This window comes from Heloderma suspectum, chromosome 12, assembly GCF_057233095.1.
Source record: "Heloderma suspectum isolate Gila_16-S chromosome 12, 16-S_ref, whole genome shotgun sequence".
Classification (NCBI taxonomy): domain Eukaryota; kingdom Metazoa; phylum Chordata; class Lepidosauria; order Squamata; family Helodermatidae; genus Heloderma; species Heloderma suspectum.
The window spans coordinates 23,936,383-24,007,523 of record NC_139469.1 but is presented as its reverse complement, the minus strand read 5'-3'; the positions used below and the strand labels follow the sequence as shown (position 1 = coordinate 24,007,523).

Genomic DNA, 71,141 nt, shown 5'->3' with positions numbered 1-71,141 from the left:
GAGAGAACCACGCTGGCTACGAGAGGGCGGGGAGTGTCGTTTCTGGGAACCGCATTGCGAGCCCTGGCTTCAACCTTGGTTCCCAGAAGCAAAAAATCCTATGGCCCTCTAGACAGCGTCTAGCGGCCATTGGATTGCTCCCTCCGGTAAGGGTTTTTCAAAAGAGCGTAGACCATGCTAACTAGGCGCACAGAACATAAAATAAGATCCTAGATCTACCCTGAAGGTTTTAGTCGAAGAATCTGCACCTCCCTACTGTTGGGTGTTGGCACCAGTGAGCGAGGAAGAAAGAAATGTTGCTTTGTTAGCCTGAAAAGTTCAGTTTGGGCTACAGGACCAAAGTGCACATCCCAGTAGAAGAGTGTCTACATTCCAAAGGATCTGCTTGCTTTTAGATCCCTATCCAAGTTCATTGCAACAGGAAGTGTCCAATAAAGGCCAGATTTTCTGAAGCTGGAGTTTAGCATATCTGGGTAGTTTGTTTTTGAGCCTCTGGTGCAAGAACCAGATTTAGGCGAGTATTACAGAGGTTTGTGATGTTCAGACTGACATTCGTTGCCCTGCACATGAACAATTAGAGCGGAGGGGAGGGAGAAAGGGTTTCCTTTGTTGAGGACCTTGCATCCCGTGACATCCACATGCTTTTGGGCATGGCGGCAGCCATGTGAAGATCAGCAACAGCCAGGGCAGGCAGGGAGAGGCTCCTTTCTGAGCAAACAGTAAGCTGTTTCCTTGCTGTTTGGAGCTTTGATATAGATCCTGGGAGAAGCAACAACATTGGCCTGATTCTAGGGACCAAACCACATGGGTGTTTTGTAACTTGCAGCACAATCCTATGCATGATTACTCTAAAGTAAGTCACACTCAGGAAAATCCCTCTTGTTGTATTTGCTTTGGGGTAAAATGCCACCCCCCAGCGCCATTCTCCTGTATCATCTGGGGGGCATGCGAAGACATTTGGGTTAGCCTTGGGATGCCCCCCAGAATATAGGGGTGCACCCCAAGGTAATCAGTCCAATTCAAACTATCCTCTCCACGGGGAGGGGTTACCCTGCCTCCCCAGACGGACCCTGCCTAGCTGAGCTCAGCAGCTTAGATCTTTTTATTTTTTCAGGTTACTTTGTCCATTTTTTCCTCCTCTCCTTTAGAAACATGAGAAGACCCATGTTGGATCAGACCAAGGGTCCATCTAGTCCAGCATTCTGTTCACACAATGGCCAACCAGTGTTGACCAAGAACCCACAAGCAAGGCATGAGTGCAACAGCACCCTCCCACCCATGTTCCCCAGCAACTGGTGTACCGAGGCTCACTGCCTCTGGTACTGGAGGCAGCACATAGCCATCAGGACCAGTAGCCATTGATAGCCTTTTCCTCCAGGAATTTGCCCCTTTTAAAGCCATCCAAATTAGTGGCCACTAATCACTACATCCTGTGGTAGCGAATTCCATAGTTTAATTATGCGCTGTGTGAAGAAGTCCTTCCTTTCATCTGTCCTGAATCTCCCACCAATCAACTTCATGGGATGACCCCGGGTTGAGTTCTAGTATTATGAGATGGAGAAAAACATCTCCCTATCCACATTCTCAGCATCATGAATAATTTTGTAGACCTCTATCATGTCTCCCCTTACCCTCGTTTTTTCCAAGCTAACAGCTGTTGTAACCTTCCCTCATAGGGGAGGTGCTCTAGCCCCTTGATCATTTTCGTTGCCCCTTTCTACACTTTTTCCAGTTCTACAATATCTTTGTTAAGGTGTGGTGACCAGAACTGTACACAGTATTCCAAGTGTGGTTGCAACATAGATTTGTATAAGGGCAGTATGATATTGGCAATTTTATTCTCAGTTCCTTTTCTAATTATGCCTAACATGGAGTTTGCCTTTTTTACAGCAGTGGCACACTGGGTTGACATTTTCATCGAGCTGTCCATAACCCCAATATCTCTTTTTTGGTTGGTCACTGCTAGCTCAGATCCCATCAGGTTATACTAGAAGTTGGGATTTTTTGCCCCAGTATGCATCACTTTTAATTTGCTTACATTGCCATTTAGATACCTATTCTCCCAGTTTGGAGAGATCCTTTTGGAGCTCTTCACAATCTCTTTTTGCTGATGACACCTACATAATTTGATGTCATCAGCAAACTTGGCCACTTCTCTGCTCAGTCCTAATTCCAGATCATTTATGAACTGGTTGAAAAGCATTGGTCCTAATACAGACCCCTGTGGGACCCCACTATTTACTTCCCTCCATTGGGAGAATTTACCATTTATTCTTACTCTCTATTTTCTGTTCTTTAACCAGTTACTGATCCATAAGAGGACCTGTCCTCTTATTTCATGATTACTAAGTTTACTCAGGAGTCTTTGATGAGGGACTTTGTCAAAAAGCCCTTTGGAAGTCCAAGTAAACAATGTCTACCGGATTACCCATCTACATGTTTATTGACACTCTCAAAGAACTCTAAAAGGTTAGAGAGACAGGACTTACCTTTGCAGAAGCCTTGTTGATTCTTTTTCAGCAGGGCTTGTCTTTCTATAGGCATACTAATTTTATCTTTAATAATACCTTCAACCAATTTATGTAGAACAGACATTAAGCTAACCAGCCTGTAATTTCCCAATCCCCCCTGGATCCCTTTTTGAAAATTGGTGTTGCATTGGCCATTTTCCAGTCCTCTGGTATAGAGACAGATCTTAGGGACATGTTGCATATTTTGGTTAGAAGATCAGCAATGTCATATTTGAGTTATTTGAGAACTCTAGGATGGATACCATCTGGGCCCGGTGATTTATTTGCTTTCAATTTATCAATAAGGTTGAGAACTTCATCTTTTGTCACCACTATTTGCCTCAGTTCCTCAGATTCCCTTCCTGAAAACATCAGTTCAGGCAGTTATCTGTCCTATGTCTTCTACAGTAAAGACAGATGAAAAGAATTCATTCAGCTTCTCTGCAATCTCCTTATCCTCCTTCAGTACTCCTTTAACTCCATTGTCATCCAGTGGTCCAACTGCCTCTCTAGCTACTTTTCTGCTTCTGGTATATTTAAAGAATTCTTTATTGTTGGCCTTGATGTCGTTAGCAGTATGCTCTTCAAAATGCTTTTTTGCATCTCTTATTGTCTGCTTGCATCGCCTTTGTGCAAGCTTGTGCTCCCTTTTGTTTTCCTCACTTGGGCAAGACTTCCATCTTCTGAAGGAAGCTCTCTTTTCTCTAATAGCTTCCTTGACACTGCCCATCAACCATGCCGGTGACCTCTTGGACTTGGTGCTCCCTTTCCTGACCTGTGGTATACATTTTAGCTGGGCTTCTCTTATTGTGGTTTTGAGTAATCCCCAAGCATTTTGAAGGGATTTAATCCTCTTGACTCCCCCTTTTAACTTGCTTTTCACCAGTTCCCTCATTTTAGAGAAGTTTCCTCTTTTGAAGTCAAATGTGACTGTGTTGGACTTCCTGGGCAATTTTCCACTTACATATATGTTAAATTTTATAGCACTGTGGTCACTGTTTCCAGTTGGTTCAACGACATTTACATCTTGTACTAGGCCCTGGGAGACACCACTTAGGATTAAATCCAAGGTCACCTCCTCTCTGGTCAGTTCCATGACCAACTGTTCTAGGGCACAATCGTTTAGGGCATCAAGAAATGTAACCTCTTTGTCATGACTGGAACATGCATGTATCCAGTCAATGTGGGGGCAATTGAAGTTGCCCATTATTACAACACCTCCTTGTTTGGAGGCCTCCCTGATTTTGTTTTCCATCTCAAGGTCACTCTGAGCATTCTGGTCTGGGGGACGATAGCACGTTCCTAGCACTAAATTAGATTTGGAGCCTGGTATTGTCACCCACAGCACTTCTGTGGAAGAGCCTACCCCTTTTAGGTGTTCTAGTCTGCTCAACACTATGCCCTCTTTGACGTACAGGGCAACACCTCCCCCAATACGCCCTTCCCTGTCCTTCCAATAGAGTTTATATCCAGAGGTGACTGTATCCCACTGGTTCTCTCCGTTCCACCAGGTTTCTGTAACACCCACTATATCAAGGTTCTCCTTTAAAACCAAGCACTCTTAACTCTCCAGTTTGGCTCAGAGGCTTCTAGTATTTGCATAGAAACACCTATACACGGTGTCCCTCCTTAGATGCCTCTGGCGTGTGCATCTTTTGCTATGGGACTTTGGCCCCTTTGACTGGCTATTGTGTTCTACCATGTACTCCTGGCCTATTTCCTCCCCTTCTACATTTGGGCAATCAAAAACATTTTAATCTCCATCCCTTTGGGATGATTTGACCCAAACTGGATGCTTCCCAGCGCCTGTCGGCTTTCCCCCAGGGCTTAGTTTAGAAGCTGCTCTGCCACTCTTTTTATGTTTAGCGCCAGCAGTCTGGTTCCATTTTGGTTCAAGTGGAGTCTGTCCCTCTTGTACAGGCCTGGCTTGTCCCAAAATGTTTCCCAGTGCCTAACAAATCTGAACTGCTCCTCCCTGCACCACTGTCTCATCCACGCATTGAGACTCCTCAGCTTCACCTGTCTAGCTGGCCCTGTGTGTAGAACAGGTAGCATTTCAGAGAAAGCCACCTTGATGGTCCTGGATTTCAACCTTTTACCTAGCAACTTAAATTTGGCTTCCAGGACTTCACTACTACATTTTCCCACATCCTTGGTACTAACATAGACCACGACCACTGGCTCCACCCAAGCTGTATCTACTAGGCTATCTAGACAGCACATGATATCTGCAACCTTCGCACCAGGCAGGCAATTCACCATGTGGTCTACACACCCACCAGAAACCCAGCTGTCTGTGTCTAATGATGGAATCTCCCACTACCACCACCCCTTCCCCTGGAGGCACATCCTCGGTGCGAAAGGATATTTGTTCATCTACTGAGGAATGGTCCCTTTCTAAGGGATCATTTCCCTTTTCCTGAGAATGACGTCCTCCTTCCCAGAGACCCGCAATCTCCGTGACAGCAGAGGAGCTGTCACCCTGGGAGTGGGACACAGCTAATAGGTCCCTGTAGGTCTCATCCATCAACCTCTCTGCCTGTCTTAGCTTCTCCAGGTCAGCAACCTTGGCCTCAAGGGAACGCACTTGTTCCCTGAGAGCCAGGAGCTCATTAGACCGAGCACACACCCACAACTTCTGTCCAGCAGGCAGACAGTCATACATGTGGCACTCAGTGCAATGTACTAGATAGCCCCTGCCCTCTGCTGGCTTTCTACTTTCATAACTGGCTTTTTTATTTGAGTGTGTTTTCCCTGGAAAACTTAGCTGTTTACTATGAGAAGGTGGAGAAATTATATATAGTTATTTATTTACAGTTACTTACTATGAGTAGGGAGGAAAAGTCTACTGACCTGGCTTCCTCACCCTGTTGCTAAACTCTCACAGTTGCTCGACTCGCTTGTTTGCTGACGCTTTGTCCCTGGGGCTGAGATGCTTTGTCACTGGGGCCCCTCGCACTCAGAGAGCTGGCTCCCTCGCAAGCATGCTTCCTTATATAGATAGGCCCAACTGCTGCTGCAGTGAATCTGATTGGAGGGCCTCGTTTGAAAAGCAAGGGAAGCTGTGTGTGAACTCCTGATCAGCACTGGTTTTCAGTGGCTGGGGATATAGTTCAGTTGGTCCCCCAGGGAATGGTGATTCCTATTTAGGAAAGAATCCTAAATATAAATAAAAAATCCTTTCCTCACCCCTCCACATCCCTCTCCCCTCTCTTGACTTTTTTTCAGTTTGGGATGGGATTGGGCTTCACAAGAGCAGGTTGGTGTGTTAATCTGGGGTCCTGACCCTGTCAGGATCTTTATCAAAATAGATTTGGGATAAGCCAAAGTAAGACACAGTCACAAATGGACCAGTTTAACAGTTTATTGATTACAGATGTGGTAGTAAATGGATGCAGAAATAAAGAAGGCAAAGAACTTCACACGTCCTTTGTGCTAACCAAAGCTGTCGACTCCCCCCACAGCCACACATGTATCTGGGTCCCAATCAAGATCACTGGACGCCTCTCCACAGACTGATAATCAGTTCTCTGAGTTGGTATGTGCACAGATTCCCCCTGGAGTGAGACCAGCTTGGTATAAAATCATAGAATCATAGAATAGTAGGGTTGGAAGGGGCCTACAAGGCCATCGAGTCCAACCCCCTGCTCAATGCAGGAATCCAGGGCAGAGCATCCCTGACAGATGGCTGTCCAGCCTCGTTTTGAAGGCCTCCAGTGTGGGAGAGCCCACCACCTCCCTTGGTAATTGGATCCATTGTCATATTGCTCTAACAGTCAGGAGGTTTTTCCTGATGTTCAGCCGGAATCTGGCTTCCTGTAACTTGAGCCCATTATTCCATGTCCTGCACTCTGAGATGATCAAGAAGAGATCCTGGTCTTCTTCTCTGTGACAGCCTTTCAAGTACTTGAAGAGTGCTATCATATCTCCCCTCAGTCTTCTCAAGGCTAAACATGCCGAGTTCATTCAGTCTCTCTTCATAGGGCTTTGTTTCCAGTCCCCTGATCATCTTTTTTGCCCTCCTCTGAACCCTCTCCCCCCTTCATGGATCACTGCCTTGTTGTGGCGAAGGGGCTTGCATAACTCAGTGAAGCCATAAGCTATGCCGTGCAGGGCCACCCAAGACGGACAGGTCATGGCAGAGAGTTCTGACAAAATGTGGTCCACTGGAGAAGGAAATGGCAACCCACTCCAGTATTCTTGCCAAGAAAACCCCATGGAACGTATCACAAGGCTAAAAGATATGACGCCGGAAGATGAGCCCCTCAGGTCGGAAGGTGTCCAATATGCTACTGGGGAAGAGCAGAGGGTATTCTGCATCCTTCTTCAAGTGTGGTGCCCAGAACTGGACACAGTACTCCAGGTGAGGCCTAACCAGTGCTGAGTAGAGGGGAACTAGTACTTCCCGGGATTTGGAAGCTATGCTTCTATTAATGCAGCCCAAAATAGCATTTGCCTTTTTTGCAGCCACATCACATTGTTGGCTCATATTCAGCTTGTGATCGACAACAATTCCAAGATCCTTCTCGCCTGTAATGTTGTTGAGCCACGTATCCCCCATCTTGTAACTGTGCCTTTGCTTTCTTTTTCCTAGGTGCAGAACTTGGCATTTATCCCTATTAAATGTAATTCTGTTGTTTTCTGCCCAGCGCTCCAGTCTATCCAGATCACTTTGAATTTTGTTTCTGTTTTCCAAAGTATTAGCTATCCTGCCCAATTTTGTGTCATCTGCAAATTTGATCAGCATTCCCTGCACCACCTCCTCCAAGTCATTAATAAAAATGTTGAAGATGCTTCTGTATATATGCTTTATACAGTGCTTATATACCTTTCCTTGCATGCCCTAATGGATGCATAAAGCATCACAGTCAAGCCAATAGGCCCCAGCATTCCAATCTGGGCTCGGAAGCTTCCCAGCTCTTCATGGAGACATAACACTACGCTATTATCTGAGGGCCAGAGCGACCTGGCAAGAACCAAACAGCTTTACATTTGTTGACATATACAACTGGCCTTGTCTGGCACCAGCACTCCCGTGCGAGACAGCCTACTTAATTACCTAGAAATCACCTTCGATACTATGTTAACACAGGCCTCTATGTATTTAACAAACTGTGTTGAATGTGACTGTGGAAACTCACTGTATTCCTCGCTATGTCTTCCGGTGGAACCCATTACAGATGGCAGAAAGTAGATCTCCAGATATTTTGGACTTCAACTCTTAGAAGTCCCTGCCAGCATGGCCAGTGGTCAGAAATGCTGGGAGTTGAAGTCCAAAACATCTGGAGATCTAGTTTCTGCCCACCCCAGCACTAGAGGGAACAGCCTTGGGCACTGCAGTGATTTTTTGTGAGGAAGGGCATCCCGTCACCCACCAGCTAACAGTGCATGCTGTCTGATGACACCACACCAGTGGACGCTGGGAGCTGTGGCCCAAGCCCAGAGTGCCACGAATTCCAGGCAGGCCCTAAGCAATCCCTACCTAGGATAAAGCCAAGCCGCCCTCTCCTTCAGTTTGAACAGTCCCTGGGCACTTGGAGCCCTGCCCTTGTTCTCCCTAACCAGGAAGCAGCTGAGTTGTTGGGCCTTGTCTTCATTTCGGTACAAGAAGCGGCTGGACTGTGGCCACCTCGCCCTTGCTGTCCCTACCCGGGATGAAGCAGGATGTTAGGCCCAGACAGGTCTGTTCTTGGTGCAAAGAGCAATGTCCTGCCCCCTTCTTGTCAGGGACAGTTTCACTGCCCCCCCCCCCCCCAGTTAGACTCTATCCTGCTCCCATTAGTCTCTATCCAGACCCAGGCCAGGCTTTTTCAAGCACCATCAGCTGCCCCTGCAGTGGAGCAGTACAAGCTGTGGGGGCGTGAGAGGAGGCGGCGGCATTGCTGGGGGAAGCCTTCTCCAATGCTATCCCGCAGCGATCGTCAAACCATGGGTTCTCCTTGTGGGTTGTTCGTGGTTAACAAACCATGGTTTGTTAGTACAGCTGGGCTCACACAACACGACAACCCACACTCAGCCCATACCCTGGCTTGCGAACCCAGCCATGGTTGCTGGGAAAATCCATTTCACTTATAGCTACCTTGAGGAGTGCAGCTAAGCTCAGAGGGAACAGGGAAGCCTGAGAGGGGTGGCAGGTGACAGGAGCATCCCTGCTAATAAAGAAGTGCCGGCACGACGTCCCCGTGAGCCTGGCTCCACTACGCCACTGGTGAGAGGCCCAACCATTCACTGTCCTGTTTGAGAGTGCAGAAGACCATAAGGGGAAAAAAAATAAAAGGCAGCGCCACTGTTTTAGGGACATATTGGGCCATTAAAAAAAGCAATCAGGATGCAGGTCCCCTTTGTATTCCTCCTCTTCTTTCCACAGCTCCTCCAGACTGACGCCCTCTGATTCCCCCTCACAGTGTTTTCACGAAGTTGGGGAGTTATAAGGACCCCCTCCCCAAAACCTGATCATTCAGTTCAAGATAGAGGGGGCTGTACCTCAGTAAATTAAGAGGTTTATGCCAGACATCTCCCCCCACCCTCCTCCTCAGAAACAAAAAGGGCAGTTCCAGTACTTATTTCTGAGGAGACTTTGAGATGCCTCATAAGCAAGGGGGAGTTGAGCTATTCCATGAGGAAACTAAAGAATTCCAGTACCCTTTCTTCTGTGGAGTGTTAAACACACATCCCCTCAGAAACAGAACAGACCGTGCCTGTTAGCTCCTTCAGACGACTATAATTTTGAAATAAATAAATAAGAATTCCTCATGACACAGGAGTTCAAGGGTTCCCCTGGTGGATAGCCTGACATTCTGGTTCCAAAACGGTGGATAAAACTCAGCCTTAGCTATTAATCTTTCTTCCAGAAGTCTTTGGCCTAAGAAATTCCCAGAATTTGCACCTCAGCAGAACCTTGTTCTCTGTAAGGTTTAGGCAAGTTAGCTAAGGCTTCTGCCTGTGATGGCAGATATACGATTAGTCTGCTTGCATCCTGGCAGCAGATATGATCAGCTAAATGCACAGATGGTAATATATCTTATATGTCAAGTCTGAGATTGATCTTTACTCTTTTCTTTGGCAAATACTTCTTTTGGAGAGTCTCTGAAGATGTTGTGATAGAATCAAGGACAAGAACTGTAGCTTGAGTAGAATATCAGGGAGAATGACGTATCAGGGGGCATAGAATTTTTCCTTGGCAGGTCTGATTAAGGAGCGCAGTAGCAGCACCCTCAAGCATCAGGTTGTGCTCTTGCCCTGCAGGGAGCGGGAGTCCTTTGCTACTCATCCCCGTGGGAAGAGGTTTCTGAAGGGAGTAGCACTTAATCCTCCTGTGGATCATAGATTGCCTGCTTGGAATTTGAATTAGGTGCTGGAGGGAGCAATCCTATGGTCCCTAGACAGCATCTGGGAGGCCATAGAATTTTTCGGATTCCTGGATCCGAGGTCGGAGAAAGCACTCCAAACTCAGACCCAGGAATCCGAGCTCCCTGCCCCTTCTCCCTTGCAGATGGCGCAAAAGCGACCTCAGAGAGGAGGGAGCAGTTCTGCGGGCCGGGAGGGGACTGGAGAGGCCAGCTTACAAAGAATCCTCTGGTCTCGCCAGTCCTTCCCTCCTGCTCTGCAGAGTCCCAGCTAGATGGGCGAACAAGCCCATCTAGCCAAAACGCAGGAGGTGAAGATCGCTTTTGCCTCTCCTTCTGCTTTGCATTGGATGGCTGTAACCCTCCAAATTCAGAGGTTTATGGGGATCCTGACAGGATTGTGTGCTAAGGCCCTTATGGCTTCTCCCTTTGAACCCCCAGCCACTTCCTCTCTTAAGGTCCTTCGATTTGCCCTAACACAGTCCATCCCCAGGAAAAGGCTTGGGACAAGTTGGGTATGTGTAAGGCCCTCTGTTTCTGCCTAGATAAGTCAGCTGGCATTAGGCAGGTAGAAGCTTTGCTTGTTCTGCATCAGGATAGTTCCTTGGGTAAGAAGTTCTCTCCCACCATTTCCAGGTGGCTGAGAGTGTGCATTACCTTGGCTTATCCATCTCTGGGGAAGTCTCCCCCTTTGGGGAACATGGCCTACTGCCTCAGAGGGGCAACAGTTAGAGCCATTCAATGGTTTGCAAAGTGGCCACCTGGGCTTCCTTGCCCACCTTTGCAATGATAAGATTGATGTTTTCTCGTTGACAGACACTGCCTCTGGTAGGTGAGTTCTGCAGACAGTGCATGCACACTGATTGGTACACCTTATCCCACCCAGGGAAGGGCTGCTTTGGTACATCCATATGTTTTGGAACGCCCTCCACAAGGTACAGGAGAAAGGGAAGTTTCTTACAGTGAATTCCTGTTTTCTGTATCTTCTGGAGGGCAGTCCACCCACCCTGTAGGTCGGCATACCTACGTTTTCCTTCTAGGCTTCTGCCTCCATTGATTAGGTCTCTTCCATCAGTTGCTTCCCGTCCTTTTTGAGTAATGTGCTCTCATTTTCATGAGATTATAATTGGTGCCTTTGTGCTTGTTTGGGCTTTTCGTTGTTCTGTTATTCTCTTGGTTTAGCATTTGGATTTGAGGGACTATCAGCTTTTTCAGTCTGGTCTGGGAAGACAGGGTAGCTCATCCCCTGGGTAGGGGTATTTGGATTGAACCCTGCCTGTCAGGAGGGGCTAACCCAAATGTCTTGAGATGCCCTCTGGAAGATACAGAAATCAGGAATTCAGTTAGAAACGTTCCTTTCTCTTTTCCTCCCTTCCAACTGCCATTCCATGCTTTAAGACTGTATCTACATTCCTGATATGATAGAACAATAACAAAACTGTTTGCCAACCCTGATTTTAAAAAAAGGGGGGGGGGACTCTGAGCCTGTGCAGTTTTGCATTTTAAACTCACTTCAATCACAGCACCACCATGAATACAGGAATAAAATGGAGGTTGCTTCTGCTGCCCTGAAAGCCTCATCACCCGCTGCTGTCTTGGTGGTACATAGGCCCCCCCTGGGTACACGGAAGGAGCCTCCTCGAAGATTGTTGTACAATCGGGTGTACCCTGGTAATGGTGCATTGCGCCAGCTGATCCTTCTACCACCTGGTCGAACCACAGCTCGGCGGTGTGGCGGTGGCTACATTTTGGCGGAGCGGAGTTTGGTCTGGACACAACATGACGATAGGCCCCCCCTGGGCTGCAAGGCAGGGCTCTTGCCTTTGGCCTCAGGGTCCAACCTTCCTGGAACCACTGCCATCACTGATCTAATATTAACACCAAACATTAATAAGAAACTTGCAAATGTGGTTAGTTCGGGGCACACATTTCCAATTCCTTATCCATTTACACATATTTTGGATATTATTGGCATGGTGTGCATATATTATATAAAACAAGGCATTAAGGGCCCAATCCTATGCAGGTTGAGACAGAAAAAAAGTCCTACAACTCCCAGCATTCCCCAACCAGCTTAGGTTAGCTGGCTGGGGAATGCTGGGAATTGTAGGACTTTTTTCTGTCTAAACCTGCATAGGATTGCGCCCTAAAGGACAGAGAGTAAATATCTCTGTAAGGTACAATCCTATGCATGTTTTGACAGAAAAAAGCCCTACAACTCCCAGCATGGCTGGCTGGGGCATGCTGAGAACTGTAGGACGTTTTTCTGTCTAAACCTGCATAGGATTGCGCCCTAAAGGACAGAGAGTAAATATCTCTGTAGGGCACAATCCTATGCATGTTTTGACAGAAAAAAGCCCTACAACTCCCAGCATGGCTGGCTGGGGCATGCTGAGAACTGTAGGACGTTTTTCTGTCTAAACCTGCATAGGATTGCGCCCTAAAGGACAGAGAGTAAATATCTCTGTAGGGCACAATCCTATGCATGTTTTGACAGAAAAAAGCCCTACAACTCCCAGCATGGCTGGCTGGGGCATGCTGAGAACTGTAGGACTTTTTTCTGTCTAAACCTGCATAGGATTGCGCCCTAAAGGACAGAGAGTAAATATCTCTGTAGGGCACAATCCTATGCATGTTCTGACAGAAAAAAGCCCTACAACTCCCAGCATGGCTGGCTGGGGCATGCTGAGAACTGTAGGACTTTTTTCTGTCTAAACCTGCTTAGGATTGCGCCCTAAAGGGCAGAGAGTAAATATCTCTGTAGGGCACAATCCTATGCATGTTTTGACAGAAAAAAGCCCTACAACTCCCAGCATGGCTGGCTGGGGCATGCTGAGAACTGTAGGACTTTTTTCTGTCTAAACCTGCATAGGATTGCGCCCTAAAGGACAGAGAGTAAATATCTCTGTAGGGCACAATCCTATGCATGTTTTGACAGAAAAAAGCCCTACAACTCCCAGCATGGCTGGCTGGGGCATGCTGAGAACTGTAGGACTTTTTTCTGTCTAAACCTGCATAGGATTGCGCCCTAAAGGACAGAGAGTAAATATCTCTGTAGGGCACAATCCTATGCATGTTTTGACAGAAAAAAGCCCTACAACTCCCAGCATGGCTGGCTGGGGCATGCTGAGAACTGTAGGACTTTTTTCTGTCTAAACCTGCATAGGATTGCGCCCTAAAGGACAGAGAGTAAATATCTCTGTAGGGCACAATCCTATGCATGTTTTGACAGAAAAAAGCCCTACAACTCCCAGCATGGCTGGCTGGGGCATGCTGAGAGCTGTAGGACTTTTTTCTGTCTAAACCTGCATAGGATTGCGCCCTAAAGGACAGAGAGTAAATATCTCTGTAGGGCACAATCCTATGCATGTTTTGACAGAAAAACGCCCTACAACTCCCAGCATGGCTGGCTGGGGCATGCTGAGAACTGTAGGACGTTTTTCTGTCTAAACCTGCATAGGATTGCGCCCTAAAGGACAGAGAGTAAATATCTCTGTAGGGCACAATCCTATGCATGTTTTGACAGAAAAAAGCCCTACAACTCCCAGCATGGCTGGCTGGGGCATGCTGAGAACTGTAGGACTTTTTTCTGTCTAAACCTGCATAGGATTGCGCCCTAAAGGACAGAGAGTAAATATCTCTGTAGGGCACAATCCTATGCATGTTTTGACAGAAAAAAGCCCTACAACTCCCAGCATGGCTGGCTGGGGCATGCTGAGAACTGTAGGACTTTTTTCTGTCTAAACCTGCATAGGATTGCGCCCTAAAGGACAGAGAGTAAATATCTCTGTAGGGCACAATCCTATGCATGTTTTGACAGAAAAAAGCCCTACAACTCCCAGCATGGCTGGCTGGGGCATGCTGAGAGCTGTAGGACTTTTTTCTGTCTAAACCTGCATAGGATTGCGCCCTAAAGGACAGAGAGTAAATATCTCTGTAGGGCACAATCCTATGCATGTTTTGACAGAAAAACGCCCTACAACTCCCAGCATGGCTGGCTGGGGCATGCTGAGAACTGTAGGACGTTTTTCTGTCTAAACCTGCATAGGATTGCGCCCTAAAGGACAGAGAGTAAATATCTCTGTAGGGCACAATCCTATGCATGTTTTGACAGAAAAAAGCCCTACAACTCCCAGCATGGCTGGCTGGGGCATGCTGAGAACTGTAGGACGTTTTTCTGTCTAAACCTGCATAGGATTGCGCCCTAAAGGACAGAGAGTAAATATCTCTGTAGGGCACAATCCTATGCATGTTTTGACAGAAAAAAGCCCTACAACTCCCAGCATGGCTGGCTGGGGCATGCTGAGAACTGTAGGACTTTTTTCTGTCTAAACCTGCATAGGATTGCGCCCTAAAGGACAGAGAGTAAATATCTCTGTAGGGCACAATCCTATGCATGTTTTGACAGAAAAAAGCCCTACAACTCCCAGCATGGCTGGCTGGGGCATGCTGAGAACTGTAGGACTTTTTTCTGTCTAAACCTGCATAGGATTGCGCCCTAAAGGACAGAGAGTAAATATCTCTGTAGGGCACAATCCTATGCATGTTTTGACAGAAAAAAGCCCTACAACTCCCAGCATGGCTGGCTGGGGCATGCTGAGAGCTGTAGGACTTTTTTCTGTCAAAACCTGCATAGGATTGCGCCCTAAAGGACAGAGAGTAAATATCTCTGTAAGGTACAATCCTATGCATGTTTTGACAGAAAAAAGCCCTACAACTCCCAGCATGGCTGGCTGGGGCATGCTGAGAACTGTAGGACGTTTTTCTGTCTAAACCTGCATAGGATTGCACCCTAAAGGACAGAGAGTAAATATCTCTGTAGGGCACAATCCTATGCATGTTTTGACAGAAAAAAGCCCTACAACTCTCAGCATGGCTGGCTGGGGCATGCTGAGAGCTGTAGGACGTTTTTCTGTCTAAACCTGCAAAGGACTGCGCTCTTACTTGGGAGTAAGCCCTGTTAAACTCAGCGGGTCTTCCTTCCGAATAAAGCATACAGAGGATCGGGCTCCGATCTGAGGTTGCAGTCCTGCCCTCCCATCCTTCTTGGTAAACTTACGTAGGGTTGGGCTTTAAAAAAAAAATAATAATAATTAAGCTGCAAAGGGGTGGAAATTTTCCGGACCTGAGTGGGGAGGAGGGAGCTGGATCTATCCCCATCCCCATCCCCATCCCCACCAAGACACAACAGGCATGGATGTTGCTGGCCACTGAGCCTGTGTGATCTCTGCGGCTGCTTCTAGAGAGGAGAATTGCATAACCCAGCGTGCCTCCCATAGATGCGCCCTTCCTAACCAGGAACTACAATTCCCGGCAGGCTTTTGGGTGGGGAGGGGAGAGCCTCATGCGCAGGCGCATTGTGCTGCGAGCGAAGTACCTTGCTGGGCAGGTAAGAGGTGCTCCTGGAAGGGAGGTGGCATAGGCGGAATGATGGGGGCCGGTGGGTGGGAAGAGACGCTGTAAGGGAAGGGAGGGAGCCACCATCCAAGGCTTTGAGGGTCCAAGCGTGAGGAAGCCCCCCAGTTTCCCATCCCCTCCACCCCTCACAGCATGTGGGGCTTGTTTTAAGGGGGGGGGGCTTGAAGGGAAGAGGTGTGAAGACTATAAACCTAAAGGACCAGGAGCTCCATCCAGTTCTGGTGTCCAAACCAAAGTCCTGGGTTCAGAGTTCTTAAATGTGTTTTGCATCGGGTTCTGGTTGGTGGGTTTCAGGGTTCTAGCCAAACGAACAAACAACGAAGTCTAGGGTGTCCAATGTGGTGCCCGCGGACTCCGCTCTTGTCGCCCGCCAGGCTCCCCGGCCCTCCTGATTTTTGTTTTATTCCTTAAGATTTTAAAACGTTATTATTCGTTTATTTTGCCGGCATTCCGCAAAGCGAAGTGCTGCCCTCCGGCGCCGTCTTTATTTGGGTTCAAAAGAGTGAGTGGTTTTGTCTTTTGGAGCTCAGACCCCACCTCTGTCTTGTAATTAGCTTCTCAGACAAGTAACTTTTCTTTTAGTCTTACAAGTTTGCCTGCTGGGGAATGAGAATTTTGGGACTGGCTACACCCTCCATGGTAGGCATTTTATAAATGCGCAACACACACACACACACGCACACACACCATGGCAGTCATTTTATGAAAGCACCCGTGACGCTCTCCCGAAATTCCAAATGTGCCCATCAGCCCAAAAACTCTGGGGACTCCCTGAACTAAGTAGATCCTGCAAGCCTGACGATCAGGTTCTCCACAGACTAACCTGGCTATTTTTCTAGAGCTGCATTTCAGACTCTTAGGTAGACATGCGACACCAATGTATCATGTGCCAAATGATGTTATCTCTAAGGAGAAACAAAATGTGGAGTGCGATCATAGAAAAAGCCCTTACCAGACCTCTGCAGGTGAGGGCGCCCCAAGGAGGGTTCATGCAGGAGCAAGCTGTTCAGAAAATCAATAAATAAATCTCTAAAGTAAGGGATACTGGAGAGAAAAGTTATGAGGAAAAGATTGCGAAGGTATGCTGGTCCCTGCTTTCTGGAATGCATTATTATACTACCATTTTCTGTCAAGCTTGGCAGGAAAAGCTTGTTACATCTGACCCTGACCACCAAATTGGACCCCTGAGGGAACCATTTCCTACTCTTCCATTTCTCTGGAGCGTTGATATACCCATATTGGCGTTTTGAGAAAACAGCCCTTGTTCTAATATCACACTGAGCTGCTGTGTGCGATGCAGGCACAAGCATTCTGAGATTAGTGAGGGTTCCCCCCACCCTCAGCAGTTCATCTCATTGAACTCCCCACCAATTTTTAAGCTCCCCTAAATTAAAACAAAGGAGTATGTGAGGTTGGTGTGAAAGCTGCTGAAAGACCAAACATGTGTACTGCAATTTTGTGCAAGCACATGATATTTTTTGATACTGATATTTGGTATTTTCTAGCAGTTGATATCTGAAGCAAAGAGCATAAAATTGATTTCCCATCTTTTCCCTAATGACCTGCCCTGCCCCATTTATTTATTTACTTGCAGTCTTTTCACCCCACTTTTCAGCCACATTAAAAGGCACTGATGACAGCTTATAAAGATTAATGAGATAGTCCCTGCCCTTAGGCTTATGCTCTAAAAGATGTGACACAAAAGGAAAAGGGAATGGGAAGAAGGAGGAAAAAAGCAAAAACTCAGGCACCAGTTCTTAATTTCAAAGTTCTTATAGGTGTTCTTTCTGGCAGGGAAGGCCAAAGGAAGCTCCCTGCAGCTGCTCTCTCACTCTCTGGCCAATGTATGAGGCCAGGCTGGCCTCCCCCTTGCTATGGAGTTCTCCCTGGGAGGCAGGAGGGTGCAGCCTCTGAGTAGCCCTTGACCCCCGGTTGATGAATGAGGCCAGAGTCTGCAGTCCCAGGGACCTGTCAGTCGGAGCTGTGTTTTTCTGGCAGGGATGGGTAAAGTGAGTTCCCTGCAAAGCTTGCTCTCTGCCTGATGTGTTGGTCCAGGTTGGTCTCCCCTTTGCCATGATGTTCTTCTTATGTTCACTTAGTTATTTTGGAAAGGGGTGTTTGTGGTGGACTACTAGATGATCACTGGAGGTTGCCTTCTGCTCTGTGATCTGATTATCTCCCCATCAAAGGCAAGAATAGTGTTCGCTTTCCCACGGACCCTTCTGGCTATGAAGTCAGCCTTTTTGCCTCCCAGTTGATTCTTGCTGGGTCAGCTCAGCTGCCAGCATTTGTTGTGGATAGTGAAATTATGGGCGTGTCTTGGGATGATTTTGTGCGGAAAAATGGCTGGTTCTCTCTCCCTCTCTCTCTCTCCCTCTCCCTCTCCCTCCCTCCCTCTGGGTTTGTGGTGACCATGACTTGTTTTGTGCAGAACTGTCGAAGAAGCCATGTCCCAACTAGGCTTTGCGTGCCAGCCTCCTCCTGATGTTGACACGGATGACTGTCTCCAGGAATATTCCTATCTCTTTAGTCCTGATATCCTCAAGTGAGTACTGCTAGGACGGTTGTTTCCACTGGCGAAATATCACTTCTAGACTTTTAACCAGATGAACTAAGCCTCATGTGCTTTTTCCCTTTCCATCCCCCACCACTGCTTTCCACTCTGTGTCACACCTCCTTCATTTCATCTTTGATGATCGCTGGCTCCCCAGTATTGTTTCCCCCCACCCTTGTGGTTCTTAGAATAATCATGGGAGGAGGAGACACAAATAAATAAATAAATATTTGTAGTGTAAATAATGGAAATGCAAACCTGTGAGATGCATCTGCAAAGCTCTGGAAAGCTGCTTTTCTGAGCCCATCGTTCAGCTTTTGCATGTTAGCAAAGATAACCACCAGAACGTACATGGGGAAATTTGATGTCATAAAAAGCCCACGAGACAGACATTTGAACAAGAGTAGCTACTTCCGGCATAAGAGGGATGGGCAGTCGAATATCTCTGAGAAGGAAAACCAGCGTTATCTTAGGCCAGAGGCATGCAGAAGGCAGACCTGGATCTACCCAGAGATCTCTGGGTGATTTGCAGTAGATCTACAAGTAGATCTGACTCCCAGTTGTTTAACAGTTGCAACAACAATATGACTTTTTCCCCACTTAAATTAGGCTGCTGAAATGAAGAAAGCTTTGGGGTAGCTAGGACAGGACTTTTGTTTGAAAGGATGGTGAGCTCAGCTCAGTTCAGTTCTGGTACTGAAAACAAATTTCCCGGCTCAGGAAGGGCTCAGAAACACCTAGTTCTTTAATTCTAAATGTATGACTTTTGCACCTGGCTCTGGTTCTGTAAAAAAACTAAAATGGATCTGATAAGCCTGAAGTCTGCCCATCCCTGTCTTAGGCTGCAGTCCTTGCCAGCTTACCAGTGAGTAAGGTTCACTGAATAGTGTATGTTTCCAAGCTCAATTGAAGGTGCTGGTTTTAACCTATAAAGCCTTACACGGCTTGGGACCGCAATACCTGATTGAGTGCCTCTCCCAACCTGAACGTACCCAGACACTACGATCAACTTCTGAGGCCTTCCTCCGAGTGCTACCACCCAGGGAGGCTCGGAAGGTGGCAACAAGAGAGAGGGCCTTCTCAGTGGGGGCCCCCTGCCTGGTGTCAACACTGCCATCTTTTCGGTGCCAGGTTACGGCTGCCTTCTACTCCCAGGCATTTAATGGCATATGATGGGGTATATATGTCAGCTGTCTTGAACAGGTCTGTTATTTAAAAAATGTTTACTGAAATAGTTTTTAGCTGTTTAAATTGTACTAAATTTTGCATGTTAAAAACATTTAGACTATTTTTTATCATAATGTAGTATTTTGTAATGTTGTATTTTTTATGAATTGTGAACTGCCCAGAGAGCTTCGGCTATGGAGTAGTATAGAAATCAAATTATTATTATTAATATTAATAACTACTCAGTGGGACTTACTTCTGAGAAGAAACATATAGGATTGCACCCTAAAGCTTGATTGAATGCAATTTAAATCCATCCTTTTCATGGCCACCTCCATTCCCACCAGTATTAGCTTGCCTCAAGCTTGCAGGAATGACTGTTTGCTTTATTAGAAGCACTGGGTTTGTGCCTTAGCCCTTTTGCAAACCAGTTGCTCTCCTCTCTAATGACTTGACAAGGTACCACTTCCAGACATAGGCCCTGTGAACTTTCATTTTTTCCTTGCATAGACGTCGGTGTGTGTGTATACCACTGCTAGGAACCAAACAGCTCTTCTCTTTTGCGTGTTGGAGTCTCAGTGAAGCATTCCTATACCCACTGGTCTGGCAAAGTTGTTAACACCACTGTTTTGGATAAAGAGCCAAATAACCATCTTTACTGTTGCCCAACATCTGAGCAATATTAAAAACAAAAGGCTAGGTGGCCCCTTGGTTAGTCATTTTGTTGAAAACAAATATAACAGATTTCAGATTTTGGGCACTGGAAAAGCTGAATACAAAGCAAGATAAGCACCTGCTGAAGAAAGAAACGGAGTGGATCTTAAGACCTATCACTGCAGGGTTTACGTGAAGAGCTAGAATTGTTACCACTTCTGTAACTGACCTGTAGTTTTCAGGCATTCTCTAGATTTTGTAGTGAAGTTCAGTCCAGATATGGGAGACCTTGAGTTACTCTCTAAGTCACGGCAACACCAGCGAGAACTTTTAGAAAAACACCTTCTCTAGCAGTATAAATTACAGCCTTTGGTATACTCTTTTCCAGTTGCCAGTGAATTACAGTAGGAGTCATTTGTTGTAAAAATCTCTGCAGGCCTTTTTATAAGTAAGTATTGACACACAGGCCTAGCTTGCAGCATGGGATGATGCATAGTTTTTAATGTTAAATTGTATGCCCAGGCCTTGTTGCAATATCCCTTGTTATTAAGTATGGATACACAGGCCTGGTGTGCAGTGTTGGAATGATGCCTAGTTTTTAATGTTAAGTTGCATGCACAGGTCTTATAGCAATGTGCCTTGCCATGTGTTTCAATTTTTCTTTTACAATGTACTTATGTGTTGTCTTTCTTTACTATTACTGTTACAGCCCCTTGAAGAAGGCCTCAAAATAAGAAAAGAGGCCAAAACGCATCAGCCTTTCCACTAATGAAATCTTTGCATCCTAAGACATTTCTCTCCTTTTTTTGATGCCCATATGAACTACTTTTTCTATTAGAGAAACAAATTGTCACTTAAATCTGAGGGGAAGCACCCCCATGCGTCTTTCCTATCCTTAGCAAAAGCAAAATGTTCCGTTTACCTTTGATGCTTCATTTCTATTTTTGTGTCCTAAACTGAACCCTCTGCACTGCGGAAGGATTGGTAGCAGCTATACCTTATTGGGTTGTCTTTGTCTTTTGAGGGCCAGTGTGATGGAATAGCTAGCCCATTCTGTTTGGACTAGGAATGCTATTCCTAGTCCAAACAGACTAGTCCAGCCTTAAGCTCGTTAGATGACCTTGTGCAAGTCACTTCCTCAGTTTAATCCAACCTCACAGGGTTGTTGTGAAGCCAAACTACTTGCAATAGAAGTGTGACAAATAAAGACCAAATTTAAGTATATCAGCACACCATCTTCATATTTCAGACTTGCCTTCTGTAGTGCAGGTGGTCTCTTGTAAGATAGTGCTATAAGAACCGTTCGATCTGCTTGGAATTGGTGTCAGGTAACTTGAGTGGATTTGCTTCTTCCTTTGTTTTGTGCCATAACTTTCCCTGGGACTTGCTGCTGTTTCTGAATTCGCTTGACAAAAACAACAACAATCAGTATGGATCCCATTAGCTATGGTTTTAAATATTCTCCTTCTGATTTCCTAGGGGAAAAGTTGCATTCATCACTGGAGGTGGTTCCGGTATTGGATTCCGCATAGCTGAGATTTTGATGAGGTACAGCTAAGGCTCGGGGGGGGGGGGGGGAGTTCTCTGGTGAGTTCTCATCTTTTTTGATCCTACTTTTGGGGATGCTTTTGCCCTCTGCTCTGTTCATCTTCATCCATTTCCATGACTGGGCAGCTGTCGATCTGTTCTTGGGAAGCCAGCATTTCCCTCCCCTCACAGCTGTATCATGCTTTGTGGCAATTGTATTTTCTGCTGATGTTTCCCATGTGTGTCTTTAAATACGTTGTGGAGCTGCAGCCAACGGAGCTTCTCCGTTGCATGTTTGAGGGACATGCCTCTGACCTCTTTACTACAGAAGACCAGTTGCCATAAAGCAGTTCTTTCTTAGATGGGGGCCCATCCCTGTTCTGGGATCAGTTCTTCTGAGGTTCACAAAACCCTCAATAACTTTTGTATTCCTGGCTTTTGCTGCTGGACTTCTCCCTTGAAGTTTAGATACCAGATGTGTCAATGAAGCCTAGAGCTTTGTGACCTGCAACTTTTATTTTCATGTTTCTTAGTCACACAAGGGTAAATGGCATCACCTCTTTGCCCTATTGGCTTGGCTGGATTCTGTTGGCCAAGCGAGCAATTTGTGGGTGTTGCAAGCAGGATAGTTCTGCATCAGAAACTGTGCTTGTAGAGGAGACTTAAAGGTAAAGGTGTCCCCAACCAGTCGTGTCCGACTCTAGGGTGTGGTGCTCATCTCCATTTCTAAGCCGAAGAGCCACCGCTGTCCGAAGACGCTTCCGTGGTCATGTGGCCGGCATGACTGAACACCGAGGTGCACGGAACGCTGTTACCTTTCCCCCCGAGGCGGTACCTATTTATCTACTTGCAATTTCTTGCTTTCGAACTGCTAGGTTGGCAGAAGCTGGGACTGAAGACGGGAGCTCACTCCGTCACGCGGCACTCGGGTCTCGAACTGCTGACCTGCCGACCTTCCGGTCTACAGTTCAGCGTCTTAACTGCTAAGCCACTGCGGCCCTTAGAGGAGACTTAGCTGTCCTCTAAACGATGAGCCTCTTGCCCTTAACTGTTATGGAGAAATATTTTGTTGCCTTATTGACTCCGGCCCTGTGTGGGAAACTTGGAAACCTCACAACGAATGAATTTCTGAGGCTAGCAGTAGAAAGCAGCAGCAGGAAAAGGGAGAGTCCTAATGGGAAGTCCTTGGTGTGCTGCAAGTGACTGATGAGGTGTGTAGGCCTGATGAAGAAGCCGTTTTTTGCAGCTAGGGAAAAGAGCCAGGTCTGGGACTCTGCTGCAGGAGCCCAGGACAAGTCTGTGTGTACGCTGCAGTTCTGTGGGCGCGAAGAATGAGCGGTGGCCACAGAATTCAGCTTCCTGAGAGTGTCAGCTTTCATTTTTAAGAAAGCAAGTTTCTAGCCCTTAGGGCAACCAAGGTAAACTTGAAACTCTGTGGTTAATGCCTGCTGAAATCTTGGCACCCAGAGAGTACGAGTTTCATTCATTGAGGGTGGGGCTCCAGTGTTACCCCTGCTATGGCTAGTAAAAGCAAAATAACATGCAAAAAAAAGAAGCAGCAGAAAGGACAGAATGAACTATGCAAGATGAGGAACATGGTGAACATTTGCGCAATTTATTCAGGTTGCAAAATTCAACTTCCCTTGGCACAGAATTTGGATCGTCTACGTGCAGAAATTTCCTTTTTCCCCTTTTTTCAGTACAGGGTACACACAGTCCTCACCTAGCAGCTCATCTGTATAGCCACCTTTTTTCTGCATTCAGAGCGCTGGATCTTTAGTAGGATATGCTCACATGTTCTTTTTGCCTATAGCGGTTTCATGACCGGCTTAGCTGGTTTTCCTTCATTTTTATAGCACGAAATCCTGAACCTGCTTTTCACATTTACTACAGTACCGATGCTTGGGGAAATGCCAGGAAGCCTAATCCACCTTCCAGGCTGCTTTCTAGCTGTTGTGGGGCTCCTTTTCAAGAGAGGGAGAAGACCCCATGAGCAGAGAGCAGCCTGGGTGGAGGGCGGAAGTGGCTGATGCTTACCAAGGACGATTTTCTCCCCTCTCCTGGGAGCTGTACTGTAGCATACGGCTCCCAAGGGAAGGAGAAAAACAACCACACCCTTATTCCATGAAACCCACTGTGAGTTCGAGCAGCAAATGCAAAATCTGAAGGCGTGTTTGCAGATCTTCAGTAGAAATTCTCGACCAGACAACAGCTAAGAGCAGTAGAACTCTTTCACATCACACAGCTTAAGACCACAACAAGAACCTTGCTGGATCAGAGTAAAGGTCCTCTTAATCCAGCATCCTGTTTCCGCAGTAGCCAACCAGATGCCTCCGGGAAGTCTACAAGCAGGGCACTGAAGCAGTAACCCTCTTCCTAAGGTTTGTCTCCCACCAACTGGTATTCCAAGGTACACTGCCTCAACACCTGGAGGTTCCGTTTAGCTAATGTAGCTAACAAGAACATAACAAGAGCCCTGCTGGATCACAACAATGATCGATCTTGTCCAACATCCTGTTTTCCACAGTGGCCAGCTGGAAGCTTCTGGGGAGCCCACAAGCAGGACATGAAAGCAGTAGACGGATATTCAGATATTCTGCAACACTGGATATTCAGAGCCGTGCTGCCTCTGATGTTGGCATTGGCGTATAGTAGCCTTCCCCAACCTGGTGTCTTCCCAATGTGTTGGATTGCAGTTCCTATAATTCCAATGGCCATGCTGGCTGGAGGACACCAGGCTGGGGAAGGCTGGCATATAGCCATCATGAGTAGTAGCCATTGATCACTTCCATCTCATTGGCCCTTCCCTTGTTCCTTGTCCTCAAACATTTCTCCATGCACCCAGTGGAAAGTTTTTTTGGAGCGCTTATCTTAACCCCTGGCAAAATCTTGAACATGAATTTCACATTCTTGGGGCAGGGTGGTGGTGGAAATACTCTTGAAAAACCAAATAAAACACACAAAAGAGCATACGAAAATCCTGTCTGGTTTGCCACATTTATGGCAGGACTAAAATCTGAGCATTCTAGTTCCAGAGCTGCCCCAATTCTGGACACCCACATACAGCACTTCCTTAGCTTAGTTAGAAGATGTTACGTACTCGACAGGTGTAGGTGAGACGTAGTTACAGCCTGATCTATGACCCCCTCATCTTGTAAGGTTTTGTTTGCAGGCATGGCTGCCAGACTGTCATTGCCAGCAGGAACATCCAGAGGCTGACAGAGGTGAGTGGAGAGGAGATTGCCGTGCCTTTTGGATGCAAATCAAGGCCTTGGCAGAGGCAGCGTTGCTGCAAGGGAGCTGTCCCAAGTGACAGATTTGGGGCAGGGTGAAGGGTGGCAGAGTAGGAGTTAGACGAATCTGATCGATGAGCGCAACCTAGTGGGAAGCTCTCCTATGTAACTCCTATTGAAATGAACAAAGGCTGCGCTAGGCAATTATAGCTTCTGTTTTCTTAATTTGATTTTTAGAAGGTTTCTAGCCAGTAACTAAACCTTAGGAAAGGCGTTTTAACCTTTTAGAACCTCCACAAAAGCCCGTAAACCACCAAATGAGCAGCCGTCAGGGGAAAGGAGGTGGAGCCAGGGGAAGTGGACATGACCTTCTGGGGGACCTCAGAGCGCCAGATTTGGCCCCCTGGAGGGCCAGATTTGGCCCATGAACCTGAGGTTCTACACCCCTGCTTGATGGCAAGAAAGATAAGTTTGGGGATGTGTGAATAGTGCCTAGTGAAATCTTGGAAGCTGAGGGGAGGGCCAGAGCTTCTAGTGATGGGGGCAGGGAGTGGGGGTTCAGTGCTCTGCATAGCTCTGTTTTCCTCTTTAGTAGAGCAAGTAGAAATAGGCACCTTAGTTTAATTTGCCCAACATATAAATAGGTCCTAGGTCAGACTCTTTATTCCCACCTTCCTCAACCTGACACCCTCCAGATGCTTTGGGCTTCAACTTCCAACAGCCCTAGCCAGCATGGCCAATGGTCAGGAATGCTGGGAAATGTAGTTCAAAAATTTCTGGAGTACACCAGATTGGGGAAGGCTCTTTCATCCCAGGGTTCCCCAATGTTGTGCCCATGGGCGACATGATGCCTACAGGTATCTCCAGTAACACCCACAAAGCTCTCCACTCCCTATCCCCTTAAAAAAAAATTGAATAAAACCTTGGGAAAATGTTAAGGCGGTCTTTTTTCTCTCTCCCTTTGTATCCTCTAGCCGGGCTCTTTCTCTTTCTTTCCCCTCTCCCCCTTTGCCTTGCTGTTTCTCCCTACTCTCAGCCTCTAGCCTTGCTCTTTCTCTCCCCCTTTGCCTTGCTGTTTCTCCCTACTCTCAGCCTCTAGCCTTGCTCTTTCTCTCCCCCTTTGCCTTGCTGTTTCTTCCTGCTCCCAGCCTCTAGCCTTGCTCTTTCTCTCCCCCACCCTCTTTAGCACACTTCTGAATAGCCAGTCTCCCATAGCAGCCATTACGTGACTAGCCGCATCCTCCATGGGTTTTGTGGTGGTGCCCACAGACGTTTCTCAGATTCCCAAATGTACCCACGGGTCCAAAAAGTTTTTTTGTGGGGCCTGTCTTATCCAGTACTGTCTTCTCTGACTGCTGGTTGCTCTCCAGGGTCTCAGGCAGAGGCTGCTCCTAGAGTCTGCTGCCTGATCCTTTTAGATGGAGATGCTAGGAATTGAAGCTGGGTCCTTCTGCAAAGCAAGTTCTCTACCGCTGAACTGGGGTTCCTGCCCTGAATATGTGTTGTTGTTTTTAAAACATGGAGCATGCATAGCCCTTGTCAAGGGCCGAGCCCTCCCAGCGTGTCTGTAGTCAGACAAAGAAGTCAGTCTCTAAGTATTCCTTTATTATGTGAATCAATCAGTCCACCAGCAGTTCAGGTTAGAGACTTCGTCATCATATGGCAACTTAGCGCTAACTTCCCTGATTAAGCTGACACAATACAAAATAGACCTCCTGAAGGTCTCTTTGATGGATGCACTACTGTTAAGAAAGAAGTTCCTGCAAATCTGGCACCAGTCTGCAGTACAGAGCCTGAGAGACTTTTCTAGTCCTACCCTCAGGGAGGGTCTTCCCCGCGGGACCTCTTATGATAAGCCAACTTGGTTGAACGCTTTCCTTCTTTCCCAAAGCTGCTTCTCCTTCTTGTCCCGACATCTGATCTTTGCGTCTGTCATGCTTAGCTCCCCCCACCCCCCACCCCCGAATTGCTGTGTTCCCACAGAGAGAGAGGTTATGGTCGGGCTTTGATCCAACTGATTAGCCTGCACCTGAACAGAGCCTTCTCTGTCCCTGTCTCCTTGAAGCTCTGGTCCGTCTCCCCCCACTTCATACTCTTCCTCCTCTGACTCTGAGTCCATTCCCATGGCCTCTTGAGAGGCCTCTGCAGAGATGCTGGGCCCAATCCTGACAGCCCTTAACATACTACACCATGGAATTTCCACAGCTGAGCCTCTGTCTCCAAGTAAGGGCTATCTGACCAGCAAAAAAAGCTTCTACGGAAGCCTTTGCAGCCTTTGATCAGTGTGGGTGCAAATGTGAAAGCCCTGCCCCATCGGCAGTGCAGCAGATGTTTCACATGCAGAAAATGCTGCCCTAACTCTTGACATGTAACAGACCGGCAAAAGGGCACCCATCTCCTGCAAGAAGACAGAAGAGGATGGTTGTCTTTAAGGTCAAATTTCTTTGCTTTCTTTCCCAGGCTGCCAAGAAACTGTCAGCAGCCACTGGCCAGAGGTGCCTGCCCCTCGTTCTAGATGTCAGGCAACCGCAGGCGATCATGGCAGCTGTGGATGAGGCCCTAAAGGCGTTTGAGAGAATCAATATCCTTGTTAACAGTGAGTTATTGGGGTTGGCATTCTTTGGGGAAACCATCTGCCATCAGTCTTTGGGCTAGGAAGAAATAGTCATTGATGGGTGCTCTAGGAGGGTGGTCTTTATGGGTCCGGGGGGTGGGGGGATATTCTAGTTTATGTAGTTGGCCAGCTTTCCCCAACCTGGTGCCCTCCAGATGTGTTGGACTGGAATTCCCAGTCCAACACATCTGGAGGGCACCAAGTTGGGGAAAGCTGTAGTAGGCTGTTAAACTAAGTGGTTACTGATGCAGCAGCAGGTCTGTGGCATACACACCAGTCATGAATACTGGTCTGGTTGCCCCCCACTCTACTGACTCTGTCCCTGCTCTCTCTCCCCAGATGCTGCTGGTAACTTCCTGTGCCCAGCCACCTCTCTGTCCTTCAATGCGTACAAAACAGTGATGGAGATCGACACTTTGGGAACGTTCAACGTCTCCAAAGTACTGTATGAAAAGTGCCTCCGCGTAGGTTTTCCTCCTCCACGAAGCCCATGACGCGCATACTAGCAGAGCCGGGACCCTCCCCTGCACACCAGCTTTCCCCAACCTGGTGCTATCCAGATGTTTTGGGCGACAACTCCCAAGATTCCTGGCTGTGCTGGCTGGGGCTGGTGGGTATTGAAGTCCAAAGCAGCTGGAGGGCACCAGATTGGGGAAGGTTGCTGTAGACCTAGGCATTCCACAGGTCCTGCATTCTTAGGCCAGCTGTCTACGGCAGGGAGGGGGAATGTACAGCCATCCCAATGTTGATGGACTGGAACTCCCATCATCCCTCGCCATTGGGCTGTGCAGGCTAGGGGTGTTGGGAGCTGCAGTCCAACATCTGGAGGACTACACATTCCCATCCCTGGTCATTCAGCACCAGGACCCATGGATCACATGGACTTTTGGGTCACAGCAATACTGATGTATCTCTACACTCCCAGTTCCCTACCAGCTCTTGCTGGCTGCTAGCCTAGCCCTGGACTCCTTCCCTTGGGTTATGGTCAGTACAGGTAAATCACTGAAGGCTGAATGAAGCTCAAGAGCTAGAAAAATATTCGCTATCATCCAAATTGCCCTTTTGCAGTTGCGTTGTTACTCAGACTAATAGGAAGGCAAAAGCAATGGATGTAAGAAAGTTTTATTAGGAAGCTGGCTCCCACATTTCTCAAGCAGATGGTTAAGAACGCTGGTTAATAAGCTGATAGAAAGGTGGGATAGAACATTCAGTAAAAAAATAAATATGTATAATAAATCGCCTGTAAATTTTTGCCTTCTCATCATTCTGTAGTATGGCGCAGTCCTCTTCCTGCTTGCTATTATTATCCCCCCACCTTGTGAGTGATAGAAACTGTCGAAACGTGTGTTGTGTGTTAAATTGGACCTATCCATGTGTATGTGTGCGTGTGTGTGTGAGAATCTGTTGTAAAGGGTGTCTTTAAGGGTTGCAGTAGGACATCATAGTGCCAGCATGAACGCAGCCCCCGTCCACATGTGGGAAAAGGTGGACAAGAGAAGCGAGCAAAATGAACCAACATATTTACACCAACTGCTTTTCCTGGCAAACTGCTGGGATGACATCCTCTGTGTCGCTACCTGCATTGTTAAAATGGCGAGGGGCTGCAAACATGTTGATGTGTGCCCCACTCTATTTTTGCTGTGAAATGCTGTGGCATGATGTTGCATATAACTCTGATAAACCAGTATTTTCTCTCTCTGGTTCCAATGCTGAAGACCTCACAGTTGGCAAAGTGTAGGTACTGCTGCTCTTGAACTTTGGGTTTCTTGTTTTTTTTCCTTAAGTGAAAACAATGTTCCCTTTGGTGTTCTGTGTCCTGTGCTTGCTGTTAATACTTCTGATGTTGTTGTCTGAGTTGACTCCTGTTTTATTGATCTAGGACCGTGGCGGAGTCATTGTCAATATCACAGCAACCCTAAGCTACAGAGGCCAGGCTCTTCAGGTGCATGCAGGGACCGCTAAGGCAGCCGTAGGTACTGTGAAACTCCAGCCATTGTGTTTCCCTTCTCCTTATCTGCACCCTCATCCAAGCCTGATACTATTATTTCCCCCCAGAGTGTAAGTGAAGGCATTCTAGTACCACCCTCACTCTGGAAACCGTAGTGCCAGCAGCTCCCACCTCAAGCAACAGTGATACAATCTGGCCTGCCCCTTTATCCCACACCGAACACTTGTCTTGACTAGAAATGGGTGAGAAATTTATTGAGTTCATGTTCCAGTGCGAAAATACCCATGTCAGACATCCTGAGACTGCCAACGGAACAGATCTCACCTCAGAAATCCATACATTTCCAAGACTTGCAATGAGAGCCAGCGTGGTGTAGTGGTGAGACTGCTGGACTGAAAGCTGGAAGATCCGGGTTCTACTCCCCACTCGGCCATGGAAGCTCACTGGGTGACTTTGGGCCAGTCACAGACTCTCAGCCAACCTACCTCACAGGGTTGTTGTTGTTGTGAGGATAAAACAGAGGAGGAGAATAATGTAAGCCGCCTTGGGTTCCTTGCGAGAGGAAAAAAGGCGGGATATAAATGCAATAAATAAATATTTTGGAGGGGAAAATGCACTTTCCACCATGCGTACATCTGAAAAATGCTCACGATGAAAAATGTGTACGTTTCAAAATGCGCACGCACACGCTTCGGTCAGTAGAAAAATGCATGCAATAGAAATTGTGTAGAATAGAAAATGCATACGAGGAAAGCATACATTTTGAAAATTGCTGGCCCAAGATGGAACGAGAACACCTGTGGGAAAATCCGAAACTCAATGAGAATAAGATTGACAGATTTGCACATCCCTAGTCTTGGCAAGATTGCTTCTAGCTCATGGCTGCCCTGCCAGTTGGAGTTCATAAGGGGGGTGTTATCCTATTGTCTGTCAAGCATGCCTTACATTTCCGCAGTTTTATATTGAAGTTCTATTTTTTCAAATCCCACTGAGTTTTGTGCATCCCTTCAGTTCTGGATGCATTTCTGGATGGTGGACTGATGTTTTGTGGTCTTTTACCCTTTGTAAAGTACTGATATTCTGTTTGTTCTGCTTATGTGCCAACAATATTACAACATGCACATTCTACTTCTTGACCATGCAAAAGAGAATTTCACCCTAATTTCTTAGAAGCACCAAGTGCAGTCTAAAGAAGCAATATTCTTGAAAGGGTAGAGTTGGTTTGCCTTGCTGGCTTTCCAGTCCTTTCTAGCCTATAATTCTTTGCCCATCACCCCTCCGCCAGATCTTTTTTTATTGAACCTCTCTGTCTGCCTCTCCCCTCACAGATGCAATGACAAAACATCTGGCCGTGGAATGGGGACCTAACAAAATCAGAGTGAACAGCCTGGCACCAGGTCCCATTTCGGGCACAGAGGGATACCGGCGCTTAGGTGAGGCATGCAATGCTGATAGCAGAATCTGCTGTGTGGTGTGGGCGTGCATCTGATCTGCCCCCAAAAGTAGCTTAACAGGGAAGGATGTAATTTATTTAAAATGTTTCTATACTGGCCTTCAATTCAAATTCTCTAGGGTGGTTTCTAACAGAGGAAACATTTTACACCTGCAGTGTTATGCAAATGACTGCCTTACAGCCACCATTTGCGCAGGATTTGATTTCCAGAAATAGAGGAGTCACCATTTTAAAAGACAACGGCGACTCCCTTGGAGAGGCCAACGGCTGCGGGCCCTCAAATGGGTCCAGGTAAGGAGCAGGGGGCTCGCATGGCTTGGCAGGCAGCCTGTTGGGCGTGTCAGGGGGATGCACGTGAGCAGGGCTTCAGGATTGTCCAGATTGGTCCGAAGCGATTTGGATTGATCTGACCCGCTTCGGACCACTTCAGGCAGAACCTGACCCATTTAGGATCTGGGCTGATTTGGTCCGAATCACCTGCTTCAGCTCAGGATTCGGATCCAGATCTGAAGCAGCGCACAGCCCTAATTCCAATTCCGGTGTGTTCAGGTGTCATGCTAAATAGCCCAGGGATGCAGCGTCCCTGTGTATCGCCCCTGCGGTGAGCTTCGACCTCTTAATTTAGAGGTGCCAAGATAGTGATAAATCAGATCCAGGTTTACTGATAAAGGGGTACTTTATTGCGTAACTTACAGCACACAGGCGTACCCAAAGGTTAGATCAGACAGCTTCTCTGAACCCCGAGCCATGGGGTGCAATGGGTTTTATACCATACATGTTAGCAGTAAGGCAGCATGACAGCAGCAAGTGCCCCCTAGCGTTCATTCCCAGCATAGACTAACAGCGCTTGGTTCTCAGCACAGCCACCTGCATCTCAGCATAAAGACATAGCTTTGCTTCCCAGGCATGGCCTGATAAGGCCTTCTAGCATTCATTAGTATGGAATGCGCTGAGCCATGCTATCGGCCTTTTGACTCATCTTCACATGCTCAGAGGTTTACTAGGAAAGGAATTGCACTAATAATGAACTTAAGCAAGGCATTATGGATCTCTAGGCCCCTCTAACACTACAGGTGACTTGGTTACGCTCTTGGGGCCAATACACCCTGCGATGTTTAGCCTCTCCCACTGGCTGGAGGAGCCAAGCAGAAGTGACCAAGCAGCGGGGATGAGCACAGTGGCTCTTCCATGGTAACCGAGGGTTTTAAAAAAAACATGGGTCACCATTGCATGCGAACTGGGCCACTGTCTCTGAGCCCAGCCTTCCTCATGGTGTCGGTGTAAAGGCAAAACAGGAAAGGGGAGCCACTTATCTTGAGCTCCTTGGAGGAAAGGCAGGATAAAAATATAATAATAATAACAATGCTGCCATTTGCTTTAGTTTCAGAGCCGGTAAGGTGTGTACCATCTTTCCAAATTTGGGGCCATGAGGCCTAGGATATTTTTCCTAAGGCAGAACTCTGAAATCTTTATGGTTATGTAAAGGGCTGTTGGGAGGAAGAATAATGTACTTTGGAGGGTATATTGGCTGACTCATTTTGCACCCTTTCACTCCCCTGGTTTCTTCCTGAATGGTTAAAATTTAACTATCTTCACTCCCTTTTAGTGTCACCTCAACTGGAAGAAAGAAACCTCCATCAAAGAATCCCCCTTCAGCGGGCAGGAAATAAGACGGAGATTGCCCACAGTGTTCTGTATTTGGCCAGCCCCTTATCATCCTATGTGACCGGCACAACTCTGGTGGTGGACGGCGGAAGCTGGATGACCTCCGAGAACTACTTTCCCTCACTGTTGGGTATTGCCTCAAACTCTGCTAAGCTCTAGGTGACGTTTCTTTCCCGCTCTGTGGGATTAGATAGCCATAAAGGGTTTTTGTGTCAGAAAACCACTTGTTCTGCAGGCTTCAGGTGAGAGTTTGGGCCACGTGGTGCCCCTCGAGTGCAGGGGTTGGCAGAAGGGAGATTGGGGGTCTCCTCGTAGATCTCTGGGTGATTTAGAGTAGATCCACAAGGGATGCTGACTCCCAGCTGTAGTAACAATTAAACAGTAGGGTTTTTTTTCCCCTTCCCCAAATTGGGCTGCTAAAACTAAGAGAATTTAGGGGGAAACCAGGAGTGGATTTGGGGTGTGAAAGGACTGTGAGTGCAAGTCTGGTACTGAAAACAAAACGTCCCACTGTTTAAGCTCTGCATGTTGCTGCCCTGTGGCTGGAAAGGAGAAACATTGGGCTCTTTATTGCTTCACTTTGCTTTTGTAGTGAACATTTAACTGTGTTGCTTTAACAGTATCCAGTGGGCCTGAAGCAAATGGGAGAGAGCATGGCTGCAATCCTGTACCCAATTTCCTGGGAGTAAGCCCAATTGAACTGAATGGGACTTAGTTTGGGGTAGACCTGTGTATCATTGTACTTCAAGAGATGTAGGATTCTTCTTCAAGGGCTAATTTGAAGGGGACCATGGTGAGGGAACTTTCAATGATACGCACTGGGTTTATCCTGGGGCTTGCAGTGTTTAGTCAAATATTTGGTTATATTAATTTATTTATTTTTAATGATTTAAGCTCCAGTCCTATATTAACTTACCTGGGAGTTAGTCCCATTGAAGTCAGTGGGGCTTACTTCTGAGACATATTCATTCATTTAATTCATTTATTACATTTCTGTATTGCCCAGTAGCCAAAACTTCCTGGGCTGTTCACAACATAATATAAAACGTTTAACATACAAAAATGTAGGGCGCAATCCTATGCATGTTTAGGCAGAAGAAAGTCCTACAACTCCCAGCATTCCCCAGCCACCCTGCCCACTTTAAAAATAATTATGACTTTTTTTTCTCCGTGCAAAAGATAGGTATGGAGCTCCATGCCTTTCTCTGCATGGAGAGACGGGCTCAGCCAGGGCTTGTTCACCCCCACCCCGGGGCAGGCCACATTGTGTCCAAGTGCAGGCCAGAGGTCACCCTCCCCTGTGCTACAGAATCTCTGGCTGTTGCAAAGGATTCTGGGGGTTGTTTGTCTAGAGCACATGCTTGTTTCACATGGGTGCTGGCTTGGCTGGTTGGGCCTCCTCACTTCGTTGAACTGGGTGTGCTCTCAAACACACCCAGCCCCTCTGACCGCTGCTCTGCCGAGGAAGATGGGTTGTCATGGGCAAACTAAGTCTTGGGCCTTTTCTCATCAATTGAAAATTTATTATGGTCATTAGACCAGCATCAGTACAACGAAAACCAAAATTTGAAATATTAAATCTGCATTTCTCCAATTTTATTCTCATTGCATTTACAATTTTTGTTTTGCAAGACCTTTTATCTGATACCTGCTGCTTACAGGAGTAAAACACCCAGTTAGCTTATTCAAAGATTTCCTTTATGCAGACAATAATTTTAATCTGATCTCTGCATAAAATGGATTTACTTCTAAGGAGACATGCATAGGATTGCACTTAGACATTCCACTTAGACTGCATCCAAGCCATGCATATATATAATGGGGCTGGGTGTTTAATATTGTATGACTAAAATACATGAACTGTTAGAAGTTCATGTTGCTTTGAGTCTTCATGGGGGCTTTTTTGAAAATAGCACATTAACTAACACACCCTTCTTTCTTCTTTTTTACTGCATTCTTTGCAAATAACCAAAGTTTTTAATCCCTGCCTGACCTTTAAGTTGTTTAGGGTATAACCCTGAATCTACTGTACAAGTTCCAAAATAAGTTTTTTCTTATCTAACTGGCTGGAGGTCTCCCTTTTTTCAGATCTTGCTTCCATCTGTTTGCTTTGGATTTTAGGTCAGCTTCATCCATCCTCCTCTTGTTTCTTACAGATGTCTCGACTACGGAATTAAAGAAAGACAAATGAAGGAAGACCCACAGAACCTCATGGAGAGGACACTACAGCTTAGATGCTTCTCCACGAACTTCTGTGCAGGGCCGAAGGCGGCAGCCACACAACATCTCTAGCTGTAAAGTAGCTTAGGTGGCAATGTTTAAGATTATACCTCTTCACATCATGGGAGAGGAGGTTGTGGTGATGGCACAGGGGCTGGAAGGTCACAGGCTGTCCTGTTCTCACCCACAAGCTTTCTGTTCTGTGCCAAATTATGCACTGTGTGGCACAGAACAGTTGCCTGGGGTGGTAACTCTAAGAAACAAATGGCCCATTGCTTCTTGATGGTATGAGTATATTTCGCTTGGTTGCTGTTGATTTTTTACAAATTTCAATGTCTTCTACCTTGTTTATGATGATTGCCATCAGAGCGTTGCTCAAGAGAAGGCGTGTGCGTGTGTGATCAGTATTTACCCACCCAGCCTGAATTCGCTCAGCCTCATCTTCATGATCCTGGACTAAACAGGGTAATTCTGCACTTTTTGCCAAAGCTCTGTATTTTCCTGTTAGCTGAAATAACCCCCTTCTCCATAATAAATTCTTTATCTTCAGTCTCATACGCTCCATTTGAAATACTTGCTTTTTGTCGAATCTTTGGTTCCAATATGGGTCCAGTACCTAAACTGGCAATCGGGTCCTATGGGAGCCTCTGCTCGCACAAGGGGAGAATTGTTTTTCTCCCCTTGAATCTGGCATGTATTATGCTACGCTTGCGGAAACCTCACTCTGCCTCAGGACACCATTGGATAAATGTGTCATTCAGGGATGAGGAACCTGCTGCCCTCCAGATGATATTGGACTACAGTTTCCATCATCCCTAGCCAGCATGGCCATGCTGGATGAGGCTGATGGGAACTGGAGTCCAACAACATGTCATGGGCCACCGGTTCTTGGTGTACTTGCTCCATTTTGCATACTTGGAAACTAATATCACAGCTTATGTCCTAATTTTCTTACTTTGTTTCCAATAAACAGATCAATAGATGTCAAACGCACACACACACACACACACGGAACTGTAGATGTGGGGTCTTCAACGTGGTGCCCATTGGCACCATTGTGCCTGCAGACACTTCTCCCTGCTCCTCCTTATTTTTACTTTATTTAAGATTTTTTAAATTACCCTTTTAAACTGTGGCACTGCCATTCTGAAAAGCAAAGCACTGCCCTCTAGCACCATCTTTATTTGATTCAAAAGAGTGCTTTTGTGTTTTGGAGCTCAGCCTCCACCTCTGCCTTCTACTCCAATTCTTGGGCAAGTAACTTTTCTTTAAGTCTCCCCAGCTTTCCTTCTGGGAAATGTCATGCCCACCATGACAGCCGTTTTATGAATGGGCCAACACCCCTCCATTGGCAGCCATTTTGTGAGAGCCCCTGCAACACTCAAAATTCCAAATGTGCCCATGAACCCAAAAAGATTGTTCTGTAAGTCAGAAGCTAAATAAATGGCAAAGACTTTGTTAATATTCAGTCCCAAATAATTGTCTTCAAAACTGTGCTAAATATCATAGAATCATAGAATAGTAGGGTTGGAAGGGGCCTACAAGGCCATCGAGTCCAACCCCCATGGGCCAGCTTCCTTAAGGGTCAATAAAAGCTTTTCCTGGTGCAATTTCTTTACCCTCTTATCTATTTATATCCCACCTTTTTTCATCCCGCAAGGAACCCAAGGTAGCTTACATGATCCCCGTCTCAATTTTTATCCTCACAACAATTCCGTGAGGTAGGTAAGGCTGAGACCCAGTGACTGGCCTAAAGTCACCCAGTGAGCGGGGACTAGAACCCTGATCTCACGAGTCCCAGTCCAACACACTAACCACTGCACCACAGTGGCTTTCCTCTTATCCTTAACTAAGGTAGTGCCTCAATACTTGTTCCTATGTGGACAAGGAACTGCCCAATTTAAAGGGCAAACAGCTCTCCAGTCAGGCTGGTTGCATTTGCCTGCTTTAAGAGACTAATGCATTTTCCGCACCACTGCTGTGACCGTTTCAGCAGAGATTGTGAAAGAGAAGGGGCAGAGAGTGACAAGCACAGGCTGTCCTCTTGAGATATGTACCGCTCCATGCAGTGAACTAGAACGCCCTGATCTTTTCCTGGTGACAGCAGAAAGCCTGGCGTACCCTTTTTTAATGGAGAGGGTCTGGGTGCTTGAAGAGTTGCGCTCCTACGCGGGGACTCCCCACTCCCACCAGCATTTTTACTCCTACCACCACTGAGCATGGCAAGGAATCATGCCACAGATTGTGGGTTGGATCCAGATTTAGTCAATACTCGGAATAGACCCATTAAAACCAGTGGGACTAACAAGTCCCATTGATTGTAATGGGTCTACTTTAAGGTTTACTAAACGTGGATCCAACCCAATTATTTGTTGGATTGTTGTGTGAGATAGCAGAGTGTGTGCCTGTCTTCAGATCTCTGGTGCCCCCTAGAGGCAGTTTCGACAGTGAGCCATGAGCAAAAAATGGTGGAAATGGACTCTCCCACCACAACATAGGAAACTGCCTTATACTGAATCAGGCCGCTGGTCCATCTAGCCCAGTATTATCCACACTGACTGGCACTGGCTCTCCAGGGATTCAGGCAGAACTTTTTCTAGCCCTACCTGGAAATGCCGGGAATTGAACCTGGGACCTTCTGTGTGCAAAGCAGATGCTGTACCAGTGAGCTACAACCCTTCCCTACTACGACTTAATAACCTAAAGGCCACCTGCTACTGTTTTATGTGTGTTACAGTCTTTCTCGGAGGCCTTGCTTCGTGTTCCCCATGTCTTAGGGCAGGGCTCCCTTTACAGAGGCATGGAAGCTGTGGAACTCTCTTCCTAGGGAATCTGCCTTGCTCCTTTCTTCAGTGGCTTTTAGATGCCAGGCTACAGGGGCTTCCTTTTGGGGGGCTTTGTGTCGTCTTCCTTAGCGTCTTTTCTTGTATGGGAGATGTTGTCTGCTGCTATGATCAACATTGCTGCTAATTAGTGTTCATAGGGTGTCCTGAAAAATGTGGCTTTTCTAGATGATGCCTGTGTTTTTGTCCTGTTCCTAGAGTGCTCTTCTCTGGAGACTTAGTTGAAAAGTGGGTTGCAGATAGTTTAATAATAACGATCCGCCGTCATTTCTTTAGCATTTGGGAATATTCAGAGCTTCTGTCTCACATTATCTAAGTAATCCATACAAAAATGTAACTCATTATTATGTCCCTGCTCCAGATGAGAAAGTTGAGGCTGAGAAAGAGTGGCTTTCCTAAAGGCTATCTACTGAGTTCATGGCAAAGGGCAGATATGAACTAGATCATCCTAACTGAGTCTGTTCACCGCTAGGCCATATCTTCAAGCAGCTTTGCCCAATCTGGCACCCTGTAGATGTGGAACAGAGGAAACTGCTCTCCAGAATTTCAGGCAGGAGATTTTCCAGCCCTTCCTGGAGATGCTGGGGATCAAACCTGCGACCTTCTGCATACAAGTAGGTGCTCTACCTTTATGCTATGGCCCCTCCCTAACACAAGGTATTAGGACCACAGTTCCCATCATCCCCAGTATGGCCAGTATGGCCATTGGCACCAGCATGGGGAAGGCTGTATTCAAGAGACCTTTGTAGAAGAGTTTGTTTTGTTTAGGGCTTCTTCAGATCTCTTCGCGGTACAACAAATGTACAGTTTTTGACTTGTTTAGGCATGGTTGGGCAGCTGCCAAGGGCCCTCAACCAAGCGGGGGCCCACTGCCAAGAGCCTCCTGGACTTGCTGTTCCTCTTTATCACTGGAACCTGCTTGTGTACCTGCCCCTCTCTCTGGCTCAGGCAACGGTGGTGTTGAGAAGGAGGAGCAGTAGATGCCACGGCCTCCTTGCTCCCTGGCTCGCTGCCTGACAAGCGAGCAATGGTGAGAAAGAGGAGGGCAACAAAGATGATCAGGGGACTGGAAACAAAGCCCTGCGGGGAGAGACGGAAAGAACTGGGCATGTTTAGCCTTGAGAAGAGAAGACTGAGGGGAGATAGGATAGTGCTCTTCAAGTACCTGAAAGGTTATCACAGAGAGGAAGGCCAGGATCTCTTCTCGATCATCCCAGAGTGCAGGACATGGAATCGTGGGCTCAAGTGACAGGAAGCCAGATTCCGCCTGAACATCAGGAGAAACTTCCTGACTCTTCGAGCAATGGAACGAATTACTTAGGGAGGTGGTGGGCTCTCCCACACTGGAGGCATTCAAGACGAGGCTGGACAGCCACCTGTCAGGGATGCTCTGACTTGGATTCCTGCATTGAGCAGGAGGTTGGACTTGATGGCCTTGTAGGCCCCTTCCAACCCTACTATTCTAGGATTCTATGAAAGGGGAGGAGCAAGAGCAGCTGGTGACAATGGCAGTGAGAAAGTAGAGGGAAGGGGCCCATTGAGGGTGTCTTCCCCAGGGGTCCTCCAAAACCCAGAGCCAGCCCTGGCAGGGGGCTTGAGTGTCCACCGCTTAACGGCACGCTTGTCGCAAGTGAGTATGGCAGTTGCTGCTCAGGCCAGCTTGTAGGCGGGTTACTGCCTGTCATTCTCTTGCATGCAGTGTTGTCAAGTGAACCGTTGCCAGGCAATTCATCCTCCCCCCTCCCCTGTAACCAATGGGATTCCTGACTCCGCTTCCCACTACTGTATAAAAGACCCTTTGGGTAGCTATAGCAACCGGCAGGTGCTGAGACAGCATCCTCCTCCAGCGGTGCCTGCCTTAAGCTGGCTGGCAACCTCAGCTGGGGCCGAATTAAAAGCAAACGCAGTGTCAGGAATAGCAGCTTTCCGTAGCGTGTGTTCAAGGGGTGTGAAAATGCAGATTTAAGAATTTGTGTGGATACAGAACAGTCCCCAGAGCATGTTATATGGGGCTCTGGTGGCTTCTGCAGAGATTCTGAAAGTCTCCACTTTCAGAAGAGGAAAAAAAGATTTTAAAACCAAAATACATACTAAGGGAGGGACCCTCGCTCTGTGAGAAGGAACAGGCCTGCATGCAGAGGGTCCAAGGTGAAACCCCAGTGTCTCCAATTCAAAAGATCAGGTAGCAGAGTTTGGGAAAGGCCTCTTTCTACCCGAGGCCCAAGGAAGCTACTAAATGGACAAACCAGCTGACCTGGTTGAAGGCAGCATTCTACGCCATAAGTAACTGAAATGAATGCATATTCTTCTTTTCCTCCATCTAATGCCTCCCCATCTCAAATTTTGTGTGTCTGTGGTGGCTTAGTGGTTAAGACGCTGAACTGCAGACTGGAAGGTCGGCAGGTCAGCAGTTCGAGACCCGAGTGCTGCGTGACGGAGTGAGCTCCCGTCTTCAGTCCCAGCTCCTGCCAACCTAGCAGTTCGAAAGCAAGAAATTGCAAGTAGATAAATAGGTACCGCTTCGGCGGGAAAGGTAACAGTGTTCCGTGCACCTCGGTGTTCAGTCATGCCGGCCACATGACCACAGAAGCGTCTTCGGACAGCGCTGGCTCTTCGGCTTAGAAACGGGGATGAGCACCGCACCCTAGAGTCGGACACGACTGGTTGGGGACACCTTTTTATACATATACACACACTAGCCTTCCCCAACCTGGCTCCCTCCAGATGTTAGCTCCTGCTTGTCTTCTCAGCCATTAATCATGGGTGCTTACAATATGCGAATCAGGTCATAGTAACCTGGTTTGTGCATAACGCCAATTCATGGGTTGTTTAACCTATGAGTTGGCAGGGCTGCAAGCAAGGGAGCAAGTGCATTGCTTCCCATATGCTTGTCCTTTCGTCTTTCAAACAGCTTTAATCAACAACGTGACATCCGAACCCAGAATCCTGGGTTGTTGAAGGACAAACCTCCCAGAGTTTTAACCCAGCAACAAGCCATGGGTGATTGTTGGGTTAAACTCAATGGCTGGGTTTGGATGTAACGCTAAGTCATGGTGGGTAAGTGGCCTGAGCTGCCCATGATGGGCTAGCGGGCTGTGTGGAAGACATTTTTCCCACCCATGATGGATTAATTCCCTTGATTAAGCCACCCTCAGAACCCACGCTCTGCAATAAGGGTTATTTTACCTATAGTAGGTTAGCCTGTTGTCTGTTGCACCAGCGTGGGTTACGGAGATCGCTGCTCAGCAAGAGCAGTCAAAAATGCTGCTGCTGCTCTGCTCCCCTCAAGCAATCTCTGTTCCTGCTGCAAAGGAAGCTGGGATACCTGCCCAGCTGGGCGGGAGGACTACAGGAGCAGGGAGGGGTAAGGGGTGTGTGAAATAAATTACTCTCTGTAGATTGTTTGCCTGATTGTCTGATGGGAGCATAGTAGGTTGTTTGCATAACCACGTACCCAGCGTAGCTTGCCACCCACCATGGGTTAGCGTGACATGTGAATAGCCCCAGTATTTGGAGTTCAGACATCACATCAAACAATCCATATGTGTCTGTGTGTGTATAAACATAATAATGGCATATATAGATATAGATATAGATACACACACACACACACACACACACACACACACAGATACACAGTCAGGGCCAGAAATATTGGAACAAGGATAACTGTTTTGGCAGTTGGCCTCCGTACACCACAACATTGAAGTTGAAAGGAGACACACCCAGATGGGAGCAAAGTCAGGACTTTCAGCTGTAATTCAAGGGGCTTGACAAAAGTGGGGCACTAACCATTCAGGAAGGACAGCCAGTGGCATACACACACACCCATCCTTGGTGGCTCATAAGTAATGGAACGAATGGCTGACAAGCAGCTGCATGGCCAGGTGTGGCCTGTTTCCTGGATACCCTGTGACCAATCAAGCAGATAAAAGGCCTGGAGGTGGTTCTGAGTGTTACATTTGCATTTGGTAGCTGTTCACTGGAACTCCCAACATGAGGTCCGAAGAGGTGTCCATGCGAGTGAAGGAGGCCATCATGAGGCTGAGGAAACAACATAAACCCATCAGAGAGATAGCAAAAACATTGGGAGTGGCCAACACAACAGTTTGGAGCATCCTGAAAAAGAAGGAATTAACTGACAAGCTCAGCAACAGCAAAAGGCCTGGAAGACCACAGAAGACAACTAAAGTGGACGACCGCAGAATTCTGCTCAAGGTGAAGAGGAACCCTTTCACAACATCTAGCCAGGTCAAGAACGCTCTTGAGGAGGTAGGTATGTTATTGTCAACATCTACAGTCAAGAGACGGCTTTATGAATGTAAATACAGAGGCTTCACAACAAGGCGCAAACCACTGGGAATGCTCAAGAACTGAAAGGCCAGATTAGCCTTTGCCAGCAAACACCTAACAAGGCCTGCCCAGTTCTGGAATAAGATTCTTTGGACTGATGAAACCAAGATTAACTTGTACCAGAATGATGGGAAGAGAAAAGTATGGAGAAGGAAAGGAACAGCTCATGATCCAAAGCATACCCCATCATCTGTCAAACATGGTGGAGGCAGTGTTATGGCATGGGCATGTATGGCTGCCAATGGAACCGGGTCACTGGTGTTTAGAATCATAGAATCATAGAATAGTAGGGTTGGAAGGGGCCTACAAGGCCATCGAGTCCAACCCCCTGCTCAATGCAGGAATCCAAGTCAGAGCATCCCTGACAGGTGGCTGTCCAGCCTCATCTTGAACGCCTCCAGTGTGGGAGAGCCCACTACGTCCCTAGGTAATTGGTTCCATTGTCGTATTGCTCTAACAGTCAGGAAGTTTTTCCAGATGTTCAGCCGGAATCTGGCTTCCTGTAACTTGAGCCCATTATTCCGTGTCCTGCACTCTGGGATGATCAAGAAGAGATCCTGGCCTTCCTCTCTGTGACAACCTTTCAAGTACTTGAAGAGCGCTATCCTATCTCCCCTCAGTCTTCTTTTCTCAAGGCTAAACATGCCCAGTTCTTTCAGTCTCTCTTCATAGGGCTTTGTTTCCAGTCCCCTGATCATCTTTGTTGCCCTCCTCTGAACCCTCTCCAGTTTGTCTGCATCCTTCTTCAAGTGTGGTGCCCAGAACTGGACACAGTACTCCAGATGAGGCCTAACCAGTGCTGAGTAGAGGGGAACTAGTACTTCCTGGGATTTGGAAGCTATGCTTCTATTAATGCAGCCCAAAATAGCATTTGCCTTTTTTGCAGCGACATCAAATTGTTGGCTCGTATTCAGCTTGTGATAGACAACAATTCCAAGATCTTTCTCGCTTGTAGTGTTGTTGAGCCACGTATCCCCCATCTTGTAACTGTGCCTTTGGTTTCTTTTTCCTAGGTGCAGAACCTGGCATTTATCCCTGTTAAATCTCATTCTGTTGTTTTCTGCCCAGCGTTCAAGTCTATCAAGATCACTTTGAATTTTGTTTCTGTCTTCCAAAGTATTAGCTATCCCGCCCAATTTTGTGTCATCTGCAGATTTTATCAGCATTCCCTGCACCTCCTCCTCCAAGTCATTAATAAAAATGTTGAAGAGCACTGGGCCCAGGACAGAGCCCTGCGGTACCCCACTCGTTACCTCTCCCCAGCTTGAGAAGGTCCCATTGATAAGCACTCTTTGAGTCCGATTCTGTAGCCAACTGTGGATCCACCAGTTTATTGATGACCTGACTGCTGATAGAAGCAGCAGGATGAATTCTGAAGTGTATAGGGCTATACTTTCTGCTCAGATTCAGCCGAATGCTGCCAAACTGATAGGATGCCGCTTCATATTGCAGGTGGATAATGACCCAAAACATACAGCAAATGCTACCCAAGAGTTTCTCAAGGCAAAGAAGTGGGATGTTCTTCAATGGCCAAGTCAGTCACCTGTTCTCAACCCAGTAGAGCATGCTTTTCACTTACTGAAGACAAGACTGAAGGCAGAAAGACCCACAAACAAGCAGCAGCTGAAGGCAGCTGCAGTAAAGGCATGGCAAAGCATCTCGAGGGAGGAAACTCAGCATTTGGTCATGTCCATGGGTTCCAGACTTCAGGCAGTCATTGACTGCAAAGGATTTTCCTCCAGGTATTAAAGGCGGCCCTTAAGTTTGAAATGATGTTGGCTTGTTCCATTACTTATGAGCCACCAATGATGGGGGTGTGTGCATGCCACTGACTGTCCTTCCTGAATGGTTAGTGCCCCACTTTTGTTGAACCCCTTGAATTACAGCTGAAAGTCCTGACTTCGCTCCCATCTGGGTATGTCTCCTTTCAGCTTCAATGTGGTGGTGTACAGAGGCCAAGTGCCAAAACAGTTATCCTTGTTCCAATATTTCTGGCCCTGACTGTATATATATGTAATTACTAAGATGTATGTAGCTGTGGTGAAAACTGTCTGTCCGGGGAGCTCCTGGCGTTATACCTCTTGAAGAACAGCAACAGGCCCTCTTGATATCATTAACATATATATTAACAGTGACCCCATTCTCCAAATGTGGATCCTTATGTAGCCAAAACACCGCCACCCACGCACAACGGGGAGGTGTTGGCAGTCTCAAGGGAGCCTGAGGTTTGCAGGAGCACAAAATATCTTTGGGGAAAAGCCGAAGGGGCAGAGAAACCTAAACACCTCGGTGAGGACTGATGGTGGCCGCAGGATGCTGAGTGCTGGTTGGCGAGGGGAGGGGAATGGCAAAACAGGCAGTGGGGGAATGGAATAGAACGGAAGAGGGCATGGAACTGGTTGGAACTCTGAACAGGATCACCACGCTGCAACATTTTGCTGCAGGTCTAGCTTGTACAACTGGAAGGCGAATGTTGTCGGAGGAGCTCTCTGGAGGTTCCATCTGCTGGAGCTGAGTCATGGCAGCTGCTGCCCCCTCTATGGAATGACTCATCTGCTCTCCCCATCCACTTCGCCCGCCCCCAAAGGGAAGGTGGGCTCCCAAGGCAAAGCCAAGGCTGCTTCCGTTCCTTTGCAGTTCGGATGTTTGGGGGAAGGGAGAAATGACCCACCGGTTTTTTTACTTAAGCGGCAGTATTAATTGTTCCTCTGTTTGATTCCAAAGAGAGACCTTGGCAATAAGAAGGCAGACTGTCCCTCGATGGCCTTGTAGGCCCCTTCCAAACCTACTATTCTATGATTCTCTCTGACCCCTTTTAAAACAAACTCTCTGCAAGTGACGTGAATCTCCTAAGCAAGGAGGGGTTTTGTTTGTTGGTTTTTGCAACGGTAAAGCTACTGCATGTTGAATGGGATAAATTACGGAGTAGTTATATTTTTATACTAGCCCCACTTCTCTGAGCAGTGAGATGTTCCCAGAGTGCAGCTCTTCAGCCTGGTTAAGTCTCCTTTGGAAGAAGGTGGCTGGAGGTTTATGCCATTTTGCATTATTTTAATATATTTACAGATATACAGTTTGAGCATAGGTCTATGACGGACCCTAGCCACCACCCTCGCCGGGTTTGGAGACCACGACAACCCGTGCTTGGTGAGGGTAATTGTGCTAATTAGATGGCTCACAACTAGCACAGGCAGGGAGGAAAAATAAGCCACCATAGCTTATTTTCCCTAGATCACATGGACCCGCCCACCCACCTAAATTATGGTGTCCCCACCCAGCAGTGTGGTGGTGATGGTGGAGGAGAACAGACTGGCATGTCCTCTTTCAGGGATGTTCTTGGCTTTAGGAGACTTCAGGGAGATGGTCTAACAATTAGTTTCCATGGAAACACATTGCCTGAAGTTTCCCTAACAAGAAAGGTACTTGACCAGTGTCCTTAGGGCAATCAGTACTTTTGGCTCCATTAACCCTCTCCAGTCCAAACTGCCAACCTTATAACAATATCTGAAGCCTTCACCCACACAGTCCTGTCTACACTGAGACTTCAGAGGTCCTTCTTAAGTGCCTCCCATAAAGATTGGTTAGGCTTTGTGTGAACAAGAGACAGGGCCTTCTTGGTCATAGCCCCTGCACTGTGAAACTCCCAATAGCCTTGCCCCTTCAGTTCAGACATTTTGGTAAGCCCTGAAGACCTTTCTCTTCACTATTGCCTTTAATTAAGGCCACAAATGACTTACATAGACCAGTTTTTTCAAAGTAACGTGTGTGATTTTCCTTCCAATGTCTGCTGTGATCACTGTACTGCATCTCACTACTTTTCGTATGTTGATTTGTGAAGATCGTAGTTCCACAAAGCAGCTAGAAATGCTTAAAATAATGAAATAATAGAATTTGATTGTAATAAAAATGTTACCCTGTTTTTCTCATGTAGACTCAAAACTACTTTCAACAAATAATGCATCCTGAGATAAATGAGAGGTTGCAGCTGTAAAATAGTTGTTGCCATATTCTTTCGTTGATGCTCCGTTTATCTCCTGAAAATTTCTTCCTTCGGTTATTCTACAGTTATGCCTCATTTGCTGCTATTGGATGAGATTAAAATCTCCACCCTTGCCAGTTTCATCTGAAGAAATTTCTGCTGGTTCTGTGGAAGGACAGAATTTTGGTAGTACAGAAACAAACAAACCACCCTTTAAGGGGAAAGAAAACCTAAGGTAGCGGGGACACCGTAAACAGGCTCCATGGTGACTGAGCATGTTCCGTGACTCACAGACAGTTTGGGATGGAAATGGGGGAAGGGGGAATGGAGTGGTATCCGAGAAAAGGGCATGGCTGGCTTGAATAGAAGCACTCCATGCTGCAATATTCTGTTGCATGCCCCACATGTTAAATATTAATTTTCACTTGTTATCAGCCTGCCTTGGAGGCCTGTCGTCAGCCAGAAAGTCAGGATGTAGATTAGGGGTGGACAACTTGTGATCCTCCAGATGTTTTGGCCTGCAACTCCCATCAGCCCTAGTCAGCATAGTCAATGATGAGGAATCATGGAGATTGTAGGCCAGAACATCTGGAAGGCCACAAGTTGCCCAGCTCTGATATAGATGTTTGAAGTACAATGCACCTCATAAGATGAGGATATCTGGAGCAAGGAGCCGGGCTTGGACCAAGATTGTGCCAAAGTTATGGCTCAGCCTCCTATGATGATGAGGCCCAGAGCTGTATATTTCTTGGGACACTTCGGAAAAGATGCGAAATGCATCTCTGCTGAAAGGCCTGCGATGGTTGAGTGGGCGTTTTCTGGTTGCTTAGTGTTTCCGCAATAGAGTGCTGGTTTTAGTCATTCTTGTTCACGACACTGTCGTTTTAAATAGTGCTTTATTGTTGTGGTACACACGTTTTTAAAATAAATCATCTTAGTGCTTCTTCCAACAGCCCTGTAATGTAGATCACTGTTACTAACCTCATATTCCAGATTTGGCGGGAGGGGGGAGGGGAGAGGACTGAGGCTGAGAGAATAATAGTTTGCCTAAGGTTATCTGCAGAGTTTGTGGTTGAGGTGAGGTTTGAACTAAAAGGATATTCTTGGCTCATCCTTTTAGTTGTTACCTTAACCAGCACACTGTTCACGTATGGGACATTCTCCAGCTGTATGGTTGTCTGGTGGTCACAATTCAAAGCTGAGTGAAGCACTCTTGAGCCCATTCGAACATCAGAACATCAGGAGAGCCCTGCTGGATCAGACCCAAGGGTCCGTCTAGTCCAGCAGTCTCTTCACACTGTGGCCCGCAGGAAACCCACAAGCAGGACATGAGTGCAACAGTACCCTCCCACCCATGTTCCCCAGCAACTGGTGTACATGGGCATAATGTCTCTGATCCTGGAGGCAGCATATAGCCATCAGGAGTGGTAGCCTTCTCCTCCAGGAGTTTGTCCAACCCCCTTTTAAAGCTGTCCGGATCGGGGGCTATCACTGCATCCTGTGCTGGTGAATTCCATAGTTTAAGTATGCGCTGTAAAAGAGGACACCTGGCCAGTCTAGCACTGCAGGCGTGCTCTGAGGTTGCAGGTTTCATGGAGGAATAGTGGACGGAGGGAGGAAAGGAAGGAGAGCTGCCTAACCCTTTTTCTTCCAGCTCTTTTCCCACTCGAAATAGTTCACGTGACTGCTTTCCCCCCATTAGGATACCTGTATCTTTTCCTTTTGGCGTGAAGAGCAGCTGGGGGGTGATAGTGGCAAACATATTAACAAGAGTGTTGAGCTGCTTTTACCCCTGACATGCTTCCTCCTTAACTCACAGCCTCAGAGGTGGCTTTTTTCATGTTGTTTTTAAAGTGTTGGAGAAAAGGAACCCACGCCAACACTTAATGTGTCGTTTGGCCCTGCATCTGGCTCGTGGTGAGATCTCAACAGCAACTGACATGTACTTGTGCATGTTTTCTGAGCTTAGAGCTCTCTTTCCTCCCAAGCCTCTGTGTTATGCAATTAATTCATCCCTTTCTGTTTACTTTGAGCAACAGATTTTACTTCCCATATTTGGACCTGAGTGAGGTGGGTTTTTGTTTTTTGTTTTTGGCTGCAGGCTAAATAAAGGCACAATAAATATCTCTGGTACGTAATGACACCTTCTGTGGTGCTGTATTATCCCAGAAACGCTGCGTGATGCAGTGATAGAAACAGCTTTTCTTTTTTCGTCTTAATTTTGCTCAGCAGGGTTTATTTTAATGATGGTGAAATGTCTAAAATAAGAAGGGGAAAAAAGATGCCATCACATGAGAAAACGAAGCTGTGTCTTCAGCATTTGCATGATCCATCGTCTTAAAATCCGGTTCTTTGAAAACACAGGGCCAAACGTGCCCTGAAACATGGGCAGAGCAATGCTAGACCCACATTACACCACCTGGGTCAGGGAGATACACTGGCAGAAAAACTCCCTATATCAGAGTTGGCTCTATATCTGGGGCGAGTGGGGTGGCGACCCTCTGTGTCTTCCTCACCCACTGGGGAAAAGTGTGGCAGAGAAATCCCCCCACAACCAGGTACATTTGCTCCAATGCATGGCATGGAGTTGCCTATTGCCATGCATGATCTCCCCCAACAGTCTCAGTACAATATTGAATACTGAATGTTGAGTATCTGCCCTCTCCTCTGCCCCACCAGCCGCAATGAGCACCCCAGGATAGGAGGGAAACACAAGATGGGAAATGCAAACATGGCATCCAAACGAGACACATCCACAGCATCCCTTCTGATCCATCCATGGCAGGCAAAGTGGGGAAGTCAGGCCTGGTGGTTGTAACACTATGGCCCAAGCATGAAACATGCTCCAAGAACAGCTGGAGATGGCAACGGGTGGGGGAAGACACTTGCAGCTGTTGTACCTTGTTGGCATGGTATTGCTGCTGTCTGAGGTCCAGAGGAGGGGGTACCTGTAAGGGTTCTAGGCAGAGAAGTCTTAGCCAGAGCTGGCCTTAGGGGTGGGTGAGCTGAGCGGTTGCCCTCCTCACCGAGCTGAGTGGGGCGCCGAGCTGAGCTCAGTGCCTGTGTTTTTTGACTGTACTGTCGGCAATGAGTGAGGGTGGCAAAAAGCAAGTGTCTGTAACCTTTCAAGGTTCTTCAGGCTGTTTGGGTACGAACTACAAAAATGGTCTTCCGTCAATTAGCTTTAAGTAGGTTCCTTTTTCAGTTTCCACTTCCATGTCATTTGCGCTACGTAAAAACCGGTGGAACACGGCTTTCCTTTGAGGCAATGTTACGAGCACTTAGCACTTCAAATACCATAAACACCGTAAGCACTATAGAAATAAGAATAAAATAAAGCCGTAAGCTGTAGTAGGTCCGCAGGATGGCTTTTTTATTTATAACTTTTAAAATTATTTCTCAAGATAAAAATAATGGATATTCTAAAAGAAAGAACGCTTACCAAACGATAGGAACTGCTATGAAGCAAAACATACTATAAATAAAACCAGTGACAGTTCTGCTGTGCTGCATAGTTCACGGCCGCTGCTCGGAATGTGCCTTTTCGAACGCTGGCTTCTGAAAACTGTAGCACAGTGGCTTGAGAGGTCAAGCTTTGGAGCAACGTTGTTCTTGATGGACATCACACCTGTACCAGACCCCATAAATCCTCGGGTGGCCCTGCAAAGCTGGCTATGGCGGGCAGAGGGATCGAAGGTGCTCCTCACCCAGGATGCTATTGATCCTAGGGCCAGCCCTGCTCTTTGCCGTGTGCTCAAGTCCTTAGCAGTGTTCTGGGGACAGGCTCTTTTGTACAAAGTGTCCCCTTTGTGTCCAAAGTACCATTTCTCCATAGTACCACTTTGTGAGCTTTGGGTGAGGACCCGTAGCTCAGTGGTAGAGCACGTACTGTGTATGTAGAAGGTCCCAGGTTCGATCCCCAACATTTCCAGGTAGAGTTTGGAAAACTGCCTGAAGCCCTGGAAAGCCACTTCCAGTCAGTGTCAACAATACTGGGCTAGACGGACCCAAGGTCTGACTCGGTGTAAGGCAGCTTCCGATGTTCCTAAGTGTGCATTGCAGGACGCATCAGAGACCCACGCTATATGCTCCGTCATTTTTGTTGTGGTCTCCCAGTGTGGGGTTTATATATTGGTGGTGGTGCACTGTGATGGTGTTGAGTTTTATTATTTTAGTTCTTTATTTATAAAATGTGTGTCCTGCCCTTCAGTGTAAAATGATTCCAAGGCAGGTCGCAATACATGATATGTCATTAACCTCCCCCCTGCCCCCATAAAAACGCACAGCAACTGGTCAGGATCAAACATTGGATATAACTTGCCTGTCAGCTATCTCATTGTAGGCCCACTCGTCTAATCAAAAGGCCTACTGAAAATGATTGTTTTCACCTGGTGCTGAAAAGCTTAGCAATATTGGTGCCAGTCTAGCCTCCAGGGGAGATCACTTGGAAGCCAGAGCGCCACCACTGAGAAGGCCCTATTACGAGTTCTAGAAGTCTGGACTTTGTTCAGTGATGGCAGTGGAGTCTGGTGACCCCGATGTCAGTGGGGCAGTGAATCCACTCCAGGTTTCAGACACAACTCTAAAGGAGCAATCCAAGGTGTTTCCACTGGGTGATGGTAGAACCAAAAGGGCCTCCCTAGTGCATATGCTATGTTCCATTGTGGTGAAGATACTTTGGAGGTCATCTAGTCCACCCCCTCCTCAATCCAGCATCTACACTGCAGGATGCAACAACAGCATCCCTCTGTTTAAATAAGAGGGGGAAGTTAGATCCAGGAAATAATGCATTGCATGGGTGAAAGAGTTAAACTGCCCTTGAAGACTGTGCAGAAGCTGCAGCTTATGCAAAATGTGGCAGCCAGATTAATAACTGGGCCCAGAAGGGCTGAGCATATAACACCAATTCTGGCCCACTTGCATTGGCTGCCTGAACATGAGCCCAATTCAGGGGGCTGGTTTTGACGTATAAAGCCTTACACGGCTTGGGACCACAATACCTGACAGATCACCTCTCCTGACATGAACCTACCCAGACACTGCGATCAACCTCTGTGGCCTTTCTCCAAGGGAGGCTCAGACGGTGGCAACAAGGGAGAGGGCCTTTTCAGTGGTGGCTCCATTTCCCCACTGAGACCCACCTGGTGCCAATACTATCATCTTTTCAGCACCAACTTAAGACTGTCCTCTACTCCCAGCATTTAATGGCATATGATTGAGCATTTATGCCAGCAGCCTGAACAGGTCTAGTAATTTACTGAAATTTGTTTTTAGCTGTTTAAATTGTTGTAAAAATTTGTATATTTAAAATTTTTATGCTGCATTTATCTGTGAATTGTTGTGAACCATCCAGAGAGCTTCAGCTTTTGTGTGGTATAGAAATGAAATAATAATAATAATAATTCATAAACAGCACCCCCCCCAGCACCACTGCTCCAATCAAAATCAGCTGTTTGCCCCATGTTTCCATTTTTAATTACAACCTCTGGCCCTGAGAGGTTCATATTAGTAAGTTGCTTGCAAAATATATCCAGCTCAAATCCCATGTTCCCTAGAGGGCATGGATGTTAAGAAAGTGGACTCTTTCTTTTGGCTTAGATCAGTCTTCCCCCAACCTGGCACCCTCCAGATGGGTCGAACTACAAGACCCATCATCCCCAGTCAGCATGGGTGTTTGGCCATGCTGATTGGGGTGATGGGACTTGTAGTTGTGGACATCTGGGGAGTGGCGTGCCAAGTTGGAGAGGTGAGAGGCAAGTGACGGAGCTTGACTAGAGAACAAGAACAGAAATGAGGGGGAGGAGGTGTAGTTTTATCAGTGGCTATATGGAACTTCCAGATTTAGAGGCATTATACCACTGAATAGTAGTTGCCACTGAATAGCAGCCTCCTGGAATCCTTTGTTTCACTGCTGTAAGAAGCAGGATGCTAGACTAGATGAAGCTTTCTTTGACCAGATCCAGCAGAGCTTCTCTGCTTTATGAAGAAAACTGAGAGCATGCATTAAATGTTAAGGACTAGAACGCTGGCATTGATGTGCAAAGGGGAGGAAGCCAGTGCAGGCTTTAGAAAGGGAAGAGGTAATGCGATCTGTTTTTTCTCACTTCCTTTCCTTTTTGTTCTTTGATTTCTTTTTTGCTTTTCCTTTGAAGATGGAGTGGGGAGGGTCAGGTTATGTAATAAATAGTTGTGGTGGAGGGGAAATAAACAGAGAGATGACATTTACAGGCTGTCAGGCTAACCCACGGCTGACAGCCTGTAAATGCCATCTCTTGTGCATGCCCTTTGGAAATGACTGACATCTTGCAGAGCTCCTGGTTGCTTCAAGGGGGACTGAGTAGGGTCCCTCAACTTCCGCCCCAGAGTCCAGTTTTGTTGGTACCAGTGACTTCTGTTGTTAAAGCGCCAGTGGTGCAGTGGAGGCAGGGCTCACTTTTTCATTAGCAGGGACTCTGATGGCATCTGCCACCCCCCTCAGAATTCCCTGTCCCCTCTGAGCTTAGCTGTGATCCTCTCTGTAGCTGTGGGGGGAATGCATTTTCCAAGCAACAAAATATCATTCCATGTTGGAATGCAAAGTATTTGGGATGACTTGGTCTGGAATGGGCAATTAAGACCTATTCGCTTTACCAAAGATGTGCTCCTGGTGGAGATGAAAACTCCTAGAGCTGGTTTGTTGATATGGATCCACACAGCTGCCTGAAATTTTTGGACTGCCCTTGGAGACTGTCATAGTGAGCCCCTGCATTTCCAAATTTACCACTACACCACTCTCTCTGTGTGTGTGTGTGTAGTTCAATCCAGCTGGGTGTGTGGACATTTCTGTTGGAGAGGGAGGGGAGGATATAATGAAGGAGCTTAGGGAAGGCTAATGGGTAATTCTGGGGTGCTAAGGAAGTGTGCAAGGGGCTGTTTAAATGACAAGGGATCTGTCCATGAGGGCTGAGTTGAGAGGGTGAGGCTTCCATAGAGTATCATATTTTGAAAACCTAAAATGTTTGTGAGTGGGAACAGCCCTGCATTTTTTCCTCAGACGTCCAGTTGAAATACCCCTGCCTTACTCTCAGCTGCACTGTTTTTGGATCCCAGTTGAAGGCTGTATTTCTTACAAGCTTGTATTATCTTGGAAGGGGGCACGGCTGTGACTGTCACGAAGGGACCCTGCACTTCTGGATTTGCCACCACACTACTGTAAAATGCTTCTAGGCACACTTTTGCGGCAAATGCCCCTCACTTGGTGGAGGCTGGTAGGAGCAGAGGGTGTTATCCTGCCTGGGGAACACCCTCAAAAGCTTGCCCCTTCATCAACTCTGTGTTCAGTTTGGCATTGAAAACAGCTTCTGGGCCAAAGCATGGCTCAAATGAAGCGCTGGGGAGAAGAGGTGATAAGACAATTCCTTCCCAGTGGTCCCCGCTCCAGTGAATCAGATTGTTTCCTCTCTCACTCTGGCTGGTACCCAAAATCTGCCTAGACTCATTTGCAGGGCTGCCACTGTGGGGTATCACCAGAGCATCAAAGAGAGACAGGGAGTTAGCACAGGTGTGTGTACCTCCTTGTCTTGCAAATCTGAGGGGGTCTGTGTAGTTGGAGAGAGGATGCTTCTACTGTGGAGAAAGGGAGCCCTTGGAGAGGGCTGGTCGCGGAATTTTGGGCTCTGGACTTCATCGCCTTGTGGGGAACGGGCCTCTTGAGATCCACAGTGGGGAACCTCAAATGAAGCGCGGCGGGAAAGATGTGAGAAAACCATTCCTTCCAGTGCTGGAACAGAAAGTGATTTCCAGTGGTTGTTCAGATGACATTTGCCGATCCTCAGAAACCACCTTCAGCGCCAAAAGGGTAGAGGTGGGGAACGTGTAGTTCTCCAGGTGTTGTTGGACTTCAACTCCCCTCAGCCACTCAGCCAGAATAGTCAATGGTGAGGTATGATGGGTGTTGCAGTCTGACCACATCTGCGGCGTTGCACGGTCCCTGCCCTGCAACAGGGGGAGGAAGGTGTATAACTTTAAAATATTATTATTTATGACATTTCTATACCACCCCATAGCCGAAGCTCTGTGGGCAGTTTACAAAAGTTAACTGAACTGGTGCACTCCGAATACATAAATGAAGGGTGCAATCTTAATGCGTGTTCAGACAGAAAAAACATCCCCCAGCCAGATGTAGGAATAACACTGGATACTACCCCAAAAGTCACAATTCATGCTGTCTGCAATCACGTCTAAAAATAGAAGAGGAAAGATTGCGGAGTAGAATATCCTTCCTGAGCTGTGCAACCCCCCCCCCCTCCTTTCCATGCTGTCCTAAGACTGAAAACCTAATGGGTTTAAAAAGAGAGCGGCCGGCCCTTTAAATCAAGCCTCTCTGGGCACATGCGCACCAAGCTTGATTGGAAAGTGACTAGCGGCTGTGACATCATCGTGCAAGCGGCGGCGGCGGCGGGAGCCAGGAAGGCAATAAATGTTGCGATTCACAGGTCGTTCTTCCAGACGAATAGTAGCGCGGGCAGTTGATTCGTTTTAGCTAACCCTTGTGTCGTGCGGCGGCAGCGGCGGCGGCGGGTGTCGTTTGTCGTTTGTTTCTTTATACTGAATGCCTTCAATTGCAGTGAAGACGGAGCAAAAAGGCTGGTGCATAATCTGTGCCCAGGGGAGCGGGGAGGGGATTAAACACAAGGAAGCCTTGGTAGGGACGTGATGGAGGTCTGCTGTACCAATATCGTGATGCCCTAGAAAATGCATGGAGACTCCTCTTTCACCTGCTGGTGGAGGCATTTTCATTCCAGCAGACTTTTGCCTGCTAAACACTGGTGTCAGCCACTGTAGACCCCCATTCCCCAAGCTGGTGTCCTCCAGATGTGTTGGACTACAATTCCCATCACACCCACTAAGCATGCTGACTTGAAATGAGGGGAGTTGTAGTCCGAACATATCTGGAGGGCACCAGGTTGGGGAAGGCTCATGTAGATGATGGGGCTGTTCACACGTCACGCTAATTCCTGGTGGGTGGCAAGCTACGCTGGGTAGGTGGTTATGCAGACAACCTACTGTGCTCCTGTCAGACCATCAGGCAAACAAGCTACAGTTGTTGTTCAGTCGTTCAGTCGTGTCCGACTCTTCGTGACCCCATGGACCACAGCACGCCAGGCCTTCCTGTCCTGCGCTCTCTCCCGGAGCGTGCTCAAGTTCATATTCATTGCATCGGTGATGCTATCTAGCCATCTCATCCTCTGCCATCCCCTTCTCCTTTTGCCTTCAGTCTTTCCCAGCATCAGGGTCTTTTCCAGAGAGTTTTCTCTTCGCATTAGGTGGCCAAAATATTTCAGCTTCAGCTTCAGTATCTGTCCTTCCAATGAGCACTCAGGGTTGATTTCCTTTAGGATGGACTGATTTGACCTCCTTGCAGTCCAGGGGACTCGTAAGAGTCTTCTCCAGCACCACAGTTCGAAAGCATCAATTCTTCGGCGCTCAGCCTTCCTTATAGTCCAGCTCTCACAGCTATACGTTGCTACTGGGAAAACCATAGCTTTGATTATACGAACCTTTGTCGGCAAGGTGATGTCTCTGCTTCTTGCTATGCTGTCTAAGTTTGCCATAGCTTTCCTCCCAAGGAGCAAGCGTCTTTTAATTTCATGGCTACAGTCACCGTCTGCGGTGATCTTGGAGCCCAAGAAAGTCAAATCTGTCACTGCTTCCATTTCTTCCCCTTCTATATGCCAGGAAGTGATGGGGTCAGATGCCATGATCTTCATTTTTTTAATGTTGAGTTTCAAACCAGCTTTTGCACTCTCCTCTTTCACCCTCAACAAGAGGCTCTTTAGATCCTCTTCACTTTCTGCCATTAGGGTGGTATCGTCTGCATATCGGAGGTTCATAGAATCATAGAATCATAGAATAGTAGGGTTGGAAGGGGCCTACAAGGCCATCGAGTCCAACCCCCTGCTCAATGCAGGAATCCAAGTCAGAGCATCCCTGACAAATGGCTGTCCAGCCTCGTCTTAAAGGCCTCCAGTGTGGGAGAGCCCACCACCTCCCCAGGTAATTGGTTCCATTGCCGTATTGCTCTGACACTCAGGAAGTTTTTCCTGATGTTCAGCCGGAATCTGGCTTCCTGTAACTTGAGCCCATTATTCCGTGTCCTGCACTCTGGGATGATCAAGAAGAGATCCTGGCCTTCTTCTCTGTGACAACCTTTCAAGTACTTGAAGAGTGCTATCATATCTCCCCTCAGTCTTCTCTTCTCAAGGCTAAACATGCCCAGTTCTTTCAGTCTCTCTTCATAGGACTTTGTTTCCAGTCCCCTGATCATCTTTGTTGCCCTCCTTTGAACCCTCTCCAGCTTGTCTGCATCCTTCTTAAAGTGTGGTGCCCAGAACTGGACACAGTACTCCAGATGAGGCCTAACCAGTGCTGAGTAGAGGGGAACTAGTACTTCCCGGGATTTGGAAGCGATGCTTCTATTAATGCAGCCCAAAATAGCATTTGCCTTTTTTGCAGCCACATCACATTGTTGGCTCATATTCAGCTTGTGATCGACGACAATTCCAAGATCCTTCTCGCTCGTAGTGTGGTTGAGCCACGTATCCCCCATCTTGTAACTGTGCCTTTGGTTTCTTTTTCCTAGGTGCAGAACTTGGCATTTGTCCCTATTAAATGCCATTCTGTTGTTTTCTGCCCAGCACTCCAGTCTATCCAGATCACTTTGAATTTTGTTTCTGTCTTCCAAAGTATTAGCTATCCCTCCCAATTTTGTGTCATCTGCAAATTTGATCAGCATTCCCTGCACCTCCTCCTCCAAGTCATTAATAAAAATGTTGAAGAGCACTGGGCCCAGGACTGAGCCCTGCGGTACCCCGCTCGTTACCTCTCCCCAGCTTGAGAAGGTCCCATTGATAAGCACTCTTTGAGTCCGATTCTGTAGCCAACTGTGGATCCACATGATCGTTGTTTCATCTAGCCCACTTCGAGCAAGTTTGCTCATCAGGATATCATGGGGCACTTTGTCGAAAGCTTTGCTGAAGTCGAGGTATATGATGTCTACAGCATTCCCACGGTCTACAAGGGAGGTGACTTGATCAAAAAATGAGATCAGATTTGTCTGGCAGGACTTGTTTTTGACAAATCCATGTTGGCTTCGAGTAATCACGGCATTGTTGTCAAGGTGCTTCCAGATGGATTGCTTTATGATCTGCTCCAGAATTTTCCCAGGGATTGATGTCAGACTGACTGGTCTGTAGTTCCCAGGTTCCTCCTTTTTACCCTTTTTGAAGATAGGGACAACGTTAGCCCTCCTCCAGTCATCTGGCACTTCCCCGGTCCTCCATGATTTCTCAAAGAGAATAGACAGCGGTTCTGAGAGTTCTTCTGCCAGTTCCTTTATTACTCTAGGATGCAGTTCATCTGGCCCTGGAGATTTGAACTCATTCAAAGTAATGAGGTGTTCCTTGACCATATGCCTGTCGATCTCAAGCTGCAATCCTGCCCCTTCAGCCTGTACTTCGCCTTTGCCAGGGGGGTCATAGACCCTCTTTTGGGAGAAGACTGAGCCAAAGTAGGAATTGAGCACCTCTGCCTTTTCTTTGTCATCTGTTATCATTTTGCCATCCTTATTTAATAGCTGAACAACCATTTCTTTCCTCTGCCTTTTACTATGCACGTAGCTGAAGAAAGCCTTTTTGTTGTTTTTAGCATCCCTCGCTAACCTCACCTCGTTCTCCGCTTTAGCCTTCCTGACGCCATCCCTGCAATTCTGTGCTACCTGCCTGTACTCTTCCTTTGTTACTTGGCCTTCTTTCCACTTCTTATATGTGTCCTTTTTTGTTTTCAGGTCATCCCTAAGCTTTTTGTGAAGCCACATTGGCTTCTTCTGTTGTCTTCCACCTTTTCTTCTTGTTGGAATTGTTTGTGATTGTGCCTTGAGAATTTCCTTTTTTAAAAGTTCCCACCCATCTTGGACTCCTTTTCTCGCTAGCATTGTTTGCCATGGGACCTTACTGATCATTGTTCTGAGTTTATTAAAATCAGCTTTCCTAAAATCCAGGGTACGCGTTTGAGTACACTCGGCTTTTGCTTCCCTTAGAACCAAGAACTCAAGTACAACATGGTCGCTTTCCCCCAGAGTTCCTGTAACTGCTACTTTATCCACTAAGTCATCTCTGTTGGTTAGGATCAAGTCAAGGATAGCCGATCCTCTAGTTCCTTCCTCTACTTTCTGTAGGAGGAAGTTATCCGCCACACAAGTCAGGAATTTCCTGGAGGGGCCATGTTTTGCAGAATTTGTCTCCCAACAAATATCGGGGAAATTGAAGTCCCCCATTACTACTACATCATGCTTCCTTAAAACATTGGCTATTTGCTTTTCAAAAGTTTCATCCTTGGCTTCTCCTTGATTGGGTGGCCGGTAGTAGACTCCGACCACCAGGTTCCTTTTATTCTTTGCTCCATTTATTTCAACCCAGATGCTCTCGATGGGGCTACCAAGCTCCTCCTCCTGTATTTCTGTGCAGAGATATGTATTTTTCACATACAGTGCAACCCCGCCTCCCTTTCTGTTCCTCCTGTTCTTTTTGAACAAGTTATATCCTTCAACTGCTGTATTCCAGTCATGAGAGTCATCCCACCAAGTCTCAGTTATACCTATCAAGTCATAATTTCCCTCCTGTATTAAGAGTTCAAGTTCATTCTGTTTGTTTCCCATACTCTGGGCATTAGTATATAGACATCGAAGACCATGTGCTTCATAGTCTGGCTTTCTTCCTACATGTGTCTGAAGACTATTATTGGGCGCTATCAGCGCTGTTCTCTCCATTGCAGTGCATGCGCCTACGTCCATTGTTACCCCCAACATTACATCTCCCTTCCCCGTAGGATTCAGTTTAAAGCCCTCCTGATGAAGTTCTTCATGCTGTGTCCAAACACATTCTTCCCAGCCTTTGTGAGGTGCAACCCATCCCTAGCCAACAGCCCATCTTCCAGGAAGTATAGCCCGTGGTCCCAGAATCCAAATCTCTCTCGTCGGCACCACCTTCGTAGCCAGTCATTCACCCGGAGTATTTTTCGTTCCCTTTCTATCCCTCTTCTAACTACTGGAAGGATGGATGAGAAAACTATCTGGGCCCCAAAGTTCTTGAGTTTCCTTCCCAAAGCTTCAAAGTCTGACGTGATCTCTTCGTAGCTCCGCTTGGCGGTATCATTTGTTCCCACATGGATGAGAAGAAAGGGATACCTGTCAGTGGGCTTTATGAGTGCAGGCAACCTTTCAGTCACGTCTCTAATCCGTCCTCCCGGGAGACAACATACCTGGCGAGTCCACGGGTCTTCGCGACATACTTGGGTCTCGATCCCACGCAGCAAGGAGTCTCCCACTACTACCACTCTTCTCTTCTTCTTCTTGTAGGCCTGGGTTTCATCGCCTCTGTTTGACTGACCTTTAGCCTCTTGCTCACTCTCATGCAGGTTCCCCTGTGATTCTTCCTCTGCAGGCTGTCCTCCAGTCTCATCTGCAAGTACCTGGAATCGGTTCCACAGCTCCACCGCTTCCACTGGTGCAGAGTGGCGTCTAGTTCTTCTTCTCCTAACTGTCACCGTTTTCCAAGGAGTATCCTCTACTCCATTTTTCTTCTCCTCAGCATTTCCCACTTCTGCCTCATCTTGCTGTTGCTCTTCAAGCTTCTGGTCTGCCCTTTGCTGCTGTAGTTCCCCCATTCTGTCCAAGAACTCTTCGTGTTCTCTTATTCCCCGGAGGGTTGACAGTCGCCGCTCCAGTCCACTTACTTTTTCCTCCAGCAGCGTGATCAACTTGCACTTGTTGCAGGTGTAGGCCATGTTGTTCTCAGGCAAGAAAACAAACATTGCACACACCTTGCAGGTCACCACCACTGGAGAGTCTTGTCCTTCCATAGCCCCTTTTCCCTTTTTGTGTCTAGCTTTGTGATTGTTCTAGACTAGCCTGTGCCTGCTCCTCTACTCAGTAGAGGTTAAAAGCAGAGTCCCACTGGTGTGGAAGTGTGTGTTACAAGACAAATAAATGGGAAAAAGTTAGTTAAAAAAAAAAATGTTAGGGGCCTCCCCCTTGACCTCCCCTGCCGAACTCCCCTGGCCAACTCCTGTTTGCTCACTCTGATCACTCGCTCTCTGGGAGCTTGCCTGCTTCTGTAGTCCCTGGACCAGCTGGAGCAGCTTGCTCTGCTCTGCTCTGCTCAGCTGGGAGGCGGGAAACAGACTGAAGCTTCCCGCCCAGTCAGCTGCTGGGAGTACTCAGGCCACACCCCTCCAATTCAGTTGGAGCTCTCAGAAGCTCCTGGTGAGCTCACAGCCAGTCAGAAGGATAAAGGGCAGCGCCCTGGGCTTCCTGCAACCCACTTACCTCTTAGCCTCTGTCTCCTTTGTCTCCTTTGTCTCTTCAACCACTGCAACTCCCCTGGCCAACTCCTGTTTGCTCCCCCTGTTCGCTCGCTCTGTTCGCTCGCTCTCTGGGAGCTTGCCTGCTTCTGTAGTCCCTGGACCAGCTGGAGCAGCTTGCTCTGCTCTGCTCTGCTCAGCTGGGAGGCGGGAAACAGACTGAAGCTTCCCGCCCAGTCAGCTGCTGGGAGTACTCAGGCCACACCCCTCCAATTCAGTTGGAGCTCTCAGAAGCTCCTGGTGAGCTCACAGCCAGTCAGAAGGATAAAGGGCAGCGCCCTGGGCTTCCTGCAACCCACTTACCTCTTAGCCTCTGTCTCCTTTGTCTCCTTTGTCTCTTCAACCACTGCAACTCCCCTGGCCAACTCCTGTTTGCTCCCCCTGTTCGCTCGCTCTGTTCGCTCGCTCTCTGGGAGCTTGCCTGCTTCTGTAGTCCCTGGACCAGCTGGAGCAGCTTGCTCTGCTCTGCTCTGCTCAGCTGGGAGCAGCTTATTATCAACAGGTTGTTGATAATTCTCCCAGCAATCTTAATTCCAACCTGTGAGTCATCCAACCCGGCATTTCTCATGATGTACTCTGCATATAAGTTACACGGAGTAGTTATTTCATCCCCCCTCGCCCTCCCCTCCTCCTGTAGTCCTGTAGCTCCGTCACCCATGCTGGTGCAACAGACATCATGCTAACCCACCATAGGTAAAACAACCCTTACTGTAGAGCATGGGTTCTGGGGGTGGCTTAATTGGCAGAGAGCCTCGTGTGGCGCAGAGTGGTAGGCGGCAGTATTGCAACCGAAACTTTCCCCACGACCTGAGTTCGATCCCAGCAGAAGGTGGGTCCCAGGTAGCCGGCTCACGTCAACTCAGCCCTCCATCCTTCCGAGGTCGGTAAAATGAGTACCCAGCTTGCTGGGGGAAATGAGTACCCAGCTTGCTGGGGGAAGGTAGTCACGACTGGGGAAGGCAATGGCAAACCACCCCGCTACAGTCTGCCATGAAAACGCCAGCAAAAGCGGCGTCCCTCTAGGAGTCAGCAATGACTCGTGCTTGCACAGGAGGAATCTTTCCTTTCCTAATTGGCAGAATTAACCCACCATGGGCAGGAAAAATGTCTCATACATAACACACTAGCACATCATGGGCAGCTCAGGCCACTTACCCACCATGGCTTAGCGTTATGTCTGAACCCAGCCAATATGAGCTAGAAGGCTGTTTTCTGTGCTCCTGTTTAAACCAGCCCTTTGTTCAGAATAATGAGGACTGGAATTTCCCTTTATTTTCAAGTGGCAGAGCACCCGTTTTGCCCACAGACGGTCCCGTGTTCAATGCCCGGCATTTCCAGGAAGAAGTGGGAAAACCCTGTATATGAAACCCTGGAGAGCGTCTGCCAGTCAGTGTACACAACACTGACCTAGATCAGGGGTGGGCAACTTGTGGTCGTCCTGATGTTTTGGCCTACAACTCCCATCAGCCCTAGCCAGCATAGGCAATGGTGAGGGACCATGGAAGTTGTAGGCTAAAACATTTGGAGGACAACCCTTGAACTAGATGAACCAGTGGTCTCATTTGGAATGAGGCAGCTTCCTATATTCTTCCTATATACCAAGGTGGGCAACTTGTTGGACTGCGATTTCCATCATCCCTCCCCACTGGCTATACTGGTTAGAGCAGATGGGAGTAGCAGTCCATCAACAAGTTGCTTGCCCCTGCTATATACAGACCGGAAAACACCCGTTGTGGACATTTCTGCTAGCCAAGTTTCGCTAGAGGAGTCACAATCCAGCTTGTTTCTTAGGGTGTCTCTAAATTAAGTGCAAAACCCCACATCTTTTCCAGAGCTTCCTGCTTTCGGTTTCTTTGCGGGATTAGGAAGGGCTCCTTTACATGGCAGCCATGTGGTTTGAACTGAGGGTGTGCCTTCCTCCCTCCCTGGCATGTGTGCAAAGGAGGGCGGGGAGTCTGGTTTTCGTAGCTTAACTTCTGCTGTACTGTTTTCCCGCAGCCCCCAGGAAACCTCTGACTTACTTCTGAGTAAACATAAAATGTAAGATTGTGCTGTAAGTCTGCAACCCTTGGTACATTTATGTGGGAGTAAGCTGCATTGAACTCAATGGGGCTTACTTCTGAGTAGACATAAGATCACCCTTTAAGTCTGCAGCCCTCAGCACACTTACTTGGGAGTATGTCCCACTAACTCTGAACTCTAGGGTGCTCTGAAACAACAGAGAATGTTGCTTCTGAACTTGGTGGGGTGGGGGATCAGATGCGTCCCCTCCATTGCAGGGAGACATTTTACCCTTTTCTCCCTCCAGTTGAGAAATGCGGAGGCAGGAGTCGCAATCGGCGGGCCATTCTTGCCCTCGCGCCTGTCAAATCTCATCCTGACTGCGCCCCCAACAACTGAAAACAAACACCCACGCACAGCAGTTTCTTCCACTATTGAAGAATTTCACAGGGTGGTTATGGCGCTCCTGTTCCATGGGCTGGGGAAAATGCCACATGTTTTGTGTTTGGGGAAAACACGAGATAGGCTGGAGGAAATGGCGGGAGACACCCTGGAGGGTAACTAACTAAAGAGCCCGCAAACTTCTGAGAGAAAGCCATCTCGATAGCAGGATAAAAGCTCCGAGCCCGCAAACTTCTGAGAGAGAGCCATCTCGATAGCAGGATAAAAGCTCCAAGCCCGCAAACTTCTGAGAGAGAGCCATCTCGATAGCAGGATAAAAGCTCCGAGCCCGCAAACTTCTGAGAGAGAGCCATCTCGATAGCAGGATAAAAGCTCCGTGTGATGACCTCTTAGTTTCTGGCGGCTCCAGGCCAATTCACATGACTACACTGGCAGGGTACATGTGTGGGTTGACTGGAACGAGGCTGTGTCTGGCATGCGATGAAGCAATTGTGTAACTTCTTCACTGCACACCCACCTCATAATTCAGTCTGTCTTGATTGTGCCACAACCAGTCCGCTTCATGGTGGCATGCAGTAGTGTACTGGCAAACCCAGAAGTGCAGGGTCTCTTCGTGACAGTCACAGCCACGCCCCCTTCTAAGATTGTACAACCTTGTCAGATATACAGCCCTCAACTGGGATCCAAAAACAGTGCAGCTGAGAGTAAGGCAGGGGTATTTCAACTGGACGTCTGAGAAAAAATGCAGGGGTGTTAAAAACTTTTTCACTCACTCACTCACAAACATTTTAGTTTTTCCAAATATGATACTCTATGGAAGCTTTACCCTCTCAACTCAGCCCTCATGGACAGATCCCTTCTCATTTAAATAGCCCCCTTGCACACTTCCTTAGCACCCCAACATTACCCGTTAGCCTTCCCTAAGCTCCTTCATTATATCTCTCCCTCCAACAGAAATGTCCACACACCCAGCTGGATTGAACTACACACACACACACACACACTGGTGTAGTGGTAAATTTGGAAATGCAGGAGCTCGTTGTGACAGTCTCCAAGGGCAGTCCAAAAATTTCAGGCAGCCGTGTGGATCCATATCAACAAACCAGTTCTAGAAGTTTTAATCTCCACCAGGAGCACGTCTTTGGTAAAGCGAATAGGTCTTAATGGCCCATTCCAGACCAAGTAATCCCAAATACTTTGCATTCCAACCTGGAACAATGTATTGTTGCTTGGAAAATGCATTCCCCCCGCAGCTACAGCGTGGATTGCAGCTAAGCTCAGAGGGAACAGGGAATTCTGAGGGGGGTGGCAGATGACATCAGAGTCCCTGCTCATGAAAAAGTGCCGGGGCTGCGTCCTTGTGAGCCCTGCCTCCACTACTCCACTGGTGGTGTGAGAAACGCAAGTGGAGTTAGGCATGAGATGAAAGCTTAATTTGAGCCAGAGCCTTGCCCTTGGAAAATATGATAAATATCTAACTCTTAATCTTCCCTTGGTCTTCCAAATGTTCCTTGGCCAACACTATGGACTGGGGAGTTTCCAGAAGCCAAGGTGTTGTTTCTTGAATCCTGACAGCATTTTTCTATTTACAGATTTAACACTAAATGGGGTGCATGTTAAAATGACCATACAATGAATCCGGCTTGGACCCACTCTACCTGTATAGTCGCCACACCAGTTTTGTTATAGGACATTAACTGAAGGCCTGTTTGCATGTTCTCTTTAGCAGAGGGTATCGCTTCACAATGGCCTTACCAGAATGTCTTTTCCACTTCGCTGTCGTAACGTTCATTGCATCTTCTCAGGGCTGGCACTACCATTAGGCAGAGTGAGGCAGCTGCCTCGGGCAGCAAATGCTAGGGGGCGGGTGTGGGTGGCAGCAAAATGGTGGAGGACAAAGCGGTGGGTGCCACATGGCCTGCCCTGCTCCCTGTAAGCTAACCTGCTGCCCTCAGGTGCAGCGGAAGACACTGGATTCAACTGCCAATCTGATCAGCTTCTGTATATGTAATGCAGGGATGCAGAACCTCAGATGACCATGCCCCCCCCCCCCGAACTCTGACGGTTTGGTGGTTTCCTGGCTTTTGTGCAGTTTTTTCCACCATTTTAAAAGGTTGAACTGCCTCTCCTAAGGCTTGGATGCTGGCAGGAAGAACTTTAAGCTACAATATGCTGGTTTTGGCCCCAACCCTTTTTGCCTTTGGCTCTGCCCACAGGTTCAACATCAGGTTCAGAGGAGGGCAATGAAGATGCTCAGGGGACTGGAAACAAAGCCCTATGAAGAGAGACTGAAAGAACTGGGCATGTTTAGCCTTGAGAAGAGAAGACTGAGGGGAGATAGGATAGCGCTCTTCAGGTACTTGAAAGGTTGTCACAGAGAGGAAGGCCTGCATCTCTTCTCGATCATCCCAGAGTGCAGGACATGGAGTAACAAGCTCAAGGTACAGGAAGCCAGATTCCGGCTGAACATAAGAAAAAACCTCCTGACTGTTAGAGCAGTGAGACAATGGAACCAATGACCTAGGGAGGCGGTGGGCTCTCCCACACTGGAGGCCTTCAAGACGAGGCTGGACAGCCATCTGTCGGGGATGCTCTGACTTGGATTCCTGCATTGAGCAGGGGGTTGGACTGAATGGTCTTGTAAGCCCCTTCCAACCCTACTATTCTATGATTCTACCCCTGATGTAATGGGATGGGGCACCATCTGGTCCTTTGCCTCAGGAAACAGAAGGTCTTGGGCCAACCCTGCATCTTCTGCAATGCGTGTTGCCATTTCTGCACTGCGACCAGGAGGCTTGCTGGCGCATCATGTGGTGCATGGAGAAGATCAGTGTTGCCATCAGCACCTGCATCACTGGGCAGCTGCCCAAGGCCTGGCAGGGCCCACTGGCACTGATGATGCCTGCCTCCCCCTCCCCCTTTATATTCTGGCTCTAAGCAGTGCAGGTTGGCTGTGTCTAGCCACCAGTTATTTCCCACAATGTCCCAGAGTGATGCTATGTCAGGAGCATGATGGGAAATTTAAGTGGTGGGTAAGACTACTGAGAGACATAATATTTCCAGAAATCTTAATTCCATGCGGCAAAAATGGGGTTTCCCAGGTTTTTTTGCAGTTGGGAGGGGAAATGGAAATTTGGAAAATTGAGAAATATGCAACACCCTTTTTAAAAGCCTCTACAGAGCTAAAGTCATTTGTTACTTTAGGAACATAAAATGTATTATGTATAGCTTGGTTTGCTCATAAAATTACCATTACCATTGAAAACGTTTAAAAGTAAACTCAGTACATTTGTCATTATTGTCTGAATAAACTTTTAAAGTTAATATCCCAAACACGATAATTTTAGGAGCAAGCTGTGCATAGTACATTTAGGTTCCTATTTTATGTCTGGTCAGAAGGAACTTCAGCAAATAATTCTTGAAACATCTGGATCATCCTAGAAGCAGGAAGAGCTGAAGGCAGAGGAAGACTGGCGAACTGCATCTGGTCCTGTTTGTGAGGAATTGCTAGGGGTGGAGTTTAGGGAAATGCAATCTAAAGGAAAAGCTATTAGGGTTTATTTAGCTGGGGAAGACTTTCTTATCTATTAGGAATGGCAATCAAACCAAGCTATGCTGGCTGGGGCATGCTGGGAGTTGTAGGACTTTCTTCAGTCTAAACATGCATCGCATTATACCATTAGGGTAGAATCCTATGCATGTTTAGACAGAAAAAAGTTGGTTGGGGGATGCTGGAAGTTGCAGGGTTTTTTTTTCTGTCTAAACACGCATAGGATTGTGCCTATAAGCAACCTCAAGCTATTATTTGAAGAGTGACATTTTATTCCCTTTTGTGAATAATTACCCTTAACATTTTAATTTTTCTTCATTTTGAAAGGTTGCCTCTAGTGGTGGTATCAATCCCATCCCTACACCATTGGAACCAGTTTCTTTTAGCTTAGAGGGTTTATTTCAGTGTCAGTGGTTAAAGTAGTTTTATAGCTAAGGCAACATTCCGTAACAGTGAGGTCTATTTGGGAACTTTATTAAAAACTCTGGCAGTGAGTTCCATAGATCCAAGCCTCAAAGTTGTGTGCGTGTCTTTGTTTTAAAGAAACATAGGTGGGATAACCCACATGTTGTTCTGTTGCATGCAGTGCCAGTGGCAGGATAACCTACAGTGTTTCCTTCACATCAGGGTTTCAGAACTCCATCTGTTGATTGCTACAGTATCTAAACAGAATAAGTGCCCAAAAGAGGACTCTACAGAACAAAACCCAAATGGTCAAGAATGCACATCTAGTCTCTAGTCACATGTTGAGAAACTAAGCATAACTTGGAGCATCCCTAAATGTCTATCAGTAAAAGATACATTAGATCAATAATCTTAATAAGGAATGGAAGAAATAACTATGCTGGGAATCATACAGAGAGGATTAAAAAGCCATTTTCCCCCCATGCTTTCAAAATTTTGAGAAATATTACATCTCTAGTCTAACATTACATCGTTTTTTAGAAATCATTTTGTGGAAGTAAAGACTGGGCAGTAATATATGAATACTGTGTCTTATAGGGAGCGATCCTATGGCCCCTACACAGCGTCTGGGGGGGCCATAGGATATTTCGGATTCCCAGATCAGAGGTCACAGGCAGCATTCTGGCCTCGGAGCTGGGGATCCGCGCAACTCCCCCTCACAACCAGAGCAGAAAGAACCGCGCTGGCTGCCTCTCCCAGGTTGGGAACACAACCTCAGAGGATGAGGAAAGGGGGCGTTTGGGTGGGTGGGGAGGGGAGGAGACTGGAGAGGCCAGGATATGAGTTATCCTGAGGTCTTTCCAGCCTCCTTCCCTCCCCCTCCAAAATTCCCCAGCTGGATGGGCAAAAAAGCCCATCTAGCGAAAATGCAGAGCGGAAGGAGTGGGGAGGCAAAGATTGCCTCTGCCACGCCTCCTGCCCGCCCTGCATTGGATGATCCTAAGTCTCTGAGTTTGGAGGCTTACTATCATTGAGGGCGGAAACAATAGGATTGTTTCCCAAAGCAGTTTAAGGGCACAAACCTATGCATGTTTAGACAGAAAAAAAGTCCTACAATGCCCAGCATCCCCCACCCAGCCATGCTGGCTGGGGCTTGCTGGGCATTGTAGGCCATTTTTTTCTGTCTAAACATGCATAAGATTTTGCCCTAAATGGCAAATCCAATTATCTGATCATAATGGGAGAGAGTATAATATACAGGACCCAGGTGTAAAACCAACCAAAACACAACAGTAAAACCCTTTACATTAATCAGAACAATAACACCTATAGAAAAGCAGTCAGAACAGCACAGACTTTGCCGGCTGCCTAAAACAGAACCAGACATTCTTCGGGAGGGAATTTTAGAATTTGGGTGCAACCACAGAAAGACCTTACATCACCCTTCCCTAACCTGGTGCCCTTCAGATGTGTTGGGCACCAGATTACGGAAGGATGCTCTAGATTCCCTACCCACTGGGTGAGGCAAACGAACTCTGTACTTGCTCAGGGGTACTGTCTTCATCACATGCCTTCTCTGCACTACCCCTATTCAACTGCACCGATTCAGCAGAGCAATGGGAAAATGGCAGCAGGTACAGCGATGGCACTAGAAGATAAAATATTTAGATGTAGGGTTTCTTTTGTGCAGGCGGGGTGAGGTGGGGGTGAGAGCTTTGTCCCCCACGTGAGATTTCTGGAAGAGCAATAGTGGTATACCAATTCTCCCATCTGAAATGTGTCTTCTCTGAAGGATATTGATTTTGATGGAGTTAAGTACTTTCAAGTAAGTAATAATGCTTATGACTGCAGCCTTATTTTTAGCATCTAGGATGTGATTCAATTATAACTGGTGCCACATGGAAAGAAGTGTTTCCTTTCACTGACTGCAGAGGTCCAGCCACTGGTACCTGTGGGTGGGGAAGCTGCTTGGGTGGGGGGCACTTCCCCTTAGGGATGCTAGGGAAATTCGAGATGGACTAAAATGAGCTTGGATTTCTAAGAATATGACCTGCAGAATCCGCTGTGGAGCGTCCCCCTCAGGCCGTGCAGAGTCCGTGGACTTTCGGATGTTTTTTTTACTTTCCCAAAATTTAGGTATATAAATCCGTAGGAAAATATGTAAGTTTCTGCTGAGGAAATGTTGACTGGAATGGGAGACAATATGCTAAATGTTACATACTAAGGTAAATTATGTAAATAAATAATTATTTGTGTATTTTCCTGCATGCCAAATTTTTTTTTTGGCATCTGTCTGTAGGCAGACGACGGAACAAAAGGCATCAGACAATCTGTGAAACACAGACGGAGTGGATTTTACACAGGTCGTACATCCCTACTTCCCCCCCATCACCCCCATCTGGCGGGGGCAGGACAATACAGGACCCATGCCCATATGGACAGTGGTGCAGGTCCTGACGTCCATGGTCCTGCAGTCCTGCCCACCCCCCTTGATCACCTAGAGAGAGGCAGCCGATGGAGGTGGGGCAAACAGGTTGCAAACAGATTCGGTGTCAGTGCCTGGGCTAGTGGCCGCATGCCGGCCACATCAAGCTGAGCGCTAGTTGCTGCAGCAGTCTTCCTTCTTATTTTAAAAAACATTTTACAGTCAGCTGGGCATGTCTATTTTTATTACTTATGTATTTCTATACTACTCAGTAGCCAGAGGTCTCTGGGGGGTTCACAAAAATTAAAACCACAGACTGCAGCATAAAACAATATAAAATATGAAAGCTTAAAACCACAATATAACAGTACAACCAGAATAAAACCTAGCAGCAATGCAGAGATTTAAAATACAGAGAGCTTCGGCTATTGGGCGGTATAGAAATAAATAAATAAATAAATAAATAGATGGGGGGAGCAATCCTATGGCCGCTAGTCAGTGGCTAGACTGCCACACGATATGTGGTTTTCCCGGAGAACTGACTTTCCCCCCCTTCTGCGCTGCCTCGCAGGCAGTGCGGAATGGTCCCGCACTCGGAAGAGGAGTGTGGAGCGACCAAAACGGGGCATTCTGGGGGGTGTTCTGGGGCGGGGAAGGCGGAAATGCCAGAACGACACATCCTATGTGTGGTCTGGCAGCCTCCTCCCCCACGCTGCCTTCCTGCAGCTAGACAGCTGAAATCGGCTGTCTAACTGCAAATGCAGGGCAGGAGAAGCACGGAGGGAACGATCCCCTCTGTGCTTCTCCTGCCCTGCATTGGATAGGTGGTTGCCTCTGAGGTCGGAGGCAGCCGCCTATCCCCATAGGATTGTGCCCTTAAAACACTAAAGCTAAAAGACTAGGAAGCTAAAATGCTAAAATACTGGAAGAATAGAAGGGTCTTTACCTGGCTCTGGAAGGAGTACAATGTAGGCGCCAGGCGAACCTCTCTAGGGAGCTCATTCCACAGCTTGGGTGCCACAGCAGAAAAGGCTGCAATATTGTCGCCTACCACTCTGCGCCACACAAGGCTTACAACTTACGTGGACCTCCTCTCTATTTTATTCTAACAACAACCCTTTGTGGTAGGTTAGGCTGAGAGTGGGTGACTGGCCCAAAGTCACCCAGTGAGCTTCCATGGCCGAGTGGAGCCTAGAACCTGGATCTCCTGAGTCCCAGTCCAATACTCTAACCACTACACCACACTGGCTCTTCAGTGTGGAATGAACAGTCTTTCTTTACCTGAAGTGTTTTTTATGCCGCTCTTCAGTCAAAAAGGCCCCTGAAGGGTCTTACATACAATCAATTAAACAAGCCAGTCCTTGCCCACAGGCTTACAATCTAAAAATATATATTGGGCTAGGGCTGGAGAGAACTGGGTTCAAATCCAGACTTCCTCCCAGACACACACGTATGCTGGAGATCTGTGCTTTCCACTCCTCTGAGTTCTCCTCGGGCAGCTTTCTAAAACCTTGATCCTAGTTGTCACTTAATATCTATTAAATATATATATATATATATATAACATTGGGTTAGATCCAGACTGAATCAGGCTTAAGAGGGGGCCGCTTGGACTCACCGGGGGGGGGGGGCAAAGTAAAAGTCCCCTTGCTTTCAATGGGTCTACTCCGACTAAATCTGGATCCCAGCCCATGGACTCCAGGCCCCTTGACGCACGCCGCGCGCCCCTCTCCTTCCCTCGCCCGGCAAGCGACGGGCGGAGCCTGCGCCGGAGAGAGAAGCGCGCACAAAGCCGCCTCCTTTCCCCCCTCCGCTCGGGCGGGGCTTGCCGAAAGCCGCCGGGCAGACAGAAGCGAAGGGGCCCTGCCCGCTCCGCCGCCCGCCGGCTCGCAGGAAGCGGAGGCGAGGCGCTCGCCGCGCGCCTCCGCCGCAGGGGGGGCTGAGCGCTGCCGGGCGCACGCACCCCTGCCGGGCGGGCGCCTGGAGAGGAGGCGGCGATCTCTTCTCCGGCCGCTGCTGCGGCGCGTTCTGCCCCGGGCCCCCTTCGGGTGCCGGCTGGCGCAGCGAGGGCTCTCCGCTCCTGGAAGAAGAAAAGCGCGCGCGCCATGGGCTCCCGCCGCCCCCGTTCCTGCCGTTGAAAATCCGGGCTTTGCGGGCGTGCGCTGATCTTGGCCGGGTTGCGATCTCTCCCTCTTCTTCCCCCCCCCTTCCTTTGAATCATTTCCCCCCCCACACACACACATGATCTAATAGATCTACTCCCTCTTTTTCTTTCCTCCCACCCCGCACCGCGAGCCTTGGGAGCGCGCGCCGGGAGCGGGGCGCCTTCCCTCCCCACCCCTCCCGGAGGGTGTGGAGGTGATGGAGGCGCGGCGGTGGTATCGCGGCGCCGCTCCGGTTTACGGGAGAGGCGGCGGCGGCGGCGGCGGCGGCTCCGCGATCGCGACGAGCGACCGGGTCTTTCCCCTTGAAGGAGG

General features: G+C 47.6%; 1 protein-coding gene across 3 annotated transcripts; it reads left to right on the top strand.

The window, feature by feature from the left end:
• Nucleotides 1–15,215: 15,215 nt before the first annotated feature.
• DECR2 (2,4-dienoyl-CoA reductase 2) lies at nucleotides 15,216–64,622 on the top strand. Of its 3 annotated transcripts, none has more exons than XM_084818791.1 (10): nucleotides 15,216–15,245; nucleotides 17,706–17,819; nucleotides 21,129–21,197; nucleotides 24,349–24,400; nucleotides 26,870–27,005; nucleotides 27,363–27,487; nucleotides 28,903–28,996; nucleotides 30,300–30,404; nucleotides 32,031–32,219; nucleotides 64,501–64,622. In XM_084818791.1, the coding sequence occupies exons 2-10, from the start codon at nucleotides 17,722–17,724 to the stop codon at nucleotides 64,563–64,565; spliced, it is 933 nt and encodes a 310-aa protein (XP_084674917.1). In that variant the 5' UTR covers nucleotides 15,216–15,245; nucleotides 17,706–17,721; the 3' UTR covers nucleotides 64,566–64,622. The 3 variants fall into 3 exon arrangements, with proteins under 3 accessions (XP_084674917.1, XP_084674918.1, XP_084674920.1); XM_084818792.1 differs by lacking the exon at nucleotides 64,501–64,622 and adding an exon at nucleotides 34,246–34,877; XM_084818794.1 differs by lacking the exon at nucleotides 64,501–64,622 and adding an exon at nucleotides 34,246–34,877 and having other exon boundaries at nucleotides 32,031–32,248.
• The last annotated feature ends 6,519 nt before the right edge of the window (nucleotides 64,623–71,141 follow it).

Bases quoted from the DNA above. Each gene is read 5' to 3' on its own strand.
- DECR2 (XM_084818791.1), top strand. From the start codon at position 17,722: ATGTCCCAACTAGGCTTTGCGTGCCAGCCTCCTCCTGATGTTGACACG. The intron at 17,820-21,128 runs GTGAGTACTGCT...CTGATTTCCTAG, and splicing joins TTTAGTCCTGATATCCTCAA to GGGAAAAGTTGCATTCATCA. The intron at 27,488-28,902 runs GTAGGTTTTCCT...TTATTGATCTAG, and splicing joins TGTATGAAAAGTGCCTCCGC to GACCGTGGCGGAGTCATTGT.